General features: G+C 50.0%; 5 protein-coding genes and 1 long non-coding RNA gene across 21 annotated transcripts in view; 1 reads left to right on the top strand and 5 right to left on the bottom strand.

Annotated features, from left to right (window-relative positions):
- WDR13 (WD repeat domain 13) overlaps window positions 1-1,534 on the bottom strand; it is a 9,776-nt gene extending 8,242 nt beyond the window's left edge. Inside the window, exons 1-2 of one of the 3 annotated variants that reach the window (XM_084870602.1) lie at window positions 850-1,534; window positions 501-580 (exon numbers count right to left, since the gene is read on the bottom strand). In XM_084870602.1, coding sequence (XP_084726728.1) covers window positions 501-580; window positions 850-1,141 — 372 coding nt within the window. In that variant the 5' untranslated portion in view covers window positions 1,142-1,534. Of the gene's footprint in view, window positions 1-500; window positions 815-849 lie in introns of those variants that run through there. The other 2 variants (XM_084870604.1, XM_084870603.1) reach the window with 2 other exon arrangements.
- Window positions 1,535-12,220: 10,686 nt separating this feature from the next.
- On the bottom strand, window positions 12,221-15,397 carry RBM3 (RNA binding motif protein 3). Of its 4 annotated transcripts, none has more exons than XM_084870331.1 (7): window positions 15,273-15,397; window positions 14,555-14,674; window positions 14,258-14,364; window positions 13,517-13,613; window positions 13,318-13,411; window positions 12,836-12,919; window positions 12,221-12,679 (listed from the first exon to the last, which is right to left on the bottom strand). In XM_084870331.1, exons 2-6 carry the CDS (start codon window positions 14,655-14,657, stop codon window positions 12,862-12,864), a joined length of 459 nt encoding a protein of 152 aa, XP_084726457.1. In that variant the 5' UTR covers window positions 14,658-14,674; window positions 15,273-15,397; the 3' UTR covers window positions 12,221-12,679; window positions 12,836-12,861. The 4 variants fall into 4 exon arrangements, with proteins under 4 accessions (XP_084726457.1, XP_084726455.1, XP_084726456.1 ...); XM_084870329.1 differs by having other exon boundaries at window positions 12,836-12,922; window positions 15,273-15,396; XM_084870330.1 differs by having other exon boundaries at window positions 12,840-12,922; window positions 15,273-15,396.
- A 4,786-nt stretch (window positions 15,398-20,183) lies between these two features.
- On the bottom strand, window positions 20,184-35,282 carry TBC1D25 (TBC1 domain family member 25). The gene is made up of 6 exons (XM_084870584.1): window positions 35,015-35,282; window positions 31,853-31,962; window positions 30,552-30,706; window positions 22,343-22,470; window positions 22,022-22,210; window positions 20,184-21,777 (listed from the first exon to the last, which is right to left on the bottom strand). Exons 1-6 carry the CDS (start codon window positions 35,132-35,134, stop codon window positions 20,416-20,418), a joined length of 2,064 nt encoding a protein of 687 aa, XP_084726710.1. The 5' UTR covers window positions 35,135-35,282; the 3' UTR covers window positions 20,184-20,415.
- Window positions 35,283-39,833: 4,551 nt separating this feature from the next.
- On the bottom strand, window positions 39,834-46,302 carry EBP (EBP cholestenol delta-isomerase). 5 transcript variants are annotated; one of them, XM_084870632.1, is made up of 6 exons: window positions 46,175-46,302; window positions 45,797-45,913; window positions 44,921-45,283; window positions 41,634-41,670; window positions 41,372-41,502; window positions 39,834-40,328 (listed from the first exon to the last, which is right to left on the bottom strand). In XM_084870632.1, the coding sequence occupies exons 3-6, from the start codon at window positions 45,219-45,221 to the stop codon at window positions 40,105-40,107; spliced, it is 693 nt and encodes a 230-aa protein (XP_084726758.1). In that variant the 5' UTR covers window positions 45,222-45,283; window positions 45,797-45,913; window positions 46,175-46,302; the 3' UTR covers window positions 39,834-40,104. The 5 variants fall into 5 exon arrangements, with proteins under 5 accessions (XP_084726758.1, XP_084726754.1, XP_084726757.1 ...); XM_084870628.1 differs by having other exon boundaries at window positions 45,797-45,977; window positions 46,175-46,295; XM_084870631.1 differs by having other exon boundaries at window positions 44,921-45,239; window positions 45,797-45,977; window positions 46,175-46,294.
- A 2,191-nt stretch (window positions 46,303-48,493) lies between these two features.
- Window positions 48,494-59,382, bottom strand: PORCN (porcupine O-acyltransferase). Of its 7 annotated transcripts, none has more exons than XM_084870614.1 (16): window positions 59,222-59,382; window positions 58,397-58,569; window positions 56,843-57,035; window positions 56,464-56,507; window positions 55,880-56,061; window positions 55,669-55,799; window positions 55,537-55,554; window positions 55,118-55,190; window positions 54,293-54,307; window positions 54,070-54,195; window positions 53,813-53,913; window positions 52,419-52,495; window positions 52,264-52,327; window positions 52,069-52,154; window positions 50,928-51,038; window positions 48,494-48,926 (listed from the first exon to the last, which is right to left on the bottom strand). In XM_084870614.1, the coding sequence occupies exons 6-16, from the start codon at window positions 55,688-55,690 to the stop codon at window positions 48,825-48,827; spliced, it is 795 nt and encodes a 264-aa protein (XP_084726740.1). In that variant the 5' UTR covers window positions 55,691-55,799; window positions 55,880-56,061; window positions 56,464-56,507; window positions 56,843-57,035; window positions 58,397-58,569; window positions 59,222-59,382; the 3' UTR covers window positions 48,494-48,824. The 7 variants fall into 7 exon arrangements, with proteins under 7 accessions (XP_084726740.1, XP_084726735.1, XP_084726734.1 ...); XM_084870609.1 differs by lacking the exon at window positions 55,118-55,190 and adding an exon at window positions 58,798-58,908 and having other exon boundaries at window positions 59,222-59,374; XM_084870608.1 differs by lacking the exon at window positions 55,118-55,190 and having other exon boundaries at window positions 59,222-59,377.
- Window positions 57,294-67,791, top strand: LOC311615282. Its single transcript, XR_014793757.1, has 3 exons — window positions 57,294-57,446; window positions 67,492-67,536; window positions 67,723-67,791. It is a non-coding gene; the product is annotated as an uncharacterized lncRNA (long non-coding RNA).
- The last annotated feature ends 220 nt before the right edge of the window (window positions 67,792-68,011 follow it).

Raw genomic sequence — 68,011 nt, 5'->3', positions numbered from 1 at the left:
GGATGGCAAGTGGTCAGCAGTGCTGCTGGGGGTTCCTGTGGCGATGGGCAGGGGTGCGTGTACAGCGATAATGAACATGGAGAGGTCACGTGGGCATGTGACAGCTCGGCTGAAGTTGGTATGGGGTGACTGGTCAGTCTGACATGGCGATGGGGTGAATGTGGGGCGGGGGGGGGTCAGTATGGGTTGGTGATGGATGAGAAGGGGAGACGATGGCGGTAAGGGAAGTCTGGCGGACAACGGTGGGAAATAGGGTGTCACCGGCCTGAGCTCCATCACCTCCCTCTCCCCTCCCGCAGAGGGTCTGCTGCCAGCCTCTTTGCGCATGCCCACGTGCCCGCCTTTTCCCAGCATGCTCTCTCCGACCCTCTCCGGCCGGCCCGCGGAGGGCACACCCTGCCACTGCGCATGTCACCTCGGGCATGGCCGCGCAGCCGCACGGTGCCACCGCCCGGGCACCACGCCGCTGCCGCTCCCGGGGGATCGGCCCCGCGCCTCACCTCGCGTCTACGGCTAAGACCTGCTGCCACACCGCGGCCATTCCCCGGCCTCCTCTTCCGCCGCGTCCGCCCGCGGGCGCCTGCGGGAAAGGCCTGGGAGGTCAGCGGCGGCGGCGAACGGGGCCGGCTCCGCCCCTGCCGCCGGGCGATCGTGGCCGCAGACCGTGCGTCCCTCCGCGCCGAGATACCGTGAGATCACACCGCGCCGCCAGCATCGTCGGCGCTCCGGCCGCTCCTGGCAGCTCCGGGAGGGCCCGCGGCGGCGGCTCGGACCTCACTCCGCCCCCCCGGTCGCCATAGCAACGCCCCTCCCCCAGCCTAGCAACCCCGCCCGGCCTTCCCCACCCACCTGGCCCCCACCGCCCCGCCTTCCCTTTCCGGCTCCGAGACGGGGCCCCGGATCGGAAGCCGCCTCCCGGGCTGCCTCCGGCTCTCCAGGCCCCCGGGGCGGCCCCGAGGCCGGCGTCACCCTTCCCCAGGGCCTCCACCCTCTCCAGCTCCGGGCAAGATGGCTGCCCGCGGCCGGGAAGGGCCGCCCGGCGGAACAAGGGAGAGGAGTCCTCCCCGGAACGTGGGGAAGCACGCAGGCGCACAAGGCCCGGCGGCTTCCGGCAGGAGAGCGGGGGCTCCGCCCCTTCCATTCACCCCCTTCCCAGCCCCTGACACCCCAGAATGCTGTCCAGGGGCAAGGATGCGGATCACTCACCAAAAAGCAGAAATAGGACTTTCAGAAACGGAAACAGGATTTTCTTTTTTAAGTATCTTTTTATAAATTTCAGAGCGGAAGGGAGAGGGAGAGAGAGAGAAACATCAATGAGAGAGAATCATGGATGGGCTGCCTTCTGCACGCCCCACACTGGGGATTGACCTATGCCCGGAATCCAGCTGGGACCTCCTGGGTCATAGGTTGACGTTCAACCCGTGAGCCACCCAGGCCAGGCCGATTTTCTTTGAAAGGAGTGGTGTACAAGCTGCTTTTTAGCAGCACACTTTAGCCAAGCAAAATCTGAAGCATAGAATAAAGCACATGCACAGCCCCCTACAAAGTCCTCCAGTTCTTAGAGCGATTGATGGGCATCCAGACACCCCAGGAGAAGTGCGTTCTGTGGGAAGGATGGGTGTGTGTGTGTGTGTGTGTCTGTGTGTCTGTGTTTGCAGCGCGCGGGGGAGGGGAAGGAGGGGGTGGGTGGGTGCGCTGGGCAACGGTTTGGGCATGAGTCTGCAAATAATTAGGCACAACAACCTCAGGAGCCTATCTGAATCCTCCTTATTTCAACTTCTCCCGGAAGCTGCACTTCTTCTTCTTAAAGCGGTCAGGATATACAGCTTACCAAGTTGAAATACAAGGTTTAGTACTTCCTATTGGATTTTAACATCAACTGCTACAATTCTCAAAATTGTGATTTTTTTACACGATTTTTTAATCACAAATACCATAATCTGAAAAATGTCCTAAAGCCACCTGAAACGAGGAGACACATCCAAGAGCATATTGCCGCCCTGGACAATTTAGCTCAGTAGTTAGAGCACCGACCCGTGAACCAAAGGGTCTTAGGTTTGATTCCTGGTCAAAGACAAGTACTTTGGCTGCAGGTTCAACCCTCCACCCCCCCACTGCCCCTAGTTGGAGCGCTAGTGGGAGGCAACCAATGGGATGTTTCTCTAATATGTGGATGTATCTCTCTCTTCCCCTCACCCATACTTTCCACTCTCTCTAAATATCAATGGGAAAAATATTCTCACTCATTGGGTGAGGATTAAAATAACATTTTTTAAAAAGCATATTGCCACCCTAACCGGTTTGGCTCAGTAGATAGAGCATCTGCCTTCGTACTGAAGGGTCCCAGGTTCGATTCTGGTCAAGGGCATGTACCTTGGTTGCAGGCACATCCCCAGAAGGGGGTGTGCAGAAGGCAGCTGATCGATGTTTCTCTCTCACTAATGTTTCTAACTCTCCATCCCTTTCCCTTCCTCTAAAAATCAACAAAATATTTTTTAAAAAGCATATTGCCTGCCAAAACCGGTTTGGCTCAGTGGATAGAGTGTCAGCCTGCAGAATGAAAGGTCCCAGGTTCGATTCCGGTCAAGGGCATGTTCCTTGGTTGTGGGCACATCCACGGTGGGAGGTGTGCAGGAGGCGCCTGATAGATGTTCCTCTCTCATCGATGTTTCTTTTTTCTTTTTTTAAAATATATTTTATTGATTTTTTTTACTGAGAAGAAGGGAGAGGGATAGAGAGCTAGAAACGTCAATGAGAGAGAAACATCGACCAGCTGCCTCCTGCACACCCCCTACCGGGGATGTGCCCACAACCAATGTACATGCCTTTGACCAGAATTGAACCTGGGACCTTTCAGTCCGAAGACCGGCGCTCTATCCACTGAGCCAAACCGGTTTCGGCCCTCATCAATGTTTCTAACTCTATCCCTCTCCCTTCTCTCTGTAAAAAATCAATAAAATATATGAAAGAGAGGAAGGAAGGAAGGAAAAAGGTGGTGGGAAGAAATCACAGGAAAGTCAGCAATGCTAGGGAGATTGAATGTCTGACTGCCAGAACTGATTCTTTTAAAAAATATATATTTTTATTGACTTGAGAGGAAGGGAGAATGAGAGAAAGAAATATCAATGACAAGAATCACTGATGGGATTGGTCAAGTCCACAACCCTACAGAATCAAACCATGACCTCATGGTTCCATAGGTTGATGCTCAAGCACTGAGCCACACTGGCTTGGTCTGTTGCTTTAAAAACTTTTCCCAAGGCAGGGGGGCGGGGGGGGGGGACAAACACACACACACAAATAAAAATAAATAAAAATTTTGCCCAATAGCAGATCCATCTGCCAGAGATAGATCTGGTGCAGAAATAATGTGAATTAGAATGACCACAGCTGCCTCCTGCATCCATCATGCACTCTGCATTTTTTCCATTTCTGTTCTTTTCTAAGCATTTACACACTCTCATTGGCTTAAAAATAGGTTTTGAACAATAAGCTAACGATAGAAAGCACTTTCAGTTGTTGGAGAGAAAGGGGCAGAGATTATCAGCACGAATGGCAGGTCAGAGGGAAGGGAAAGGAGGGTCTCAGGACTGGAGGTGTCAAGTCCTGAGAATCTGTTCCTGGAGGTTGTGATGTTGGTTATAACCTTGACCTCCAGAAAAGAAGCTCAAGCCCCCAGAGGACCACAAGTCCTCTGCACTCCAACAGCATCAGGGTTCTTTCGCTGTCAGAATAACAGTTGAGGGTCCCAGCCCAATGAACAAACTAAACTAAATTTGGACAGAAAAGACAGGGAAGCCAGAGCTGTTTGAAGATCACACCACATCACAACAGCAACTTAAATGGTGGCAGAAACAGGCAGGGGCCATGTCTGTTCTGGATTCCTCCTTCCTCCATGTACCTTCTGCCTATCTGGCCCCCAGAGTTTATTTATTTATTTTTAATATATTTTATTGATTTTTACAGAGAGGAAGGGAGAGAGAGACTTAGAAACATTGACCAGCTGCCTCCTGCACACCCCCTCCTGTGGATGTGCCTGCTACCAAGGTACATGCCCTTAACCGGAATAGAACTTGGGACCTTTCAGTCCCCAGGCTGACGCTCTATCCACTGAGCCAAACGGGTTTCGGCTGGCCCCCAGAGTTTAGAAATGCAAAGGGGAGCACTGAGCCACACTGGCTGTGTCCACTGTTCATTACTAACAGAGGCTAAAATGAAACCTGCAGTTGGGCCAATCTTCAGGAACAAACAGGAGTATGATCTAAAGGAAAGCCTGGGTCGTTTGGGGTGCCAAGAATCAAGGCCAGAGAGGGACATTTGGAGAGACATGGAGCTGAAGTATAGCTGGAACGCAGACACGGAGTCCTTAATTCACTTATCTCATCCCTGAAGTTTCTTCCTAAATGGGACAAGTGCGGGTTGAGAGATAAAGTCATAACTTAAAATTTTATAATTTCCTCTGAAGCCAAAGTTCTCACAGTGCTCAAAGTCTTTTTTAAAAAGTGTTTTATTAATTTTAGCTGAAACCAGTTTGGCTCAGTGGTAGAGCGTCGGTGTGCAGACTGAAAGGTCCCAGGTTCGATTCCGGTCAAGGGCATGTACATTGGTTGCGGGCACATCCCCGGTAAGGGGTGTGCAAGAGGCAGCTGGTTGATGTTTCTCTCTCATCGACGTTTCTAGCTCTCTATCTCTCTCCCTTCCTCCTCTCTGTAAAATATCAATAAAATATATATTTTAAAAAAAGTGTTTTATTAATTTTAGAGAGAGAGGGAGAGGGAGAGGGAGAGGGAGAGGGAGAGGGAGAGGGAGAGGGAGAAAAATCAATGATGAGAGAGAATCATTGATTGGCTGCCTCCTATAGCCCCACACTGGAGATCCAGCCTGCAACCTGGGCATGTCTTTGATGGGGAGAGAACCGTGATCTCTTGGTTCATAGGTCAAGGCTCAACCACTGAGCCACACCAGCTGGGCCCATTCTTGAAGTCTTAATGGTGAGATAACTATCCACAGCCGGAATCAGAAACACGATTCCTGCAGTTGGAGGGGAAGGCCACTTGCACACCCGGGCAGGTGGAAGCAGGGAGCCAGCCTTCCGACACCTGTCAATCAGGCCCCTGCAGGTACCAGGCACTGGGCAGCAGCAGTGACCCAGGGAAATGGTCTCCAGCCTCAGGGAGTTGCCATTTTAGCTGGAAAGATAAGCAATAACGACAATCATTTATAAATTGGTCCTTACTATCATGAAAATAGTCCCCTTAGTGTTGCTAAGCTGTGTGTGTGTGGCGGGGGAAGGGGGAAGAATGATAAAGAAATGTAAACTGGAACCTGAATAAAAAGGAGCAATAGACACAACGCTCTGAATGCTGACTGTGTGGACAAGGCCAGTGAGGCCAGTCAGGGACCGATTCCCGAAAGGGGACAATCACTTTGCAGGAATACAACTGGGGCTGCTCTGCTCTTCAGATCACAGTTCCTGCCCGGCCAGCATCGCTCCGTGGTTGAGCATTGACCTATGAACCAGGAGGTCATGGTTTGGTTCCTGGTCAGGGCACATGCCCAGTTGTGGGCTCGAAACCCAGTGTAGGACATGCAGGAGGCAGCCAATCAATGATTCTCTCTCATCATTGATGTTTCTCTCTCTCCTCCCTTCCTAAAATATATATACCGGTATATATAATCTATATATAAAACCCTCATATGCAAATAGACCAATGGTGGAATAACCAAACACCCGGCTGCTATGACATGCACCGACCACCAGGGGGCGCATGTGAAACATGGTGGGAGTTGGCAGCAGGTGGCAGAGCATGGAACACGGCTGCAGTGGGATGGTGGAGCAGGTGAACGGGTGTGGGGGGGGTGTGAGAACAAGGCAGGGCAACGGTCACTGTCATCGGGGCGAGCCTCTGGTGGTTACTGAAAACTTTGCTCCTGTGTGCTGGCCCCACTTGCACCTGCTGCCAGCGCCAGAGCTGCCACTCGCACTCGCTGCTGTCGCCCTGTGCCAGCCCCCATTGCTTGGTGCCATCAGCAGGTGTGAGTGGCGGTGGTGGTGGGAGCAGGGCTGTTGGCAGACAAGGGACCTGGGCTGCGGTGCGAGGAGCCAGGCAGGGCGGGGCCGCTCTGCCCACTACAGCCTTGCTGCCCACAGTTTCCTTTCAAGGTGCATGAATTCATGCACTGGGCCTCTAGTGTGTGTGTGTGTGTGTGTGTGTGTGTGTGTGTGTGTGTGTGTGTGTATAAATATTTCTATATTCATTTCAGAGAGGGAGATAGAAACATCAATGATGAGAATTGAAGATCATACCACATCACAATAGCAACTTAAATGGTGGCAGCTGCCCCGCTACTGGGCATGGAGCCTGCAACCTGGGCACGAGCCCTTGACCAGAATCGAACCTGGGACCCTTCAGTCACAGGCTGACGCTCCATCCACTGAGCCAAACCCGCTAGGGCTATATATTTTTTTAAAGTTTGGAATTCCTTTTACTCAGTGAGAGCTTTAGGGCCAGCCTGTGGGCCTGGGAGAGACTGGATCCTGGGTTCTTCTCACCGTGTTCTGTCCATCACTGAAAGCATTATCAATACACTGCATGCATCTCTGCTTTTAGAACAGTGGTCGGCAAACTCATTAGTCATCAGAGCCGCAGTTTGCCGACCACTGTTTTAGAATGTTAAGCCACCCTCTCTTTCCTGGGATGTGCCCCACCTGGTTTTAATGAGCTCTTACTACATCCATCTCATGTAATTGTCACAACCACAGGGGCAGGTGCACTACTGAGCCTCACTCTGAAGATGAGAAAAGTGATCCTTCAGGGGGTTTACGTCTCACCGTCACAGAAGTAGAAAATTTGAGAACTAGCGTCTGGACCCTGGCAGGAAGCAGACCTGGACAGTTTCTCATCCTGGACACCAGAGACCACGTGGTAACCAGCCAGCAGTGTTGACAATAGTGTCCCCATTCCTCTCTCCCCTCTGGACATCCCCCTGCATCCAGTCCCTAATCCATTTCCTCTCTCTTGCAACCTTCTGCATATTACCCCCCCCCCCCCCTGCACGCCCCATGGGGAGAAGCTGAGATCTTAGGCCTCCTCTCCAACTTTGTGTCCCTTGTTGCTCTTCCGCAGTCAGGGAATGTTCCAGCACACTGCCTTAACGGCACATCCTCTGAAAACTGCACAGACTGTTCCTGGGATGTGGAGTGTTCTCTTCTGTATACTCACGCAGGGAACATGTCAACGCAGCCCACAGCAATATTACTGACACCCAGCTTGCTGTGCCAGTACTGCGGTACTCACTCTGCAGACGCAGAAAGCCTTCCTTTGTCTTCACACAACCCTGGGAAGTTGGTACAAGTATTATCCCATGTCACAGATGGGGAAATGGAGGCAAAGAGTTACTTGCCCAAGATCACACAGTAAGCAATGGAGTTGAACTTGCACCCAGGTCGCCTGGCTGAAGAATCCTTGTTCTTCTTCTTCTTCTTTTTTTTTTAATTAAATATACTTTTATTTATCTTTTACAGAGAGGAAGGGAGAGGGACAGTTAGAAACATCGATGATGAGCCGGGACCAGTTTGGCTCAATGGATAGAGTGTCGGCTTGGGGACTGAAAGGTCCCGGGTTCGATTCCGGTCAAGGGCATGTACCTTGGTTGCGGGCATATCCCCAGTAGGGGGTGTGCAAGAGGCAGCTGATTGATGACTCTCTATCTGTCTCCCTTCCTCTCTGTACAAAATCAATAAAATATATTAAAAAAAAAAAAAAAAAAGAAACATCGATGATGAGAGAAACATCAATCAGCTGCCTCGTGCACACCCCCTATTGGGGATGTGCCCGCAACCAAGGTACATACATGCCCTTGACTGGAATCAAACCTGGGACCCTTCAGTCTGACGCTCTATCCACTGAGCCAAACCAGTTAGGGCTACACTGAACTTGTTAATCACACACCAAGCAAGCTCCACCTCAGGGCCTCTACCTCAGGGCTTGCTTTTTCTTCTGCCTGTAATTCTCCCTTCCTAGATGCAAAGCTGACAGATTTGGCCAATAGAGACCAGCCTTTGCTTGATTCAAGTGTTTGCTACTTTACATAGATCGCAAAAACAAGAATAGCCCTCCTTGGTTTGGCTCAGTGGATAGAGCATCAGCTCATGGAATGTAGGGTCCCAGGTTCAATTCCGGTTCCCTGGCCCTAATTGGGGTGTGTGTAGGAGGCAACCAATTGATGTGTCTCTCTCACATCGATGTTTCTGTCTCTCCCTTTCCCTTCCAGTCTCTCTAAAAATCAATGAAAAAATATATCCTCGGGCAAGGATTAATAATAATAATAAGAATAATAATAAAACAGATTCATTAAAAAAAAAAAAAAAAAAAAGCAATAGCGGAAACCGGTTTGGCTCAGTGGTAGAACATCGGTCTGCGGACTGAAAGGTCCCAGGTTCGATTCCAGTCAAGGGCATGTACATTGGTTGCGGGTGCATCCCCGGTAGGGGGTGTGCAAGAGGCAGCTGGTCGATGTTTCTCTCTCATCGACGTTTCTAACTCTCTCTCCCTCTCCCCTCCTCTTTGTAAAAAATCAATAAAATATATTAAAAAAAAAAAAGCAATAGCCACAGATGCCAGCTCATGCTCCTTGGGTGGGTGACATTGAAACAAAGGGGCCGATGACTGCAGCAGAAGGGGTAGGCCGCCCCGGGGCAGAGAAAGTGATTCCAAGTGGAGGACAGAACGCCTCCGACCTCCCCAGAAGCTAGGGGATGAGAAACGGCTTCAGGAATCTCTGGTAGACAGGGGGGTTAATGAGAGCTGGTCTCCAAGCCTTTCCTCACAGGCCTGTCATGCTCTGTGTTCCAAAGACCAGAGTGTCCTGCCAATTCTTAGATAGGCTAGCCTACCCGGCTTATGCAGAGCTGTGCAAGACAGCCAAACGCCATGGCGGAACCACTGCGCTACTCCATCTCCTCCTCCTCCTCGCCTGCCCTCCCTCTCTCTGCATCTCTATTTGAAAGCCTCCTCCCAAGTTGCCTTCCCCGACCACGACCACCCTGTGTAAATATCACACCCCTCACTCTCCATCCGGGCTCATTTTCCTTAATGCTTGCCGCGTCCCAATGTGACATTATGCACCTGTTTACTACGTCATTGACCGTGGGCCCATCAATACAAGCACGATTCCTGAGGGAAAGAAATGTGTATCCTTTGCTGTGGCCCTACTGTTACCTGGCAGACATAACACTTACTGACCACATCTAACTACCAGACACTGTTCTAGATGTTTCCCAAGTCTTGACTCATTTAATGGGCATTACCCCCATCAACAGGTTTTTATTTTTTCCCCTTTCCAATTTAAAAAAATATTTGTTGTTGAAAGTTATTACATATGCTTCTCCCCCCACATTGACCTCCCCCTCCCCCCCCAAGGCCTTCACCACCCTGTTGTCTGTGCCCATGGGTTATGCATAGATGCATACAAGGGAGAGGCAGGCTTTTAGAGGTCCTGGGTTTTGGATGAGGGAAGGCGGGGCTTCCGGTGCTGGGCAAAGGGATGGTCCCCCTGTCTAAAGAACCCAGAGAGATCCTATTAGAAATGTTTATGTAGAACAGCCGAAACCGGTTTGGCTCAGTGAATAAAGCGTCAGCCTACGGACTGAAAGGTCCCAGGTTCGATTCCGGCCAAAGGCATGTACCTTGGTTGCGGGCACATCCCCAGTAGGGGGTATGCAGGAGGCAGCTGATCGATGATTCTCTCTCATCGATGTTTCTAACTCTCTATCCCTCTCTCTTCCTCGCTATAAGAAATCAATAAAATATATTTAAAAAATGTTTATGTAGAACAATGCCACAGATTTAAAAAATATATATATATTTAATTTTTTTTAGAGAGGGAGAGGGATAGTTAGAAACATCGACCAGCTGCCTCATGCACAGTAGTACTGGGGATGTGCCCGCAACCAAGGTACATGCCCTTGACTGGAATCGAACCCGGGACCCTTCAGTCCGCAGGCTGACGCTCTATCCACTGAGGCAATCTGGTTAGGGCTGCCACGGCTTTTTAAAAAAACAATTTAGAAGCCCTAATGGTCTTTGGGCACTGTTATATTGAAGAAAAATCCCTTGTTTTCTAGATATTGGGGCAGTCTGAATTCCAAGGGACCGTGGTCCTTGCTAGCCCGGAAAAGGATGGGAGATGGAAGAGGTATGCAGCTGGGCAGGGACGCGGCAAGTTTTGTCTTGATAAGCAGAGGAGTGGTAGGAACACTGGCAGTGATCCTTATCCTTTTTTTTTGGTTGTTGTTAGCATGCCTGAAATATTCACAGCATATTTTAAAAGGCTATTCGGCCCCTAGCTGGTTTGGCTCAGTGGATAGAGCATCTGCCTGTAGACTGGTTGTGGGCTTGATCCCAGTAGGGGGCGTGTAGGAGGTAACCCTCTTATTGATGTTTCTCCCTTCCTCTCTGAAATCAACATTTTTAAAAACTGGAAGGCTATTTGGAAGTCTTCTACACCTCTACTTCTAGAATGGGGGCAGTATCAGGAACCCTTAACTCCATCCAGTGGGGCACTATCTCCATTTTACACACCTTGAACCTGAGGCAGAGAAATGAAGCTAGGAAGCAAGGTCAGAAGCGATTCAGTTCATAGGGGGGGAGGGGCAGGGCTTGGGATGTATTTGGGACCCTGCAGTGGTGGGGGGTGGTCACGGGAAGTGTAAGATAGCTCTTCATAGGCCTTGGGACACAGGTTCTCAAGGGACCTTGAAACGTTTGGGGTTTGGTGGGTTCTTGGGAAACATGTTAGTGAGATGATAACACTGAAGTGGAGGAATAATTGGCACTTTTGTCTGGAAATTTTATTGATTAGCAATTTCAGTGTCAGGAGGGTTTATTGATATAATTTAGGGGACCGTTTTGTTGCAGAACTTGCAGTTGATGGGTCTCAGGCTGCAGAGGGTGAGGACACTACTCCCCGAGGTGCAGGGAACCCCTCCCCACTCAAGGCCGTAATGGCCCACTCCCTCGGCTCCTTGCAGGTCCGACACAGAATGCCTGCCCAGACCAAGCACCCACACGGTGGGGGTAGGACAATCTGTATGGGAGGAAGGCGGGTCCAGGCCGCCAATACTGACCCTCCCAGTACAGGGATCCAGGCTGTTTGAGCTGCTTTAACAGTGTAATTTCTCAATTCTGGAGGTTGGAAACTCAAGATCAGGGTACCAGCATGGTTCAGTTATGGTGGGGCCCTTTCAGAATGCCTTCTTGTAGCCCTAGCTAGTTTGGCTCAGGGGATAGTGTCAGACTGTGGGCTAAAAGGGTCCCAGGTTTGATTCCGGTCAAGAGCACATGACTGGGTTACAGGCTTGCTCCTCAGTTGGCGGCATGCAGGAGGCAGCCAATCCGTGATTCCACCACCGATGTTTCTCTCTGAAATCAATGACTTCTTATATCCTCACATGGCAGAGTCGATCAGGGAGGCAAACTATTTCTATTATCATGAAGGTCTCACCCTCATTAGAAAGGCCTCCTTTTTAATATTATCACATTGGGGAGGGTTGCAACATGTGTTTTGAGGTGACATGCTCAGTCCATGACAGTCGTGTCCCAGGAACGAGGAAATAAGACAGTTTAAGCTGTTCAGGAACTCAAACCCAAGGTACAAAACTGGACCAAGCCACTGCCACCACCTCAGCACTGAATCTGTGACTGAAGGGTTGGCCAATGGCCGTATATACCTATTAAATGTGCTTTACACCCAACAGAAAAGGTAAAATGCCTGTGGGGCTGAGGCACACAGGTTAAATGACCCACCAAGTCAAATAGCTGGGAAGCAGCAGAATCCAGTTTGAGCTTAGAATTCTGTTCTTAAACCAGGATTTTTCAGGGACCCTCACATTAAATTGAGTTTAGTATCCTTTTCTCTCATGTATCTGAGGTGTGCCTATATAACACACTCACCCAAACCCCAAACTTGCCCTGCTGACCCCTCTAAATTCTTTACTCAAAGTCTCCTTTCCCAATCTTTATTTTAGATTATAAGCCAGAGTAAGGAAAAAGCAGCAGAGTATCAATTCTTTAGGTATCATTTTTTTAATCAGCTCCATGAAAGACATCCTAAATACTACATGAAACACAACAGAATATTTTTCTTCCAGTATTAAAAAAATGACATTCACAATTATTTTAAGAAACTTCTATATAATCAGGGCAGTGTTTAAAAAAAAAAACAAAACAAAAAAAAAAAAAACTCCAAGTAACCAGGTCCTTGATTTATTGCAATTATATTTGGAAATTGCTTTTTAACAATGATAAACACTGTATACAAGTTTTAAAAAACGTCTCTTAGATGCACATTATATCTGGGTGGGGGGGAAAACAGTCTGGCCAAACATTTTTTGGTCAAGACCATTCCTGAGAGCCCAAACTTTCAAAAAAAAAATGGGTAAAAGGAAATATTCCAGACTATAAATGTTCCAGAATTTGTCTTTAACCGGGAGAGAGAAAAATAACAACACATGGAGCTTTCTAAAAGGTCTTTAGCAAGCTACCTTGGGAGCTCAATTCAAAAATAGAAGTTGACATACTAAAACAGATGTTTCAGTGCAGCTCCAAAACTCTTTATAAATACAGCCATTTGGAAGGACGATCCTGGATCAGAAGTTTTATTCCTTGTGTTTGTGTATCTGGGAACAGTAAAAGGGGAAGAGCTGTGATTTTAGGAACAGGCTCACATGCTTACCTTCTGGGTTTGATAAAGTTAGAGGGCTTCACAAGGACACCCCCTCATCTCCAGGGCCAGCAGATTACAGGGGAGACAGGTTTTCCCATACAAGTCTCACCTACATTAGGTGTGGCATGCCTCCTCTCAGTTGTCATAATTGTCTCTGTAATTTCCTCCTGAATAGCGGTCATAGCCACCCTGGCTTCTGGGAAAAAACCACAGTGTTGCAGAAAATGCACCAGATACCCCCAGATAATACAGAAACTCCCATTTACATATGCCATCACATCTTATAAATGTTAATGCGCAAAACAGGGTATGTTAAAGCATGTGAACATCGTATAGAAAGCGCAATTATACAGTATGGACAAAATTAACCACAGCACAAAACATACATGTTACCTATCACATACTGCAATTATGTGAACTTATAATTTATTAACGCATTACACATAACTCAAAATATCCCTTGTTTGTTTTGCAGTTTCATTAAGGTTTGTAAAACCGACACTAGTAACACCAAGATAAGATAGACATACAGCCAGGCAGCCCAGCTCTTAAGCAGAGCCACCCAAGCACCCCAACACTTTGGGTACCCACCTGCCACCATAGTCTCTGGATCTTCCATATCCATAGCCATAGCCTCCAGGCCGACTGTCATACCTGCCACTCCCATAGCCCTGGTCTCCACCACCTACAGTAGACAAAAAAATACTTTAACGGGCAATTGTCCCAGACAGAGGCCCCCGACGGGCGGCTCTTCCCCTCACCACAGGACCAAATTCACCATTGCCTTTACCTCTAGAGTAGCTGCGGCCACGCCCTCCAAAGCCACCGCCTCGGCCCCGGGCCGACTTGCCAGCATGGTCCACGCGGATCTGGCGACCATCCAGAGACTAGGTGCGAGGAGACATAAAGAGGATAAGTGGGTGGTCACACAGGGAAGTGGCGAGTCAAGAGCGGGCAGGGCAGGCGGGCAAAAGAGCCCAGAAACTCGTGCTGAGCACCAAGTTTTGGGTGCTATGTTCCATAACAAGCTCCTCTGACCAGAATGGCCTTAGCAGGAGCTGTAGAACCCCACACAATGACCTGAATCCACCGTGCTCCCCTGCTACTACTTACATCTTGACTGAACTCAGGTGAGTTCTCCTCCCCACTCCTCTAAGCTGCCCAACTATTCGGGCTAGATAGACACCTCTCTTGGTTTGAGGCTTCAGAGTCCGTCCCGGAAGACTCACGAGGTCCTCTCCGGGCCAGGCCCGCAGATCTGCAGACTCTACTACCTAAGCCCAGGGCAGGTCAACCATCCACAGGTGGCTTCTCGGCCTCATGCAGGACCAGTCGTCGCCTCCCAGGCAGCCCGGCTCTGTCTGCCGCTGCCCTCCACCCCCTAGAACAGAAGGCAGTCACGCTCCTGTGAGTGGGCACTGTGGGGTTTGGTGGCCGCGCTGCCCCTAGCAGACACAGAGGGAAAAACAGAAAGAATGGTGGAAGTGGTAGAGAGGGGGGCAGGACCCCTAATGCAGGTAAAAGGCCTCACCTCTCCGTTCATGGCTCTCATGGCATCGGACGCATGCTCTGGGTTGGTGAAGGTAATGAAGCCAAAACCCCGGGATCGCTGAGTCTCCCGGTCCTTGACAACGACCACTGGGGAAGAGGGGACGGGGAAGCAAAAAGTGACCGATCTTCAACAAAAAGTTATCGGGTCCTCCAAAGTCTGAACTATACCCCCTTAAACCCAAGAATCCAGCAAGGAAAAGTAGCACAGTAAGGCCTGGGGCCCTGATTTCCGGCAACTGTCCACCCCCCCCCTTCGAGGGTCTGGCCCATCGCTCACCCTCAGAGATGGGCCCGAAGCTGCTGAAATGATCTTCCAGAGCCTGCTCGTCGGTGTTGAAGTTGAGCCCTCCAACGAAGAGCTTCCCTTCTTCAGAGGACATGGCAAGGGGTTCGAGTCCTGCGGGGAGAACACGGAAGAGCGTGGGGCGCAAGCGGGAGAAAGGTTGGAGGAAAACGGACGAAGAGGAAAAAAATGGCGAGGGCAGAACGCAGACACGAACAACAAAATAAGGTGTAACCAAGGAGAAACCAGGACGGAAAACGGCGGGGCGGCCATTTGGGGCCCGCCTTCGCGCATGCTCACAACACCCCCGCCGCCACACCCGTCATTTTGTGCCACAGCGCAGGCCCAGAACGTCCATGCGCTCACTGTGCGCCCACAGAACAAGATGGCGGCGGTCACGTGTGGGGGGGGAGGCCCTCCCCATCCCCCCGCAGTTCCCGGCCGCCGCGTGGTCACTCCCGAGACCAACCCCAGCCCAAGTCACTCCGCCGGCCCCTCCGGCCCCTCCTCGTGCCGGGAAACAGGGCGCCGACATCCCACCAAACCAAAAAAGTTTCACCTCCAAGCCCGGGACCCGCCCGCCTCGAAGGAGCCCGAGCCTACGTGGCCGAGGCCGCTCCCCTCCCCACCCGCACGCCTCGCTCTAAGTCGGCGCGACGCCCACCACTGAGGCGAGGAGAAGCCGGACTCCGGGAAGTCGGCCGCCACTTACCTAGAAGTTCAGGAAAAGGGCCGTAAGATAGGTTTCCGCCAAGGAGCAGAGCGACTGAGGAGGAGATCGCGCGGGAAGACGCTTAATAAAGCGTACGTAGCGTGTACGTCACTGAACGTCGCCCCGCGCACGCTCATTGGCTGAGGCCCGCGAGGGCGGCGGGGGGCGTGGTCTGCCGAGCAGAGGAAGCCAAGTTCTCTCGGCACGCTTCCGGGAACGGAGCCGGAGGTTGGTGTGGGCGGGGCCATGTGACGTCAGCACGCCTCCATTGGCCGCGGCCTTTTCCGTCTCTTCTGCGCACGAGCCTGTGGGCTCTCGCGTCCCTTTCCTTCCCTGCCCTTACTTCCTTGACGTCATCTCCCCACTGGTTCCCACGATTTTCTCACCACCGAGAGTCTTTTTCTAGGTCCCCGACGATGTACCTGGCAGCCGCTGGCATAACCTCCACTCACTTTCCAGTCCTCTAACCTTACTATCCCTCCAGTTTCTCTGATGTCATCACCCTTACATCAAACCGTGCATTTTCTCAGTGTCTGATCCTGACCTCTAGGTTTTCTTCTCTGTCCCGCCTGTCACAGAACCCTTTTTCCTGGCATCATTCCATCTCATTTCTTTTTTAAAAGAATATATTTTATTGATTTCAGGGAGGAAGGGAGAGGGAGAGAGACACATCAATGATGAGAACCATTGATCTGCTGCCTTCCGCACGCCCCACTGGGGATCCAGCCCACAACCCGGGTGTGTGCCCTGACTGTCCATCGAACCGTGGCCTCCTGTTCACAGGTCGACGCTCAATCACTGAGCCACACCGGCTAGGCATTCCTTCTCATTTCTGACTTCAGCCCTTATCTTTATCTGACAGCCTCCGGAAGCCATTCTTGATTGCCCTCCCCCACCCCCAATAGACTGCCTGAGGGGCCTTCTTAAAAAAACAAACAAACAAAAAAACACACCAGGATGATCCAATCTCCAGAGGAAGTAAATCCCAGTTCACACTACAATTTTTGCTGTCACTACAATTTTTGCTGTCACTCAGGGTTGCTGAGCCCTTGATCCACAGAAATGACTTTGACAATACACAGTGGACTTATGCAAAGTGTGTCTGACCCATTACCCACAACTTGGTCTTGTGAAGCCTTCAGTGTACATCAATGAGAGAGAATCATCGATCAGCTGCCTCTTGCACACCCCCTACTGGGGATGTGCCCGCAACCAATGTACATGCCCTTGACCGGAATCGAACCCGGGACCTTTCAGTCCGCAGACTGACACTATCCACTGAGCCAAACCAGTTTCGGCACCTTTCAAACTATCTGATCTCTGATCATATTCCACAGTTCATGACGCATCCTCATTGTTCCATGCAAAGCCCCTAATTTTATTAATGCTTTTATTCCTGCACCCAACAATCTTTCTCTTCTTATCACAATTTACCATTTTATTGGGTTCAATGTGTATCTTTTTGCGTGATTACATATAAAATCTACATTTTACCTATGCTTTTAATTAAATGGTAGTATCATTCTGTGTGTCCCCTCCCCCACAACCAGCATTATGTTATGATTCATGTGTGTTGTTATGGGTACAGATAATCTATCTGTTGCTTCTAATGGTTCCAGTAAACCCCAATGTGTATGTACATCCACTGCATCATTTTACCCCTCGGTGCTCCCAGTGACGTACACTGGGCTGCCTCCAATACCCCATTTCAATAAATTACGCCTTGTAGCCAAAACCGGTTTGGCTCAGTGGATAGAGCGTTGGCCTGCGGACTGAAGTGTCCCGGGTTCGATTCCGGTCAAGGCCATGTACCTTGGTTGGGGGCACATCCCCAGTGGGGCGTGTGTAGGAGGCAGCTGATCGATGTCTCTCATCAATGTTTCTAGCTCTCTATCCCTCTACCTTCCTCTCTGTAAAAAAATCAATAAAATATATTAAAAAATAAATTATGCCTTGTAACTGCTCCTGATGGGCTAGTGTGAACATTTCTTTAGGATGTATACTCAGAAAATAGCTGGGCCAGAGATATATAATTTCTGTAAGCAGTGCCAGATTGTGATCTGGAAGAGGTGGAGCAATGCATGAAGGGCCCTACATTCCCATCTCCATCAACACTTAGCATTATCCAACTTACTAAAATTTTCTAGTCTAGCCAGTACAGTCATATTTCATTAGTTTTTAACTTAAAAATCTAATTGGCTTTATTCAACAATTCATGAATTGGGCATCCCATCTAGTAAATAGAAAGGTGCTCTTCTTTAGTTTTTTTAACTTGTATTTTAAAGTGATTGATAATGATTTTGAGCCCTAGCTGGTTTGGCTCAGTGGATAGAGTGTCAGCCCACGGACTGAAGGGTCCCGGGTTTGATTCCAGTCAAGGGCATGTATCTCGTTTGAAGGTTCCATCATTGGCTCTGGCGGGGTGTCTGTGGGAGACAACTAATCGATGTCTCTCTCTCACATCGATGTTTTTCTGTCTCTCCCCCTTCCTTCCACTCGCTCTAAAAATAAATGGAAAAATATCTTCAGGTGAGGATTAACAGCAAAAAAGAGAGAACGATTTTGAGTACTTTTCACACGCTTGTTTGATTTTGGGTTTCTTCATGTAAATTGCTTATTCATATCTATATTCCTCTTAGGACATTTCCCATAGTTCTCTTGTTGATTTTCAGGGGCCTGTCACTTAGATCAATTATGAATCCCTTTCTATAGCCTTTCTTCATCCTTTCAAACATTTCTAGATCTTTAAAAAAAAAAAATCCAATGAGGGACCTGGCCAGTTTGGCTCAGTGGATAGAGTGTCAGCCTGCGGATTCAGGGTTCCTGAGTTCAATTCTGGTCAAGGGCGTGTACCTTGGTTGCAGGCACATCCCCAGGTGGGGGGTGTGCAGGAGGCAGCGGATCAATGTTTCCCTCTTATCGATGTCTCTAGGTCTCTCTCCTTCTCCCTTCTTCTCTATAAAAAACAATAAAATATATTTTTAAAAATCCAATGAGGGGTCTGTTATGTTCTACTTTTGTACTTACTATTTAAAACTTCTGACATCTTGTTTCATATTTTCTATTTACAGTGTTTTTTCTGTTTTTTTTTTGTTTGTTTGTTTTTCTACTATCATTCTCATAGTATTTTGGGGGTATTTTATATCTCTTGTTCTTGTTTTATCTTTTTTGTATTATCTATTTTACTTATTTAAAATTATTCGTCTGACCCAGGACTTGTTTTGGATATTATGCCTCCAATATAGCCCCCAGTGATCCCTGTCTCCTGTATTCACATCCTTTGTAGTTCCTATGTTGTACTAGGGTTGGCCAGGTACCCCAATATCGTGGATGGTCCTCAGTGTGTGGGGTTGCCTGAGACCCTTATGTGTACCTGTTAGACCCACAGTCTTGCAGCACCCCAGATAGAGAATGGTCTTGTCCTGCTCTTCAGTGACTGAGCCCTTATCTGAGGAATGGTCAGCTTCCCTTCTTCTTCTTTTTAAAAAATATATATTTTATTGATTTTTTACAGAGAGGAAGGGAGAGAGATAGAGAGCTAAAAACGTCAATGAGAGAGAAACATCGACCAGCTGCCTCTTGCACACCCCTCACTGGGGATGTGCCTGCAACCAATGTACATGCCCTTGACCGGAATTGAACCTGGGACCTTTCAGTCGGCAGACTGACGCTCTACCACTGAGCCAAACCGGCTTCGGCGGTCAGCTTCCCTTCTAATACTGGGGTGTACTGGGAGCCTTTTAAGAGTTATCTCCATGCCCTGACTGGTTTGGCTCAGTGAATAGAGCCACGGTTTGCTGCTCTGTTGACTACTGAGTTTGCCGACCACTGGGATAGAGCGTTGGCTTGCAGACTCAAGGGTCCCAGGTTTGATTCTGGTCAAGGGCATGTACCTTGGTTGTGGGCACATCCCCAGTAGGGAGTGTGCAGGAGGCAGCTGATCGGTGTTTCTCATCGATGTTTCTGACTCTCTATCCCTCTCCCTTCCTCTCTGTAAAAAAAAAAAAAAATCAATAAAATGTATTTTTTAAAAAGCTATCTTCAGCTTTATATGGCATTCTTGGGGAGAGAGATGAGAGGATGACTACCCTGATGCCCCTTGCGGAGCAATTTCTGGCCAGAACCTGGCACAGCAAGCTCACAACCTGTAGGATCCGTTACCCTGCTCATTGGCTGCCACTCCTTGAGGAGGATAGCACCTGACATGTGACACATGCGCCTTCTGAGAACGTGCGTGGGAAAAAGGACTTCCGTTTGATCACTAACCTCCAAAAAAGCAAGTGACTTCTTTTAGGGCCTGAGCTTTAGCAGTGCTTGGTTTGTCTGTCCACAGTAGTGGGTTGGAGAAGGCCAATAAAAGGTGTCTGTTGGTGAAGCAGTTAAGACGGGTACCCATAAGCTGGAAACCCAGTTTAGGGCTTAGAGTCTTAGGCGTGGCAAGGCCACAGTCCCCCAAGCTAGCCCCAAAGCAAGTATCAAGAATAGGAGCTGCAGATCCCTGCCTAGGACTCCCAAGGAAGGTTCTAGATGCTGGTGACATGTGGAAGGCTAGAGGTGGCTGCCCAATGTTCTCTCTAAGAAGCCCACACTTCCCAGCCTTTGTGATGAACCTTGCCCTTTTGGAATCAGGAACTCTGTCATGCTTCATGCAGGGGCCTGTCCTGAAGCCACACACTCACAACTATGATCCAGAGCCTTCCAGGTGGAAGGTGGATCACACCACAGCCTCAAGGCTTCCTCCAGCTGTTCTCAGCTCATCTTTCAGAACCAGCTTTCAGCATCCACTCTCCGACCACCAGGGACAAAGGTACTGCGTGACCCACCCTCCACCCAGTGAAGCATTTCGGCCCCATCAGGTCAAGAGCCCCTGGAGACTCCATGTATCACAAAAACCAGAAAGAGGCAGAGAAATCAACAGACCACGGGACCTTCATGTGTGCAAAGTACAGTTAAAAACAAAGCAACAACAGAAACGAGGCTGTGGCCTCCATGGGACAGTGCTGAGCAGAGCCCCTATTCCCAGACCTGTGGAGAGAGGGTCCCGCACCCCAACAGGTCTAGGGCTGGCAGGCGGGGAGGTAGGGTCTCCCGTGGAGGCCCTCGTGGCCAATAATGGAGATTGCTGGGGCTGGAGGGAGCCCGATTACAGCGGGGCGGTGGCCTCGGCCCCCTCTTCGGAGTCCCACACCTCGGACTGCAGGTAATCGGCGAAGAGGGCCTTGGCCCGGCGCAGCACGCGCCCCAGGTGGTGTTTCCGCACGAGGCGGTCAAAGTGCATGGCCAGCTCGTTGTAATCCAGCCCGTTGCGCATGATGTGGTCGCGGTGCTCCAGCAGGATGGCGAGGCAGAGGAAGAGCATGAACGGGTTCCCCTGGCCAAACTCCTGGGGCGGGGGCAGGCCCAATGGGTGTGGGGGTGGCAGAGACTTCCCAGGGTCCTGTGGGGAGCCCGCCTCGGGCATCAGGGGGGACCCTGCAGCCGCATCGCCAGCAGGAGAGGCCTCCTGGGAGGATGGTGGAGACGAGGAGGATGGCGAGTCGGGGCGGGAAGAGGAGGAGAGCAGTGGGTCTGAGGAGTTCAGCAAGGGCTCCGAGAGGGACTTGGAGCTGATGAGGGCGACTGGGTGGGGCAGCTGGACCCGAGGGTCCCTCCTGGGGCTGGTGTTGTCCCTGAGCTGCTGGAAGTCATCCAGACTGGCCTGTCTCAGGAGACGTCCCCCGCCACCGGGCCCCTGACCGGTCATGGCCAAGTGGTCCACCGCATCTTCAAAAGCACCGTCTCCCCCGCCGGCAGGCCTCAGCATGTGCCTCTGCCGCACGGGCCGCCCCCGGTGGCTGCCGAAGCCGGCGTCCGCCACTTGGCTCGGGGGTCCGATGAGCTCCACCTCGTGCTCGGGAGGATCGGGGGGCAGCGAGCTCCAGGTGACCTCGAGCATGCGCAGGGCGTCATCGAAGGCGAACTCGCGCTTGAGCTCCAGCAGCAGCCAGCGGTAGCAGAAGAAGAGGTCGTCAGCACCAGCTTCCTGCAGGTATTGGTAGAAGTCGGGGTCGGCGTGGCGCAGCAGCAGCTTGAGGTGCGCGAACTTAGTGGCCATGGCGCGGCCGTCGGGGTGGAAGTTCCCGGCCAGGCGCTTCATGATGCCGCAGAAGCAGACGAAGGCGTGGCCCTCGTGGTCCATGACGGCGAGGATGGGCGAGGCGAGGTCGCTCATGCCCTGGCAGTAGGACACCTGCGGGTGGGTGACGGCGTAGGTGGTGAGCAGGTCGTGCAGTGCGCGCAGGTGTGGGCCGTCCTCGGGCCCTGCGTAGTAGGGGTGGGCCCGGTCGGTGCGCAGCACGTCCTTGAGGACCGTGCTGCGGATGAACTCCAGGTCCTCGGGGCTGGCTCGCTGTGCCCACTCGCTCTTAAGCTGCTCATATTCCCGACTCTTCCGTTTCATGTAGTCCATCCTCTCGCGGCCTGTCAGCCCGTCTGGGTACACGTTCAGCAGGTAGCGCCACACCACCTGGCCGGGGACAAAGAGGATGAGGCGGAGGATCTGCAGAGGAGCCGCCACGTGCCAGGGTCTATCTGTCACCAGCCCCCTCCTTCCCACCTCTGACTCCTAGCCCCTCGGGAAGGAGAGCTGGCTGCCCCGGAACATCAGCACTCCACCCTATGACAGCGTGGGTCCCTGCATGTGTCTCATGAGCTACTCATGACGGCGGGAGGCGTGGATCCAGCGAGTGGTGGTGGCGGTGGGGGCTCACCTTGCGCAGGGAGGGCTCCACACCGCCGTGATAGATGCGCAGGCGCAGCTCCTCGGGGCGGGAGAGCTGGCCCTCGTGGTTCAGGTACGTGTGGAACTCAGCATCGCTCAGGGGCGGCTTGAAAGGCTTGACGTCCTCCCCGTACGACCAGCTCAGCACCTGTTGGACCTTGGACAGGGTGCGGCCCACCTGTGAAGGGGGTGGGGGGCACCGGTCAGCTGGCAGGCCAGGGGCACGTGCCACCCAGCACACCCGGAATCAGGGGAGCCGGGCAGGCCCTGCCCTACAGCCACCCGAGAGTCCGGGGGTCCCTGGAGCCACCTGGGAGAGGATGGACTGCGTGAAGGGCAGGGCGGCCGCCGTCAGCGATGACCGTTTCTCAGCCAGCAGCACGTCCGAGCCGATGACATCCTTGGGGCTGATGATGTCCCAGTCTTCCAGCAGCGGGCCTGCCACACAGAGCGGAGCAACATGAAAATGGGGGTGAGAACCCCACCCCTCCGGGCCGGGCTCCTCTCACGCCAAAGCCAGGCACCCACAGGGCAATGAGCGGCTCCCACGCTCTCTCTCCATGTCATCTAAATCACGCACAGCATAGGGCCATAAATGATTTCTTCCTATTAGACTGGCTGTATTTTATATTAGATAACCATCTCACACAATGGCTGGGCAGACTCCAACAGTAATATTTACCATGTGCCAGGTACTACGTGACAAGGGCTGAGCTTTAACATAAATAGTAACACGAGACAATGTTTCCATAGTGCTAAGTGCCAGGAAGTGTTCTGAGCCCTTAGCTTTTTTTTTTTTTTTTTTTTTTAATATATTTTATTGATTTTTTTACAGGGAGGAAGAGAGAGGGATAGAGAGCTAGAAACATCGATGAGAGAGAATCATCGATAAGCTGCCTCTTGCACATCCCCTACTGGGGATGTGCCTGCAATCAATGTGCATGCCCTTGACCGGAATCGAACCTGGGACCTTTCAGTCCGCAGGCCGACACTCTAGCCACTGAGCCAAACTGACCTCGGCCCTTAGCTTTTTTTTAAGAGTTGAATTTTTAAATATTTTTTTATTGATTTCTGACAGGAAGGGAGGGGAGAAAGATAGAAACATCAATGACGAGACCCGTGGTCGGCAAACTGTGGATCGCGAGCCACATGCGGCTCTTTGGCCCCTTGAGTATAGCTCTTCCACAAAAAACAAATGGGAGCCTGAGAGCCACTCTACACATAGCCTCCTCTGCTCCTCGGATGAGTGAGCAGTGTCTGTCTGTTCAGTTGCTAAGCCAGAAACCTGAGAAGCGTCCTTGTGCCTCCCACCCTCTCAGCTCCCAGTGCCAAACCGTTGCTAAGCGTGGCTAATGCATGCAGGCAGAACATGCTTTCATTCCACCTCTCCTCTCGTTTCCACCTTGTCAGCCTGTGTGAGCCACATCTCCCACCTGAAACGGTCGCCTAACCAGTCCCTGCTTCCTTTTGATTAGATTTTGAAATATTTTTTATATTTAAAACAGCTGCTAGAGTGGTCTTCCTAAAACGTCAACCAGAGCATTAGAACACAGCAGGTAAAATGGAGGTCGTGCTACTGGACGGGTCAAATGAAGGAGAAGACCAAGGAGAACCACTTCTAGGCACAGACCTAAGCTTGAGGATTCGAGTGACAAAGTAGAGAGATCTGGAGGGCCAAAACACCTAATACTCAAACATTAGAAGACGCAGCGGGAGGAGGGGGAGCAGGTGAAGACCCTGAGTCACAGACATGAAGGAGAATGCCCTTGAGATGAAGAAATGGCTCGCCAAGCCTTAGACAGGATTATTGAACAAACCACACATATAATCGGCCTTCCCAGCTCTATCCAGACGCTAGTGAAATGCCCAAATTCCAGGAAGGAAGAAAAACTCCTGCCAGCTTCCAAAGTCCAGGAATAGGCTGCTAACTCCAGAAAGAAGGTCATCAGAACTCCAGAAGCAAGAAGACAGTGGCTTGTGGCACAAATGGAGTGCTCAGAAGAAAGGCCCAAGACCCCAGGGCTCCATGCCCAGCCGAACAGTACCTGTCTATGGTGGCCTAAAGAAGACATTTTTGGTCACCAGAGTACATCTAACTCACATACCTTATTGGGAGAGGACGAAGAAGTTCTCAAAGGAAATGACTACAACGGCTCAAGGGAGGGAAGGCAAAGGAAGTGTGAACGGTGATGAGCCACAGTTTGTAACATATATAGTTAAACATGACATGACAGCGACACTGTGATTGGGTGCTTGTAATCTTAAATGTCACTTTAGCATTCCTGAAACTTAAGCAACCTACTATAAAGAAAAGATAATGATAGCCTGGAATTTAAAAAGAAGCAAAAATTACCGTCTCAGCAAAACCCACAAAGTTAAGGGTTAGGGATTAGAAGAAGAATTAGAATTAAAAGCGTTCCATGTGCTGAAACCAGTGTGGCTCAGTGGATGTTGCTCTCTCATCGATGTTTCTAGCTCTCTATCCCTCTCTCTTCCTCTCTGTAAAAAATCAATAAAATATATATATTTAAAAATAATAAAAATAAAAATGTTCCAGCCCTGGCTTGGTATCTCGGTTAGAACATCATCCCAATATGCCAAGTTTGTGGATTCCATTCCCAATCAGGGCACATACAGAAATCAACCAATGAATGTATAAACAGGTGAAACAACAAATCTCTCAATCTCTCGCTCTCTCTCTCTCCCTCTTCCCCCTCTTCCTCTCCAAAAATCAATTAAAAGAAAAAGTATTCCAAAGCTTTCTTTTCAAGGGCCAGGGAGGGTAGAAAACCCTGGACAAGAAAAGTAAGTGGGCCGAAACCGGTGTGGCTCAGTGGCTAGAGGGTTGGCCTGCGGACTGAGGGGTCCCAGGTTTGATTCCGGTTGGAGGCATGTACCTTGGTTGTGGGCACATCCCCAAGAGGGGGTGTACAGGAGGCAGCTGATTGATGTTTCTAACTATCTCCCTTCCTCTCTGTGAAAAACCAATAAAATATATATTTTTTAAAAGGTAAGTGGCCTAAAGATTTCACTGTCATCATAGCTGGTTTGCCTCAGTGTATAGTGCATTGGCCTGAAGACTAAAGGGTCCTGGGTTCAATTCCGGTCAAGGGCATATGCTGGGTTGCAGGCTCAATCCCCAGTGGGGGGTGTGCAGGAGGCAGCCAACCAATGATTTTCCCTTATCATTGATGTTAGATCTCTTTCCCTCTCCTTTCCTATCTGAAATCAATAAATATATTTAAAAAAAAAAGATTTCACTGTCAATTGTGTAAAAAAGCATATATCCGGCTATGGGATTTTAATGAGAGATATACCTAAAATTAGGTGATAAAGAAAAGATGGAAATTGGCCCTGGCTGACTTGGCTTAGTGGGTAGAGTGTCAGCCTGAGGACTGAAGGGTCCTAGATTCGATCCCTGGTCAGGGGCATATGCCTGGATTGCGGGCTTGATCCCTAGTGTGGGGTGTACGGAAGGCAGCCAATCAATGATCTCTCTCATCATTCATGTTTCTCTCTCTCTCTCCCTCTCCCTTCCTCTTTAAAACCAATAAAAATATATTTAAAAAAAACTATCAGAGACTGAAAAAAAGAAAAGATGAAAATTGAAGAAACCTGAAGGAATACCTAACAAACACAAACAGAACAAGAGCAGCAATGTGAATGTCAGAAAAAAACAAAAACAAAACACCACTTAAGGCCAGAAACATTACAGGAAAAAAGAGGCAGTCTTATATTGATTTTAAAAAGTAAGAACCCATTGGGTGAAGGATTTCTACAAGCACAAACTCATCTAGTGGCAAAACCTGATCTGAACTGACTTGAGACTATATCTAGTCTTTACGTAACCCACTGAGTGTGGCTATGCATACATTTCCCTGAAGAATCACCCAAGTATTTTATTACAGGGTGTTGCCTCAGGCCCTGCATGCGATATTACATAATAGATGCTGTACACACTACACTTCCTCATCATAAAATTGTCAAACTTCTCAAACCCCAAATTAATACATAAATGCTGTGTGATGCCAAGCGGAAATGCAGTGGGATTTTTCCTGGAACTGGATAAAATTATTTTAAGGTTCATATGAAAGAATTCACCGTTAAGGATAGTTAAGGAAAAGAAGAGTCATGAAAAAGAATGGTGGGAGGATGGCAATGCTTGACTTATTAATATTTACCACAAAAGTACTATGATAAAAATATGATGTTAGCATAGTAGTAGAGAAAGAAAGCCAATTAGTAAAATGCAATAGAAAGCCCAGAAATAATTCCAAGTACACGTGGGAACTCAGTATTGACAAAAATGGCATTTCAAATCAGTGTAGAAAAGGAGGTTATTTAAAAAATGCTAGCTGAAACCGGTTTGGCTCAGCGGTAGAGCGTCGGTCTGCGGACTGAATGGTCCCAGGTTCAACTCCAGTCAAGGGCATGTACGTTGGTTGCGGGCATATCCCTGGTAGGGGGTGTGCAGGAGGCAGCTGGTCGATGTTTCTCTCTCATCAACGTTTCTAGCTCTCTATCTCTCTCCCTTCCTCTCTGTAAAAAAATCAATAAAATATATTTTTTTAAAAATGCTGCTGCTCTGGCTGGTGTGGCTCGGTTGGTTGGATCGTCATCCTGTACAACAAAAGGTGGCAAGTTCCACTCCCGGTCAGGGCACATACCCAGGTTGCAGGTTCAATCCCTGTTCAGGGCACGTGCAGGAAGCAACTGATTCGTGTTTCTCATCTCTCCCTCTCTCTCTCTTAATAAATAAGTAACGTATACATAATGCTGGCATAATTGACTAGAATTTAAAAAAAAATCTATGTCTAGTTATCAGAATGTTGACAGAGTAGAGATTTAAAAATACTATCTAATAAAAGTAATATACAAATTGACCGCCACACCAAGTCACAAGATGGCCGCCCCCATGTGGTCAAAGATGGTTGCCCCCATATGAACACAAGACGGCCACAGCAAGATGGCCTACAGGGGAAGGCAGTTGTGGGCAGTTAGGGATGACCAGGCCAGAAGAGGAAGGCAGTTGGGGGTGACCAGGCCAGCAAGGGAGGGTAGTTGGGAGAGACCAGGTCAGCAGGGGAGAGCAGTTGGGGAGGACCAGGACTGCAGGGGAGAGCAGTTGGGGAGGACCAGGACTGCAGGGGAGGGCAGTTGGGGGGAACCAGGCCTGCAGGGTAGGGCAGTTGAGAGGGACCATGCCTGCAGAAAAAGGCAGTTGTGGGCGATCAGGGCAACAGGAAGGACAGTTAGGGGTGACCGGACCAGCAGAGCAGGGCAATTGGGAGAGACCAGGTCAGCAGCGGAAGGCAGTTGCAGGGGGACCAGGACTGCAGGGGAGGGCAGTTGGGGAAGACCAGGTCAGCAGGGGAGGGCAGTTGAGGGGGGATCAGGACTGCAGGGGAGAGCAGATGGGGAGACCAGGCCTGCAGGGAAGGGCAGTTATGGGCAATCAGGCTAGCAGGGAGGGCAGTTAGGGGTGACCAGGCCAGCAGAGAAGGATAGTTGGGGGGAGCCAGGTCAGCAGGGGAGGGCAGTTGGGGGGGTCAGACCTGCAGGGGAGGGTGGTTTGGGGGGCCAGACCAGCAGGGGAGGGAAGTTTGTGGGGACCAGGCCTGCAGGGGAGGGCAGTTGGGAGCCAGTAGTCCTGGATTGTGAGAGAGATGTCCAACCTAAACGGGTGATCCAACATCCCTCAAGGGGTCCCAGATTGGAGAGGGTGCTGGCTGGGCTGAGGGGACCCCCCTCCCCCCCCGCCATGCACGAATTTCATGCACTGGGACTCTAATAAAGAAAATAATAAGCATATTAGGAGATATAGGGGAAGGTGTTCCAAATTAAGAGGAGAATCTTAGAAATCATAAAGAAATAGGGATCCTATATCATACAACCCTAATGTGCAAATTGACCAACCGGTGGAAAGACCCTATGATGCACACTGACCACCAGGGGGCAGGCACTCAGCACAGGAGCTGCCCCTGATGATCAGTGTGCTCTCACAGGGGAAGCACCGCTCAGCCAGGAGCCGGGCTCACAGCTGGCACGCGAAGCAGTGGTGTGGGAGCCCTCCCGCCTCTGTGGCAGCTCTAAGGAGCAGCTTGCAGGTGGGTGGTAAGGAGTAAGGGGTCCCGGACTGCGAGAAGGCACAGGTCAGGCTGAGGGACTGCCACCCCCCCCACCCCCCACGAATTTGGGGCACTGGTCCTCTAGTCCTATCTAATAAAGAGGGAATATGCTAATAGACCATCATTCTGTCACAAGATGGCTGCACCCCCAGCTGAGGCCAAGTTCCCATAAGGAGCCTTAAGGAGCAATCAGCAGGGACCTGAGGCTATGCCCTCCCCTGCTCCTGTGGGGCCTGACAGGGGACCTCAGGCCATGCCCCCCACCCTGGCATCAGGCTGGGGGACCTCAGACTGTACCCCACGCCCCAGTGCCTGGCCAGGGGACCTGAGGCCCCGCCCAGCAGGCCTTGATGGGGGACCTCAAGGTGTGCTTTCCATCCTGGTGCTGGGCTGGGGGGCCTCAGGCTGCTCCCCTGTCCCAGCACCAGGACGGGGGACCTCAGGCCACACCCCCCAGCAGGTGGAGCTTGACAGGGGATCTCAGGCCTTGCCCCACACCCAGCAGGGCTTGATGGGGGATCTTAAGGTGCACCCCCAGTGTTGAGTTGGGGGAACTCGGGCCACGCCCCCGCCCAGTGGGGCTTGACAGGGGACCTGAGGCTGCACCCCCGTCCTGGTGCTGGGCCAAGGACCTGAGGCTGCGCCCCTCGCCTGGCAGAGCTTGACGGGGGACCTCAGGCCATGCCCCCCACCCAGTGGGGCTTGACAGGGGATCTCAGGCTATATCCCCCACCTGGCAGGGCTTGACCTCGAGGCATGTCCCCACCCCAGTCTGGGCAGGGGGACCTCAAGTCATGCCCCCTATCCTGGAGCTGGGCCAGGGGACCTGAGGCTGTGCCCCATGCCTGGCCAGGCTTGGCAGGGTGGGACCAGCTGGGTCTGGATCTAGCCCAATGGGGGTTGGGCCAGCCAGGTCTGGGTCTCACATAATTTTGAAGTGCATGTGGGTGGGCGGGGACTTGACTCTTTGGGTCCTGTGTGAGACCCAGACTCTGACAGGAGGAAGGTTTTCATATACATTTTACTAATTTTCTTTCATCTCTGACACTTCTATTATAGAGATAGGGCAAATAGAAATATTAAATTATTTCCTCTAATTAATCCCCTTTTAATGTGCATGAATTTCGTGCACTGGGTCAGTAGTATATGTACAAGATTGCATCTACATTTTAATTTTCTTAAAAAATATATTTTTATTGATTTCAGAGAGGAAGGGAAAAGGAGAGTTAGGAACATCCATGAGACAGAATCATGGGTTGGCTGCCTCCTGCATGCCTCCTACTGGGGATCAAGCTCAAAACCCGAGCATGTGCCCTAACTAGGAATTGAACTGTGACCTCCTGGTTCATAGGTGGATGCTCAACCACTAAGCCACACCAGCAGGGCTTAATTTTTGATAGGACAAAAACGATACCATAACCAAAACCATTAAACAAAAGGTAAGCTGGGCAAAAACATTTGCAATTCATCTAATTGAAAGAAGATTCCTTTTTAAAAATATATTTTTATTGATTTCAGAGAGGAAAGATAGGGAGAGAGAGAGAGAGAAACATCAATGATGTGAGAGAATCTACAGACAAATGAACCAGGAGGTCATGGTTCAATTCCTGGTCAGGCCAATTTGAGGTTGTGAGCTTAATCCTCAGTAGGGGGTATGCAGGAGGCAGTCGATCAACGATTCTCTCTAATCATTAATGCTTCTATCTCTCCCTCTCCCTTCCTCTCTGAAATCAATAAAAACAAATTTAAAAAATAAATACAACTGCCATTATTATAATCACATTGCTACATTTACATGTTATTATAATTAAAACATATCTATAGCTCTATTGTTATATGGCATTGTATAATTATATATTACTAGATTATATGTTATAATAACAAATATAATTATTGTTACTAGAACTAATACTTTTAAAAAATATTTTTTTATTGATTTTTTTACAGAGAGGAAGGGAGAGGGAGAGAGAGTTAGAAACATCAATGAGAGAGAAACATCAATCAGCTGCCTCCTGCACACCCCCCACTGGGGATGTGTCGGCAACCAAGGTACATGCCCTTGACCGGGAATTGAACCCGGGACACTTCAGTCTGCGGGCCGAGGCTCTATCCACTGAGCCACACCGGTTTCGGAGAGCTAATACGTTTTGAGCATTTACTATGTAACAATGCACCGTTGCAGGCATTTTACATGAATTCCCTGTTTAATCCTCTCAATAGCCCTAAGACACCGTTATCTCTACAGGTAAATGAATTGAGGCCCAGTGGTCAACCCCGGACTTGGAATGAGGCTCCCTAGCCCACTGTGAGGGAGTGTACTGCCAGGTGGCATCATCCTACAGGGACAGGGTGGGGCCCAGAGCAGTGGCCCCCACGACACTGGGTACTCACTGTCCTCAGTGGGCCGAATATCCACACGCAGCTGCAGGTAAGGCTTGGAGGCAGTGGCGAAGGCTGTGCTGAGGTCCCAGTCAGACAGAAGCGAGAGGTAAGCTTCCTGCCCCAGCCGGTCCCGGCCCAGGTAGCTGATGCCGAAGTTCTTCTTCCTGGACATGGGAGGTGGGCAGCGCTCAGTGCCCCGGAGGCTCGGGGACAGTTCCCAAAAGGACCAGGGGAAGGTTAACGGTGTGGACGACAACTTTCTACTATGTGCTAGGTACTGTGCTAAGGACGGAGGGCGGATCCCTCATCTCTACTTGGTTACGCTAACACAGAAACACACATACACACACACCTGCTTGTGTCTGGAGGACACACTGGAAACTGGTAAAATGTTGGTACCCTCTAGGGAGGGCAACAGGGTGGTTGAAGGGTAGAAGTGGAAAGAAAGCAGCCTTCTTACTGCGTAAGAAAAGCAATCTGTGTGATTGTCATTCTTCACAACAAAAGAGGTTTACGAAAAAAAGTCAAATAACAACTAGGAACTTGTTCTCAGGTACATTCGTGTAACTATGCAAAGAAGTATGTTGTGTGCTGACTACTGTAACCATGACAACATCCTAAATACCCATTACGCTGGTACTCTTTGAGTTTGTTACCGTGTGCTTGTATTCCTCCAAAATAGCCCCCAAAACAAAAGGACCATCACACCTGCCCTCAAAAGACCCCAATTTTCATCTAGCAGGTTGGCAAAATTTCCAGTATTTTATAATAACCGCGTTTGTGAGGGCGTGAGGGAAACAGGCATTTTATACACTGAGTGGCCAGATGATGATGATTTCTGAATGCCTAATAATCTGGCCACTCAGTGTATATCCTATATAATAAAGAACTAATATGCAAATTGTCCCCTCGACCATGAGTTCAACCAGCAGGCAGGCTGGCCAACCACCCATGTCCCCTCCCCCTGGCCAGGCTGGCCAGACCACACCCATGCACGAATTCATGCACCGGGCCTCTAATATATATACTGAGTGGCCAGATTAGTATGCGTTCAGAGATCATCATAATCTGGCCACTCAGTGTATACTGCTGCTGAGACTGTAAATTGGTAAAACCTGTCCAGAGAGCATTTTGGAACGACCCATTGAAAATTTAAAAAGCAGACACCCTTGAATCCAGCAACACCAGTGCTAGGTGGCTGTTCACGGTGGGGTGATTTATAATAAATCAAACGACGACAATGGAAAGGCCTATCAGTCACTGCTGAGGTGGGTAGCCCAATGGTCAGTCACCAGCATCCCCTTACTCACCCATTCAAGTCAAATGCTCGGATGAGGATGTGCTGCAACACATCGAGTGAGGTGATCTGGGGGTCAACAGCAAAAGAGCGGAACTCAGGTGGCAAGAAGCTCTCACATTTCTGGGGATAGAAGACCAGGAAGGCCATCAGGGGTTATGTCACCACGCTGAAGCAGAGGGAGCAGCAGGAGGCAAGGTCAGAGGAGTGGTGGGGGCCAGATCAAGGTGGGCATTCTGGACGATGGTGAAGACTGTTGTTTTTTAAAAATATATATATTTTATTGATTTTTTTTACAGAGAGGAAGGGAGAGGGATAGAAAGCTAGAAACATCGATGAGAGAGAAACATCAATCAGCTGCCTCCTGCACACCCCCTACTGGGGATGTGCCTGCAACCAAGGTACATGCCCTTGACTGGAATCGAACCTGAGACCTTTCAGTCCGCAGGCCGATGCTCTATCCACCGAGCCAAACCAGCCAGGGCCAGACTTTGGTTTTTGCTCTAAGTGAGGCAGTAGCATTCCCTAAGTGAGGGTTCTGAGCAGAGCTGTGAATGTGGTCTGACTTAAGGTCTGATTTACAGGATCCTTCTGGCTTCTCTGCTTGGGACAGACTGTGGGGTGCAAGGGAGAAAGCAGCACTTGAGTGAGGAGGAGGCTACTGCAATAGTCCAGACACCCAATCTTTCTTCTGTATTCCCTCAACGACGGTTGTCAGGATAACCATGTCGTCTGGCCTCTATTAAATTTGTCCTCCATGCTGAGCTACAACACTCCCCTGCTTAAATATCTTTTTTAAAGAAAATATTTTTATTGATTTCAGAGAGCAAAGGAGAAGGAAAGAGAGAGAGAAACAATGATGAGAGAGAAGCATTTGATCAATGTACACCCCAAACTGGGGATTGAGCCCACAAACCGGGCATGTGCCCTTGACCTGTATCAAACCTGGGACCCTTCAGTCCACAGGCCAACACTCTATCCACTGATCCAAAAGGCTAGGGCTTAAATATCTTTATTTATTTATTTATTTATTTATTTATTTATTTATTTATTTAAAATATATTTTATTGATTTTTTACAGAGAGGAAGGGAGAGAGATAGAGAGCTAGAAACATCGATGAGAGAGAAACATTGACCAGCTGCCTCTTGCACACCCCCTACCGGGGATGTGCCCGCAACCAATGTACATGCCCTTGCCTGGAATCGAACCTGGGACCCTTCAGTCCGCAGACCGACGCTCTACCACTGAGCCAAACCGGCTTCGGCTTAAATATCTTTAAAAGGGTCCAATAGGACCGTAGCCAGTCTCTCCATCAGCTATTTAAATATATATATTTTATTGAGTTTTTACAGAGAGTAAGGAGAGGGATAGAGAGTTAGAAACATTGATAAGAGAAAAACATGGATCAGCTGCCTCCTGCACACTCCCTATTGGGGATGTGCCCACAACCAAGGTACATGCCCTTGACCGGAATCAAGGGACCCTTCAGTCCGCAGGCTGATGCTCTATCCACTGAGCCAAACGGGTTAGGGCCCATCAGCTATTTTTGTGGTGTTTTGTTTTGTTTTCAATCCTCACCTGAGGATATTTTCCATTTATTTTTAGGGAGTGGAAGAGAGAGGGAAGAAAGAGAAATATCAGTGTGAGAGAAACACTTCGATTGGTTGTCTCCTGCACATGCCCTGACCAGGGCCTGGGCGGGGGAGGAGCTTGCAACCCAACAGAGGAATATGTCCTAGACCAGAATCGAACCCGGGACCCTTTGGTCAGGTCTGCAGGACACGCTATCCATCAAGTCAAACTGGCTGGGGCCCATCAGCTTTTTTGAACTTGACACTCGTACTGCCAAATTGCTGTAAGTTGACTTCTCTCCAGAACCTACCCTCTTCCCAGTACCACCAGCGCCACAACCTTAGTCTGAGCCACCATCATGGTTACTGGGACTAGTACAGTGGTTGGCAAACCACGGCTTGCGAGTCACATGGGGCTCTTTGGCCCTTGAGTGTGGCTCTTCCACAAAATACCACGGCCTGGGCGAGTCTATTTTGAAGAAGCGGCATTAGAAGTTGAAGTTTAAGAAATGTGGCTCCCAGCCGAAACCGGTTTGGTTCAGTGGATAGAGCGTCGGCCTGTGGACTCAAGGGTCCCGGGTTCCATTCCGGTCAGGGGCATGTACCTTGATTGCGGGCACATCCCTGGTAGGGGGTGTGTGGGAGGCAGCTGATTGATGTTTCTCTCTCATTGATGTTTCTGACTTTCTATCCCTCTCCCTTCCTCTCTGTAAAAAATCAATAAAATATATTTAAAAAAAGGAAAGAAAAGAAACGTGGCTCCCAAAAGAAATGTCACTTGTTGTACTGTTGATATGTGGCTCTGGTGACAAATGAGTTTGCCGACCACTGGCCTAGTGCAACAGCTTTCTTACTCAGAGCACACTTCAAAGGCCCTTCACCATCTGCCCCTCACCCCTCTGATTCACCTTCATCCACTTCCCCTCCCTCCCTCCAGGGCTCCAGGAATATGGGAACCTAAGGGCACAGGCCAAGTTCACCCCGCCCCCCCAGCCTTCGCCCTTGCTGTTCTCGGCCTAAAACACTCATCCCCACCCCCACCCCCACCCCCACCGGGCACAGGCTGACTCCTTTAACTCGGTGTCTGCTCCTTCAATGCCTTCCTGGGGACTCCCCTGTACAGCCTGGGCTAAAGTGACGCCTGGCTGAGAACCTTCTCCAGTATCTCCTGACATTCACCAGCGCCCGAAGCATCTCATTTATTTGGCTGTTTGTCTCCCTCACCCGGTGGGCACCTGCACAGAAGTGCGCTCTCAACACATATGTTACCTGGCCTAGGCGCCTCCTTTTCAGACGGCAGCCCCCCACCCATCCTCAGGGACCCACTCCTCAAGTGAGGCCCCCTCCTCCATCCCTGCCGCCCCTCTTCCCCCCAGCACCCCCACCTGCCATTTTCAGTCTCCCCGCCTTTCAGCCCGGGACCCGCATTCCCACGTCCTGCCCACTCCGCCCCTGTCACTGTCACCAGGCGGGCCCTCCAGCCTCGCCCCTCCGGTGACACCCCAAATCTCAGGGCCCGCCCTCCATCCTAGGCCAGCCACCGCCTCCTCCTCCCCTGGGAGCCCCCGGGCCGGCTGGTGGAGCGGCAGGCAGCCGACCTCACCTTGACTCGGACCCGTACCACTTCTCGCTCCTCCTCCTCAGCTGCAGCCGCTTGGACTCCCCCGCCAGGCGGGGGCGCCCCGGAGCCGGCCAAATCCGAGGACCCAGTGGCCGTCGCCATCCCGCCGCCGCCACCCGCCCGAGGGTGACGGGTGACGGTTACCCCCCCGGCCCCGGCGCTCACTCCAGATTGCGGGCGCCCGCAGCCCCACCTTGCGCCGGGGCGCAGGCGCAGAGGGCGCTGCGCGACCCTAGCAACCCCCAAACCTGAGCGTGGAGGTGGCTTCTGCGCGTGCGCAAAGAGTGCCATTGCCAGGAGCCCCGCCCCACAACGCCGCGAGTTTTGCTTCACGTCGGCCAGTGCGCGGGCGCCGACTTAAGTCCCACCTTTCCTCGCCCGTGATTGGGTGGTTTGGAGAGTTTACTTCCGGATTCACCTCGTTCGTGGTAAAGTGCTGACCTATTCCAGCGAGGGGAGTGGGCGGGGAAAGGAAGCGGCTGCGCGATGACGTCAGGGCCCCCCATAGCCTGCTGCAAGTGGCCTTGTGCCTCTGCTTACAGGTGATGTCATCTATTTCAGAGGCTAGGGCCCTCTTCAAAGGATTCCGCCGAACAGAAAAATAACCCTTTTTCTCGAACCTTTTCAAAAAATAGTTTACACGTTGTGAAAGTTAATGGAGCCATACATTTTAAATGTTTGTGATTTTGTTCACGTGTTATACTTAAATAATTTTCTGGAAAAGCCATTTTCACGCAGAGATCCTAGCTTTTATTTATTTTTATAATTTTTATTGTTGCAGTGTTATATGAATGATACCCTTAACATCAACTTTTTAAAGAAGACTGCAATTCTGTTCTGGTATCTTTTAAAATAATTTGTTGCTTAGGTACTAATATTAAATTGACATCTATTTTCTGGAATCTATATGTAGAAAAGCCTAAGTGACTGAACAACCGGTTGACCGGTTGCTATGATGTGCATTGACCACCAGGGGGCCAGTGTGCTCCCACAGCGGCAGCGCCACTCAGCTGACCATCGGGCACCAGATGCAGGGCTCACAGCTGGCCACCACTGCCTGGAGACCGCAGCAGAGCAGCAGCGAGCCTACTGAGCGGTGCAGTAGCAGGTGCAGCGGGGCTCGGATGAGCAGGAGTGGCAGGCAGGAGGGCAGGTGATGTTGGACTGCTGGTTTCAGCCCGATCCTCACCGGCTATGCCAAGGAACCCACCCGTACACAAATCCATGCCTTTAGTGTATAAATAATGATTTAAATATATATATATATATATATATATATATATATATATATATATATGTATGTATATATATATATATTTTTTTTAATTGATTTTTTACAGAGAGGGAGAGAAATAGAGAGCTAGAAACATCAATGAGAGAGAGACATCGAACAGCTGCTTCCTGCACACCTCCTACTGGAGATGTGCCCGCAACCAAGGTACATGCCCTTGACTGGAATCAAACCCGGGACTTTTCAGTCCCCAGGCCGACGCTCTATCCACTGAGCCAAACCGATTTTGGCTGATTTATTCTTTCATTCAACAAATGGAAATTGTATGCCAGAGAGTCTACATATATTGATTCATTTGATCGGCATAAAACCCTATGAGGTAGTCACTATTATTACAAGCATTTTACAGATGAGAGCATTGAAGGTCAGTAAGAAACATGCTCAAGGTCAAAGCAGGGGTCCTCAAACTTTTTAAAGTGGGGGCCAGATCACGGTCCCTCAGAGAGCTGGAGGGCCGGACTATATGAACTACTAATTCCTACTGTAACACCTCGGCTGTGCTCACTGCCCAAAAAACCTGGCGGGCCGGATCAGACTCCTCTGCGGGCCGCATGTGGCCCGCGGGCCGTAGTTTGAAGACCCCTGGAAAGGGATAGTAAGTGATACAGAGTGCAATGGGTGGGAGGTGGAGCTGTGCCTGGTGCGTTTGAGGAAAAGCAAGAAGGCCAGGAGGCCTTAAGCCAGTGTTTCCCAAAGTGTGGTACGCGTACCCGCAGGAGTACGGGAAGAGTTCGGTGGGGGTACACATTGCACCGGAGTTTGGTGGGGATATGCACTGCACCGTGCTTAGCTGCGCCTAATTCTACGTTCTCATGAGTACGAGGGGTACTCAGCGTTATGAAAATTATAGAAGGGGCACACATATGTCAAAAGTTTAAGAAACACTGCACTTAAGTAATGAGGTAAGTGATGGATATGAGGTGAGGAAGTAACTCACAGCTTTGACCTTACAAATGAGGCATTTCTCAAAAGTTATACTGTAAGCTCAAGCAGAACCAAGATTGGAACTGAAGTCCTGCTCTGCACAGTCACCTGGAACCAGTCTACAGGTATCTGTAATTTTATTATTCCTGTCACCTCCTCTAAATTCGTCAAGTTCCCATTTCATATATATATTTCAGAGAGAGAGGGAAAGATAGAAACATCAATGATGAGAGAGAATCAATTGGCTGGCAACTGCATTCCCCCTACTAGGGATTGAGCCCGCAACCTGGGCATGTGCCCTTGACCAGAATCGAACCAAGGACCCTTCAGTCTGCAGGCTGATGCTCTATCCACTGACCCAAACCAGCTTGGGCAAGTACCCATGGTTTTATGACTGAAGGTCTATGAGGTTAATGACAGAGACTGTGAGATGAATGATGATGAATTCTTCAAGGTGAGTTATGGGGATTTTTTTAATACTATATAATAAAGAGTTAATATGCAAATTGACTGTCACTTTAAACACACAAGATGGTCGCCCCCATGTGGTCAAAGATGGCCAACACAAGATGGCCAGCAGGGGAGGTCAACTGTGGGCCATCAGGCCAGCAGGGAAGGGCAGTTGGGGACCAGGCCAGCAAGGGAGGGCAGTTAGGGGCAACAGGGACTGCAGGGGAGGACAGTTGGGGTCGACTGGATGGGCAAAGGAGGGCAGTTGGGGGTGATTGGGCTGGCAGGGGAGTGGTTAGAGGGCGATCAGGCTGGCAGGCAAGTGAGCAGTTGGGAGCCAGCAATCTTGGATTGTGAGAGGGATCACAGACTGGAGAGGGTATAGGCTGGGCTGAGGGACATCCCGCCCCCAGTGCACAAATTTATATATAATATATAATAAACATATATTAGTTATTTAATATATGTTTATAGATTTCAGAGAAGGGAATGGGAAAGATAGAAACATCAGCGATTAGAGAGAATCACTAATTGGCTGCCTCCTGCACACCACACACTGGGGATCGAGCCCGCAATCCAGGCATGTCCTTGATAGGAATCGAACCCGGGTCTTTTCAGTCCACAGGCTGACACTCTATCCACTGAGCCAAACTACCTAGGGCAGTTATGGGGATTTTATTTTATTTTATTTTTAAAAAATATATTTTATTGATTTTTTACAGAGAAAAGGAGAGAGGGATAGAGAGCTAGAAACGTCGATGAGAGAGAAACATCAACCAGCTGCCTCTTGCACACCCCCTACTGGGGATGTGCCCGCAACCAACATACATGCCCCTGAGCGGAATCGAACCTGGGACCTTTCAGTCCACAGACCGAAGCTCTACCACTGAGCCAAACCGGTTTCAGCAGTTATGGGGATTTTAAAGAGTGGGTGATGGAACCTAACTGGTTTGGCTCAGTGGATAGAGCATCAGCCTGCAGACTGAAGGGTCCCAGGTTCGATTCCGGTCAAGGGCATGTACCTTGGTTGCGAGCACATCCCCACTGGGGGGTGTGCAGGAGGCAGCTGATCAATGTTCCCCTCTCTTAGATGTTTCTAGCTAGCTCTCTATCCTTCTCCCTTCCTCTCTGTAAAAAATCAATAAAATATATATATTTAAAAAAAAAAGAGTGGGTGATGGGGCATCTGTAGAGTGAGTGATGAAAGGCCAATAGGGTAATGATAGGGTTCTGTGTGATATATGATGAGGGGGATCTATAGGATGAGTCATGGGGTTTCTGGGTACATGATGAGGTCTGTTGGGGCAAGTGATAGGTCCATGGTGTGATAGAGGTCTGTGAGTGATAAGAGATCAGTCTATAGGGTAAATGAAAGGCTGTTGCGGGGCCCTGACTGGTCTGGTCAGTTGGCCTGTGGACTGAAGGGTCCCAGGTTCGATTCCAATCAAGGGCATGTACCTTGGTTGCAGGCACATCCCCAATAGGGGGTGTGCAAGAGGCAGCTGATCGATAGCTCTCTCTCATTGGTTTCTAACTCTCTATCCCTCTCCCTTCCTCTCCGTAAAAAATCAATAAAATATATATATAAAAAAAGAAAGGCTGTTGTGGGGAGAGTGATAGGTGTCTTAAGGGGTAATGATGGGGTATATAGGGTAAGTGGTGGGAGGGTCCTTGGGGGTGAGTTTTGTGGGGTCACGGGTAAATGATGGGGATCTTTAGAGTAGTGATGGGTGTCTGTGGGGTCTGTTGGGTTTTTGGAGTACGTGGGGGGGGTCTGTGAGTTGAGTGATGGGGTTTCTGTGGGGTGCTTAATCAGGAGACACAAGGCTGAGTAAATTGAAGAACTTGAAGATTTGGGAAATCCTCAGCTTATCCCTATTGCATACAATGAGCAAGCGTGTTCTGGAGAGAACACCAGGATATGGGGTTCTCTCCTTATAAGAGATTGCAGGTGTGTGACTTGTGAATCTCATCAGCCACCATGGGACTTTCTGGAGTTAGTGATGGGGGTCTGTGACGTCTACACGACTGAAGGTCTGTGTGATGGGGATGGGAATCTATGGCTGAGATAATGGTGTCTGTGGAATGAGTGAGTGAGAGGTATCTTTGGGGTCAGTAATTCAAGATCTTTCAGTGTTAGGGTCACGACCTTTTATTTCCTTGTTTCAAAAATTACCACCACTGCAGACCTTGTAGGTTCTCTTGGACTTTTGTTCCAACAGCACTTTGCAATAGCCCCACCCAGCTCCTTTCCTCCCCAGGGCTGGCCCTTTTGGTGCCCGCCCATCATTCTGAGCTTGACAGATCAATTCACTTTTTTATTCCCACCTGTGGGAGCAAGGAACAGGCTCCCCTGGCAGATGGAGAGTTCGTCATCAGCCCGTGGGGAAGCCCAGTCCATCACGCATTACTTCTGCTTGCTCTTCATTTGGGTGGCTTTGACATCCACCATGCTCTGGGCGTGCATGAGCTGCTGCACAGAATCGAGCAGGAGGATTCCAGGCAGCAGTATCCACAGGGCATTCAGGAAGACAAAGTAGAACCAGAAGTAGAGGGGGTGGCCCAGCTCGCTGTGCTTGAATCCGTCCCGGTACTCGGTCAGGAAGTAGAGCACATCCCCATATATCTGACCTGTGGGAGGCAGAAGGGAGAGGTGAGGAGGAGGAGCCATTGCAAGGCATTTTCCAAGTCATCGTTTGAGGTCTCAGTCCTTAGGACTCCCAAATCCAGAGAGCTAAACACTCTGAAATCATAGAGCTACAAAGTTGAGAAATCAGAAAAGTGAGAATTCCAGAAATTGGAAGTTGAGAATTTCAGAACCCGGGAGAGCTCACATCGCCAGAATGTTAGGAAGCTCAAAGTCCTTCCATTCAAGACAGCTGAGGATTCCAGGACTAAAGATAACCCGCATTTCTTGGACTAAAGAAAGCTATTAACATAAGAACACTGGATCTTAGATGAAAGAGCTGGAAATCCTAAGCCTTCAGGAAGGACCCAAGGACTTCCTGCCAGCGTGGGCCACCTCATGTAACCTTCACAGGAGACTGTTTTTTTTTAAAAAAACATTTTTTAAAATTTTTTTACAGAGAGGAAGAGAGAGAAACAGAGAGTTAGAAACATCGATGAGGGAGAATCATCGATTGGCTGCCTCTTGCACACCCCCTACTGGGGATGTGCCCGCAACCAAGGTACATGCCCTTGACCGGAATCAAACCTGGGACCTTTCAGTCCACAGGCTGACGCTCTATCCACTGAGCCAAACCGGTTTCGGCTTAAAAAACATTTAAAAAAACATATTTTTTATTGATTTCAGAGAGGAAGGGAGAGGGAGAGAGACAGAAACATCAATGATGAGAGAGAATCATTGATCGGCTGCTTCCTGCATGACCCACACTAGGGATCTAGCCTGCAATCCCGGCATGTGCCCTGACCGGGAATCAAATCGTGACCATCTTCACAGGAGACTTTGTGATGGAGGAGGAAGAGAAATGAACATGTCCCACTTGAGAACACAGGCTGAGAGGGGCACAGCTGTTCTAGAACCTCAGGGAATTTATCATTCGATCCGACTCAGCCCTGGGTGGGCACAATTGAGAGATCCTACCCACACGGACGCCCCGATATCCTCTTGTCCCTGATAATCCCTCCAGTACCAGTGTGGGCCCTCTTCTCACCCGCAGAGATCACGAGCTGTAGGATAAAGCGGGCAGGATGCTGGCGGAGAAAGGCAATCACCGCGCAAATGCTGAGCGGTCCCCACAGGAAAGCCGTGATGGTCTCCATGCATATCATGAAGTTGTCATTCCTGCAGGAGAAAGGGTGAGGCGACACTGGGATCACTGTGCTCGAAGCTCAGGGAATCCCGTTAGTGCTCCCTGACTCACCACCACCTCCCCAAACCCATTCAGGTCTCCCTTGACAGAGGCATACACTTACAGGATGTAACGGCTGTCCCCCTTGGAATACTCTTTCCCTGCAGAAGACAAGAGACACACGTGATGAATAAAGGCAGGAAAAGAAACTCGCATGTGGGAGAGCGGAGGGCCCATGGAGTAAGGCAGGCTTCATAACCTCTCCCTGCCTCCGACTCCTCCTCTGCAATGAGGATTTTAGAGTTAATATATGTATGCAAGACATGTGGGCAAACCTGACATGGAACAGTAAGTGCTGCTGTGATTGTCTGGCATTCCATAAATATCTGGAGAATAATGGAGGCAGGTATAGATGATGAAGTGAATGAGGTAGCCAATGAGAGAGAGAGAGAGAGAGAGAGAGAGAGAGAGAGAGAGAGAGAGAGAGAGAGAGAGAGAGAGAAAGAGAGAAAGAGAGAGAGAGAGAGAGAGAGAGAGAGAGAAAAGAATAAGAGGAAGAGGAGGAGGAGGAGGAGGAGGAGGAGGAAGGGGGGAGAGAGAGAAAGGGAAAGAGGGAGGGTGGAAAGGAGGAAGGGACTGAGAGAGAGAAAGTGAACAGATGAATGAATGAGAACACAAGCAGAGAATCAATAAGAAAAGGCAGATCACATGACATAAAAACAGGCAGGAGACTGGAGTAGGTTCTTCACCAAAGAGGACTTCCAGATGGTCAACACACCAATGAAAAGTGCTCAGACTTACATTTATCATTAAGTAAAAGCAAATCAAAACCCCAGAATGAGAGAGCACTCACATCCACTAGGTCTACAATTTAAGAAACACCCGACCATACCAAGTGAGGATGTATCTACTGCTGGTGGGAATATAAAATGATGCAGCAGTTTTTCATAAAGTTAAACACATATCTACCATACAACCCAGCCACTCCTCCATATTTACCTGAGAGAAATGAAAGCAGAGCCCCACACAAAGATTCTTATAACAATGTTCATAGCCGTTTTATTCATGAGACCACAAGGAGTATTACTTATAACAGCAAAATACTGGAGGAAATGATCATTAATACTAGACAAGTCAAGCCTGGCTGGTGTGGCTCAGTGGTTAAGCATGGACCTATGAACCTGGAGGTCACAGTTCGATTCCTGATCAGGGCATATGCCTGGGTTGTGGGCTCCATCCCCAGTGCAGGATGTGCAGGAGGCAGTCAATCCATGATTCTCTCTCATCATTTATTTATTTTCTCTCTCTCTCCCTTCCTCTCTGAAATTAATAAAAATATATTTAAAAAATACTGGACAAGTCAAATAATTATGTAACATTTAAGCTTTGAAAGCTCTTTAAGAGCTGATGAGGAGTGACCTGATTAAAAAAAGCAAAGTTTAGCCAAAACCGGTTTGGCTCAGGATAGAGCGTCAGCCTGTGGACTGAAAGGTCCCAGGTTCGATTCCGGTCAGGGGCATGCACATTGGTTGTGGGCACATCCCTGGTGTGGGGTGTGCAGGAGGCAGCTGGTCTATGTCTCTCTCTCATCGATGTTTCTAGCTCTCTATCTCTCTCCCTTCCTCTCTGTAAAAAATCAATAAAAAATATATTTTTTTAAATAAAGCAAAGTTCAGAAGTGTATATAGCATGTTTCCATTTGTTTATATAAAAGGGAAAAATAAAAATGGTGATAATAAAGTTATATAGCATCTGTTGTCTGCCTAATAATAATAATAAAGTTATATGGCTTGCCAAACATTGTTCTAAATGCCTTACATATATTTGGGTATTACTATCATCCTTCTTTTACAATTAAGAAAACTGAGGCCAAAGCCGGTTTGGCTTGGTGGATAGAGCGTCAGCCTGTGGACTGAAGGGTCCCAGGTTCGATTCCGGTCAAGGGCATGTACCTTGGTAGCGGGCACATCCCCAGTAGGGGGTGTGCAGGAGGCAGCTGATCGATATTTCTAACTCTCTATCTCTCTACCTTCCTCTCTTTAAAAAAATCAACAAAATATATATCAAAAAACCCCTGAGACTTCTGTGTATAATTTATGTGTAAATAAACCCTGGAAGAAAACAAGCAATTGTTAACACTGGTTAATAATTGAGGAAACTTGGTGGACAGGAGGTAGATTTTCACTTCATGTTTCTTTTTATTATTTGTTAAACCTCACCTGGTGATATATTTTCCACTGCTTTTCAGAGAGAGTGGGAGGGAGGGAAGAAGATGGGAGAGAGAAACATCAATGTGAGAGAGAAACATCAATTGGTCTCCTGCATGCACCCCAACCAGGGTGGGGTATTGAACCTGCAACCCAGGTTTGTGCCCTTGACCTGGAACGGAACCCTCAACTCTTTGATGCACAGGCCGATGCTCTAACCACTGAACCATGCTGGTCAGGGCACACTGCATACCTCTTTATTATTTATTTATGTCATATATTTTTATTGATTTCAGAGAGGAAGGGAGAGAAACATCAATGATGAGAGAGAAGCATTGATCAGCTGCCTCCTGCATGCCCACACTGGGATTTGAGCCCACAACCCAGGCACATGCCCTGACCGGGAATCGAACTGTGACCACTTGATTCATAGCTGAACGCTCAACCACTGAGCCACACCGGCCAGGCTGCATACCTTTTTTTTTTTTTTTTTAAGTCAGTCAAGTGTGGTTGTGTGGAGGGAGACAATATTAATCAGCTAACAATAACCCACAACCTTCCGACCAACTGCATACCTCTTTTATTTTATTTTTTAAAATATATTTTATTGATTTTTTACAGAGAGGAAGGGAGAGCGATAGAGAGCTAGAAACGTCGATGAGAGAGAAACATTGATCAGCTGCCTCTTGCTCACCCCCCACCAGGGATGTGCTCGCAACCAATGTACATGCCCTTGACCGGAATCAAACCCGGGACCTTTCAGTCCGCAGACTGACTGACGCTCTACCGCTGAGCCAAACCGGTTTCGGCTTTTTTAAATGGTTTGTTTTTTGACCCATGTGAATATATATGTGACAGTTAAATAAAATTTTAAAATAAATGAATAGAAGAAAAGTTGTGCCGAAACTGGTTTGGCTCAGTGGTAGAGCGTTGGTCTGAGGACTGAAAGGTCCCAGGTTCGGTTCCGGTCAGGGGCATGTGCCTTGGTTGCGGGCACATCCCCAGTAGGGGGTGTGCAAGAGGCAGCTGGTCGATGTTTCTCTGTCATCGACGTTTCTAGGTCTCTATCTCTCTCCCTTCCTCTCTGTAAAGAAATCAATAAAATACATTAAAAAAAAAAAGAAAAAAAAAAAAAGAAAATTTGTTAGCCAACCCCTGCCCCCAAAATTCCCTCCCACAGCGTATGAAAGAACTCAGGACTCACAGAGCTGGGACAAGAAGGCTTGGTCTCCAAGAAGCTCCTTGCTGTAGAGGCTGAACCAGCCCTCGATCACCAAGTGAATGAACCCACACACCGCAAACCAGCACAGTGACAGGCGTCGCCAGATTCCCAGGGGGACGATGGCAGTAGGTCCTGACAACAGCCATGTGGTCCCAACTACGACCCCAGCGGCGGAGAAGAGGCCAGCTACGATGTGCCAGGCAGGGTAGTCGTTAGGCACATAGTTGTCCAGTTTCAGGTGCCGAGGCCAGTATGGGTGCAGGGGGCTAGCACTGGTGGCCATGTCTTCGCAGGCTGATGGCTGTGTGTGGATAAGCAGAAAGAAGAAAAAAGGAAGAGAAAAACCTGAACAAATAGAAAGCACAGAATGAGATCATCAATCACATCCAATCCAAATGGCTTATGATCACAAAAAACGCAAATGGACTATATTGATCAGTTACTAGACTCATAAAACTGGCTCAAACCCCAACATGGAATCGTATGCTGCTTTAAGGCCACAGAAAGAACGGAAACCTGTTCCAGCCCTGTGGGGCCCACAGGTGGTAAACGGCACCCAGACCAGCTCCCTGCCCTCAGGGTCAGAGTCAGCCAGGGAAGACAGGAATCGGGACGCTCCCTGCTCTCATTGGTCACCGTCGGTGGGCAGACAGAAGACTCTGACTGGGTCATAGCCCTCGTTGGTCACACCCTGCTAAGGTTAGACACAGGAGCCGAGCTCGGTCCGTGCCCTCGGGGGTCCCAGGCTGCTGGGAGGAGAAACAGACCACAGGTAGGTCCCCACGGCTGGAGTCACAGCGGAGAGCTAGCCCCTCTCTGGAGCCCTGGGAACCGCGGGACAGACGAGACGACACTAACGAGAACGACCACCCTCGGGAGCAGCGTGCGGAGAGCCAAACGCCGCCTCCCGCAACCACGCACGCCGTCCGCCACCTGCAGGGAACCGGCGAGTGGAAGGCACCGGTCCCCGCGGCGCTTCGAGGGGAGGAGGAGGGATCAATGCAGAGACCACCAATCAGAACTCGACCCTCTAGCCCAGCTGCCCAATGAGAAGGAGGATCTGCGGTAGCCGGGGCGACGACGCGGTACCGGGGGTCTCGCGCAGGCGCGTGGGGTACGTGGCGCGCAGGCGGGCTGCAGGGGGAAAGGGGGCTCGCGCAGGCGCTCCCGCGGCGGCCGTTGGGCGGCGGAGAGCGACGGGATGGAGCGGCCGGCGGGGCGGGGGGGAGCACTCACCTGGCGGCGCTGTCTCCGCGACCTGTCCGGCAGGGTCCCCGGATCCGCTGAGCTGGCCTGCGGCTCCGCGACGAGTTAGTTCAGACCCATTGCCCCACCGGTTCCTCGTCTCATGGAGTTGGCCAATGGAGGGGCTGGGAGGCGGCCAGAGCCACACCCAACCAATCAGAGCCCTCTGTGCGCCCCCGGCCCCGCCCTCAGGCGTGGTGCCACTTTCGTTGTTGGCTGAGCCCGGAGTGTGGAGGTGGGTGAAGGCAGGGAGTGCCCGGGTTGGTGGGCGTTTTCCACCGAAACCGACTTGCAAGAGGTCTTGGCTTCGGTTTCCCTATTCTCTGATCAGGCAATGTTGAATCAGAATTGCATTGTGTCCTGTCTTCCTTGCCCTCCTTTTCTAATCAGACCTCTGAATCCGTTGCCAGACCAGACCTGCATTTTTTTTTTTTTTTTTTTTTTTTTTTTACAAAGTACGGTCTTACTGATTTTTAGAGAGAGTGGGAGGGAGAGGATTGGAGATAGAAACATGGATGAGAAACATCATCCACTGGCTGTCTCCTGCACGCCCCCTACTCCGGATCGAGCTGCAACTCGGGCATGTGATCTTGACCGGAATCGAATCAGGGACCCTTCATTTCGCAGGCTGATGCTCTATGCAATGAGCGAAACCGGCTAAGGCCAAAAGCCTTCATTTTTTATTGCCCGAATGAAACAATATTATGAGCACATCCTGTTAACTACACCTCTGTCCTCTACCTCAGCGCTCAGGACTCCTTAGCGGTGGTCATCCTCACCTCTCTTGACTTCAGGTCAGAAATGCCAATCAAAACACCTTGAGAGCCTATTGGCACGGAGATATTCAATCTCCCCGTGCCAGCTCTACTGAACCACATTGAACTCCACAGTTCTAAGCCAGTGAGCACCCAGACTGCACAGTCAGAATCCAGACCCATCCCAAACCTCCTGTCCAATTACAACTCATAACCCTCAGTCCTAAGGATCAGTAAGCATCACCTGTGTGTATATATATATATACTAGAGGCCCAGTGTATGACATTCGTGCAGTGGGGGTGGGGGTGGGGGTGGGGAGTCAGGGTCCCTCAGACCAGCTTGCGCCCTCTCTCGCAGTTCAGATCTCTCAGGGGATGTCCACCTCCAGCTCCTGCCACTGTTGCTGGAGCCCAGTTTCTGGCTGAGCAGCACTCCCCCTGTGGGAGCGCACTGACCACCAGGGGGCAGCAACTGCTCTGAGCGTCTGCCCCCTGGGGGTCAGTGCACATCATAGCGACCAGACATTCCATTGTTTGGTTGATTTGCATATTAGCCTTTTATTATATAGGATATACTAGAGGCCTGGTGCATGGATTTGGGTACCGATGGGGTCCCTTGGCCTGGCCTGTGGGGGTTGGGCTGAAACCAGCTCTAGGACATCCCCTAAGCCTTAGGGGATCTTGGATTTCAAGAGGGCAGTTCTGCCAAAACCAGTTTGGCTCAGTGGTAGAGCATCGGTTCGATTCCGGTCAAGGGTGTGTATGTTGGCTGCGGGCACATCCCCAGTATGGGGTGTGCAAGAGGCAGCTGGTCGATGTTTCTTTCTCATTTGACGTTTCTAACTCTCTATCCCTCTCCCTTCCTCTCTGTAAGAAATCAATAAAATATATATATTTTTTTAAAAAAAGGGCAGTTCTCAGGTGCCACATTCCGGAATCGGGCTCCCTCCTGTCTGGTTCCAGCAGTTATCTGAGAACCGCTGCTGCAAAGCGACCACAGCTCAGCAGCTCCTGCTTTGAGCATCTGCTCTCTGGTGGTCAGTGTGCATCATAGCTACTGGCTAGTAGGCTGGTCACTTAGGCTTTTATATATGTAGATATATATCAGAGAGAGGGAGACTTAGAAACATCAATGATGAGACAGAATCATTGATCGGCTGCCTCCTGTATGCCCCACACTGGGGATCAAGCTGCAACTGGGCATGTGTCTTGACCAGGAATCGAACTGTGACCTCCTGATTCATAGGTTGATTCTCAACCACTGAGCCATGTTGGCCAGACTCAACGGTGTCTTGCTTTCTTTTTTCTCTGTCCCAGTTAGAGTAACCAGTCAGTTTTCCTGCCAGTTGATATCAGGCCTCCCACACACACAACTAATTTGTCCCAGCCCTGCTTATATCAGGCCGTGCCATCTTCCGTCTCAACATCTAATCATGAACCATGAACTGATCACAAGCTGTTCTCTCTTCATGGTTTCAGCTTCCAAACCTTTATCCATTGCTGTGCCCCCTTCCTCACTCACTTCTACTCCCCACTAAGCAGTTAAGAAAGAGTCTTTTGTATATTTCCTACTTTTATTTGACAATAACAAACTGTATATAAAAAGGGAGTGGGAAGGCGGGAAGGCTGTGATCTCCCCCTCTCTGCTTCCCTAAGCACCCCCCATCCCTTGGCCCCGCAGGGACCACCCCCTTCCCGCCTTATGGTGGGGTGGGGATCAGCAGGCATGAAAATGGTGTGTGTGTGTGTGTGTGTGTGTAAGAATGTTAGGGGGACTATGATGGATGGGGTGAAGAATTAGAGGGACCTCCCTCATCCTCCATCAGAGCTGGCTCCCTGAGGAGGAGTTGAGTCTTGAGGGAAGTTGGAGGGTCCACAGATGTGCCTCAGCCTATGAGACGATAGAAGATCCAGCATCCAAAAGTGACCCAGTGACTGGCCCAGCTGAGCTCTGACCACTTGTGGACAGTGTATGCCATGCCATAACCCTGTGGGAGAGAAAGAAGTGATGGTCCCACTCAGCAAGAACAAAGAAGGTCTTAGGAAAACCCATCTTTTGCTCAAGGCCATTTCTGTGACTCCATGGTGACCTTAGGTGAGGCCCCAGAGAAAAAACTGGGTGATATAAAAGATAAACAGGTTTAGTTTTATTTCTTTTGTGTTTTCTTCTTCAACCCCGCTGTCTGACCTGTACTCTGCATATCAAAGGTAAGCAGATTTAGGTTTTTTTCTTTCATGCTTTCTTTAGAAATAATTTTAAAGACAGGGCAAGATAACCCCACTCTCTGACCTGTACTCTCCTTCATATGTAAAGAGCTCCTAGAAATCAATATTTTAAAAAGACAAAAATTGGCAAAGGAGGTGAGTAGACCATTCTCCGTAAAGGAGAAAACCAAATAGCTCTTAAATGTATGGCCTCACTCACAATCTTCCTCCTCTCAAACTGGCAAACACATCCAGGAAGTCTGAGAGGCACTCTGTTGGTGGAGGGACAGACATGTTCACACACTGCTGGTGGGAGAGCAAAAAGGTAACTTCTCCATTTCGACTACCAAAAATCGATCCTACAGCTCTGTCTGCACCTGTGTGACTCTACATGGGTATGAGGCTCTTACTTGCTGCAATGTGATTTGCAATAGGAAAAGACTGGAAATCACCTGGGTGTCCACAGATAAGGGACAGACTACCCTATGTCATAGCCTTACAATGGAAAAAAGTGAGTGAGGACACTCTATGTACTGAGGTGGAAGATTTTCAAGGATCATCATATAGAAAAGCAACATGTAGTGTACACTTCATCCATGAGTTACCTTTAGGGTCAAAACCAGGGGAGGGAATTAAAAGATGTTTTTATATTCGCTTATTATACTTACATTTTTGAAAGGTATTTTAATAAAATGAAGGAAAGTGGTTACCTGGAAGAGGGCAGTGAGTAGACGGTAGGAGGAAGACTTTCCCCTGCATATCTTAAATACTGTTTGTTTTTAACTTTGTGATATACATGAACTATTTTTAAATGTTTTGATTAAAACAAGATAAAAACTTTATTAAAAAAAAAAAAAAGCAAAAACCTGCCCTGGCCAGTGTGCACAGTGGTTAGAACATTGGCCAGCACACCGAAGGGTCTCAGGTTTGATTCCTGGTCAAGGGCACATACCTGAGTTGCAGGTTCATGCTCCACCCCCTGATCCGGGTGTGTGTGGTAGGCAGCTAGTTAATGTATCTCTCTCACATCAATGTTTCTCTCTCTCTCCCTCTCTCTCTCTCTTTCTCTCTCTCTCCCTTCCTTCCCTCCCTCCCTCCCTTCTACTCTCTTTGAAAAGCAACAACAAAAAGGAACCCCCAAAATAAGAAGAAGCAAAACCCAGATTTTGCACACTCAACCTGATTAGAAATTAAAAGCTGTTTTTAATGATGAAAATAATATAAAGTTTTATTTTTAGTTAAAAACAAAAATGCAAAAGAGAAGCAAAGCCTGGATCCTGCAAGAGCTATGTGAGCAAACATTATTTTAGAAATTGTTTTGAATTTAAAATCTGGATGTGCATACTCCACATGAATAAAAATAGCCTATCCATTTTAATAGCAATTTTAAAAGTAGAGTCTAGAGTTTGCATAATCCACTTGAGTGAAGATTAAAAAAAAAAAAATTAAAGAAGAATAAACCTTGCGGATTTGACCTAAACAAAAATAGGATGAGATGACTCATTGAAAAAAAAAAAAAAAGAAAAGGAAAACCTGGATTTTGCATTCCATCTCTATAAAATAAGTAAAATAAAATAGATTTTGCAAACTCCACCCAAAGAAAAGACCCAGCAGTGCCCGCAAGGACAACGGGAAGGAAGGACCGAGGAGCACTAACTGCACAAAGGAGAGACACACCACACAAGGTCCTCATGTCTCGGCCTCCCCGCCCCCCTTTCGTCTTCATGGTTCCCATGAGCAGGTGGCACATCCCTGGGTTCCCCCAGCCCAGGGCCCCACCTCACCTGCTCCTCTGTGGTATCATCCACATCGACATCAAACAGGGAGCCCAGGTAGGCCAGGTGGAAGATGGCCAGGGCCCCAAAGAGCAGGTTTAAGGCTCGTACCCCCAGGCCCTGTGGGGGACAGATGGATTTGCTTGGCAGCTGGACCTACTTGCTGTCCCTCAGTGCCACCTGGGCACGGGAGCCCAGGGAGATGCACCAAGTGCAGTGGGTTCCAGGCATGAGGATGTCCATGGTACCCCCGGGTAGGAACGAGATGGTTCAAGTCCTCCTACGGGAGCCCAAAAGGTCCCCAGGGCTCAGGGTACTGTTTGCATGGAGGGCGTCCAGGTTGGGGGAGATGCGAGTGTTCAGGCAAAGGAGGCAGAATGGTGGAGCTCTGACTTGGGGGTTTATGGGAAGAAACATCAGTTGTCTGATAGGAGACAAAGCTGAGGTTGTCCATACTTCTTATTGCAAACAGAAGGAAAAAAAAAAAAAAAGAAAAATCAAAAGTAAATTCCTAGCATGTCCTACAGGTCCCATAGTTCTCCCCCTCGCTCGCTTTGCTCAAGCCACACTGGCCTCCTCGCTGTTCCTCAGATATTCCAGGCCCTCTCCCGTCTTGGGGCCTGATATTGTTTCTTCCCTTTGCCTGGAATGCTTCTGGCCCTCACCTCCCTCAGCTGAGGGACTCAAAAGGCATCTCCCTAGGCAAGATGGAATCCATTCGCCCCCTGATCATTCCCTTCTCCTTTCCCTTGTGTATTTCCTCCTTGGCACTAATCACCACCTGATAGACTCTTACACCTCGCTGACTTATTGTTTATTTACTGACTCCCCTGTTAACATGTGTGCCCAGAGGGCTGGCACTTCATAGTCTGTTGGTCACCACTGTGTCTCCAGCATCTAAAATAGCTCCTGGTACCAGCAGGTGTTCAGTATGTGTTCCCTGGGGACATGAATGCCCGGTGTGCATACAGCAGGTGCTTGATAAGTGTTTGTTAGAGAGACGCATGGCAGTGAACGGAGGTGAAGTTCTGGGATGGCTCAGGCACCAGAACAGGAAGCTGGGCACCCTGAGGCACATATAAGATGGAGACGGAAGCAACGTTTTTGAGGGGGAGTGTTGGGCTTGAGGTTGCCCAGGCTGAACCCTCACCAAGCGATGCTGGTGCGAACAGTCTGGTGGGCACCGTTTCGACAAGACGCAGGCACTGAGGATCCGAGCCAGGCGCTTCCGGAGGACTGGGGGAGATGAGGGGAGGAAAAGGGGGTCAGGTTAGCCTCAGGGGACAGTGGTTCTAGCCCCCCACCAACCTCCCATCCTGTCTCCTAGGCTGGGCTCCGAACTCACCGTGCTCCACGTAAGTGATAAATGCCAGCGACAGCAGCACAGCAGCCAGATGGAAGCTGAAGCCCTGGTGGGGCCCCAGGGGGCAAGGAGGTGAGTGAGGAGAAGGCCCTGCCACCCCTGCCCAGCTCCCACCCTGACCCCCTTCCCCTACTCACATGCAGGAGGGCACTGGCTGCGTAGGTGACCAGCACGGCTGAGAAGGTGCCCAGGCGGAGAGCATTCTTGAAAACATCTGGAAGAGGGAGATGCGGGTCAAGAGTCACCCAAGATTCTCTCCTGCCCTGGGGGGGGGGGGGAGCATTGAGCAGGGTGAGGATTGCTGGAAGGCCTGGGATAAAGTCTGTGTAATGGTCTCCCTCTTCCTCTGTCCAAATCTTAGCTCCTGAACTTCCCTCCAGTCTGTTTCTCGCACAGCCTGTCCAAGTTCAGCCAATGTTAATCAACTCCCCCGGTCCAGTTCCTCAGGGCAAAAACCTGAGAATCCCCCTTAATCTGCCCTGCCCTCACTCCCACAGCCAAACTCAGCAAATCCTGGGAGTGTCACCATCAGAATTTACCCGGAGTCTGACCTCTCCTCGCCAATGCCCACTGCCTCCACCACCCGGACTACTGCCCTGGCCTCCTCACTGCTTCTGCCTGGCTCCCTCCCCCTATCTGTCCTCACAGCAGCCAGAGGGTCCTGTTACACCCAAGGCAGCCCAAAGCCCTCCTCTGCTCAGACCCCTGCTGTGGCTCCAGCTCTCTGTGACAAGGCCAAAGCCCTCCCGTGGCCAGTGAGGGCCCACAGGCCCAGGCCCCCGTCCCCTCTCCAACCTCACCTCCTGCTACTGGTCCTCTTGCTCTCTTTCCTTCTGCCAAACTGGTCTCCTCAAACACGTCAGGCAGGTTCCTGTCTCAGGACCTTTGCACTGGCTGTTCCCTCCATCTGTTACATCCCTCCCCCACATTTTACAATGCTTGCTCTCTCACCTTATGCAGATCTCGGCTCAAATGCCACCTCCTCCGTGGGACTTATTCTGTTAATGTATTTAAAATTGCGACATCCCGCCCACACTGCCAACACTCCAGATCACCCTTTCCTGCTTGATTATTATTATTTTTCACCATAGCACTTATCACCATCTGAGCTCTTCTGTATTTTTCTCTCTTTTAAGAAAATCTTTTTATTGATTTCAGAGAGGAAGGGAGAGGGAAACAGAGATAGAAACACCAAGGATGAGAGAGAATCATTGGTCGGCTGCCTCCTGCACGCCTCCCTACTGAGGATCAAGCCCGAAGCCGGGACATGTGCCCTGACCGACTTGGAATCGAACTGTGACCTCCTGGTTCATAGGTCGTTGCTCAACCACTGAGCAGCCCCAGCTGGGCCATTTCTTCTCTTATGATGTGCTTCCCCCACAAAAATACCAGCTCCACAAGGGCAGGGATTTGGGGCTGGTGTCTTTTTTTGGTCCCTGCACACAACAGGATCTCGGTGAATGTTGTATGAGTATGTAAAAGGGCCTGGGGTGAGGGCTCCCCACTCTTGATTGGCGGCTTGATGACTCACAGTTATTGAGCCAATAAGACATGGGCAGGTTCCAGCTTGTGACAACTTGCACCATGGACCGAGGCAGCTCCACGTTCAGTGGCTTGGACACTGTCAGGTCCCTGTGGGCAGAAGGTATACGAATTCACCTGGGATCCCCACTCCTGATGGCCACACGTTTGTCTTGGCTGTCTCCTCCCCTGGGAGCACCCCATTCCTCCCTGCGGCTCCTCCAGGCAACACCCCGAGGGAGAGGACGGCCCCCCAGCCCTCCCCACCATTTCAGGTGATCCTTCTCCTCAGTGAAGCCAGCGCCTGCCAACGTGGTAGTGGCCTCGGACAGGAAGCCCACGAAATAGTTGCTGAAGTGGAAGGAGACGGCGCTCTCATAGGCTCGCAGCCACCTGGGGGGGAAGGAGCAGGGGGAGGGGCATCAGGCCCAGGGGCCGGCGTGCCACCCCACCATGTGCCATCATCCCCAGCCCCACTCTGTAGACTCACCTCACCATGGTGCCCCTAAGGCCCCCAGGGGTCAGGAAGGCAGCAGAGAAGAAAGGAAAGAGAGTCAGAGGCCCAGGAGGCTGGCCTGAGTTGCTCTTAGACAAGACAGAAACACAGTGGCAAAAAACACAGGTGCAGTGTGACAGCCACACACATGCAGACACGGTCAGTTTCATGGGGCTCGGATGGGTGTGTGAGCTGCTCTGCCATACGCTATCGTCCCACAGTCCCACGTGGCCGGGCATCCAGACCCGGCTTCTGTCAGAGGCCCATCCTAACGGCCCTACACCATGACATTGCCATGTGGCCAGACGCAAATAGCATCAGACTCCCAGCTCTCTAACCTGACTCGGTGACCATGAGACATACGAAAGTCCTGTAGTTAGGCACAGATCATCAGGCTCCCTGCTACTCACACATACGCAAGTCTACCCCCCCCACAGTCACTGTCACTCTGTCAATCACACAATAGACACAGGCAAATCCTGCGTTGGCAAAGGCTGCTTCTGGAATCAGGCCTGGGATTGACGCCTGACTGCTTAACTGGGTGACACTGGGCAAGTCACTCCACCTCCCAGAGCCTCATTCAGCATTAGACACAATCAGCTGCCAGTGAGTAGGGGGGAGGGAGGGGCCATCCGATCTAAGGGCTGGACGGAATCCTTGTTGTACCGGAGGCAGATGGTCAGTCGGTCACAACCCCTCAGCTAGACAACACCATGCAGCCAGAGAAGGCAGACCCACAGGCAGGCCCATCAGAGAGGCACAATGACATGCTACAGTCAGACCCATTCCCAGCCAGAGTGACAGACAAGCCAGACTTACCCAACGACAGCCACACACCCCGTCATTGACAATGGCACAGCCAGAACTCCAGTCCCACATCGGGAGTCAGCGGCTGAGAGACAAACAACCCATACACACGCCTAGCCAGAGTCTCAGACAGGTCAGCGTCACCAGCCAACCCATACTTGTCACTCCCTGTTACAGTCATGTGATTGGCTTCTAAAGGTGAAACAGCGGGACGGATGGACATTCAGACATAGTATGTGTCAGGGAGTCAGTCATACATGGAGTTACAGAGCCAATCTTGGCCAAACAACAGCCACAGACAGACATTCAATCTCGGTCCAGTCATGGGGTGCATGGTCAGATAGTCTCAGACTGAACAGAACCAAGAGGTCACAGACTATGCCCCCACCCCCCAGTTAGCCCACTCGCCCTCAGCACCTGCCCTCATTTACCTGGCTTTGCGTTTCTTGCTGTAGTAACAGAAGATAGACAGAAGCATTAAGAGACAGGCTCAGAGCTGGGGAGACCCCAGGTCCCTACCCAACCCCCTCTTGCAGGGCAGAGGCCTCGAAGGCCTTGCTCACTTTCGAAGGAGGCGGTCGCCATCGAGGGGGATGAAGTACGGGAAGAGGTAAGGGCCCACACAGGTGGACAGCACAAGGCACAGCAGGGCCAGCGCCAGGCTCCGGGTCACCTTCTGCAGCCACCGGCGGCTCTGTGGGCATCAAGGCTCCATGAAGACTGCCCAGTGGGGGCTCCCACAGTCCCTGCCCACCTGCCCACCCAGGACCTCACCAGAGGGCGACCTTGGACAGCCTGCAGGTAGCTTTGGAAGGATATCCAGGGCCCAAAGACGATGGTGCCCACGAAGTAGAGGTAGCCCATGAACTCCACGGGTGAGGGCACCGCGCCCACCTCGCCCCGGTCCAGGTCGAAGCCCAGGGACACCGCCTTCATGGCCACGATCATCTGGGCCCCTATGTGTGGTGCCCATAATCAAGCAAATGGGCACAGAGCAGGTCAGCATGGGGGGGGGGGCGGTGGGGGAAGCACCAGGGATGGGGTGATAGGAAAAGAGAAGTTCAAGGGGGGGCAAGTGGGCACACAGTCTGATAGGCAGATGAGCAGGTAGGCCCAGGACTGGCAGATGCCTTTTTTCAAGAGTCAGGCACATGCATGAGATGGGAAAGGCAGATGGGGGCGGGGGGGGGGGGAGGCCTAGTAGAGAGAGACAGGTGTAAAGGGCATCTGAGACCTGCATGTCCAGCGGGGTGGAAAAGGAGGGACAAAAGCGGGGAGGGAAGGACAGGGTTGGGGGAGTTACGAGATGCGGAGTGGGGCAGGGAGCTGGGGCAGGTTAGTGAGCCAGGGCCTCCTACCTCGCATCTTGTGCCACGTCACAGTGTCCACCATGTGCATCTCACTGAGGAGAGAAGGTGGTGGTCTTGGGCTCAGAGACCACAAAGGGGGGTGGGGATCAAGGTGCAGAGAGGCTTATACCCCTGTCCAGCACACCCTCCTGGAGGAATAATTCTCCGGGACTCCCTCCTCCAGGGGGAGCCCAAGCTCAGCCTGTCCTGTACAGCCTTTAAAAATAACTCGTCCTCCACATTCCCTCCTCCAGGAACACCCCGTGCTCTTCCTGTCCTGCACAGCCGCCTGAGGAGCAGCCAGGGAACCCACCCACCCGGGACCCACCCACCCGGGACCCACCCACCCTTCTGCCAACAGTGTGGGGGCGGGGGCTCACACCCGTACCCCATGAGCAGGTAGATCAGGATGGTGACGGAGAGGAAGACGCCTCGATGGGAGGAATGTCGGCAGAGGAATAGCACGAGGTAGCACAGGAGGCTGAGCAGCACAACCCAGACCATGTGCAGCTGGAAGAAGTGGTAGAGGCTGAAGAACCCTCCTGCCACGGTGCTTGCGTGCTTCAGGTAGGATGGCAACCCTTCAGGGGAGAGAGACAGAGGCCAAGAAAGGGAGGGTGGGTGGGCTGGCAACAAGGGAGGGCAACCTGAGCAGAGGGCACAGCCTGGGAATGTGGTGGGCTTGCAGGGGGCTCAGGGCAGGTATTGAGGAGCTGGAGAGGTGGCAGGGCCTGGAATTATTTGTTTATTTTATTGATTGATTTGAGAGAGAGATGGGGGGGGGAGGGAGAGAGAGAGGAACATCGATGTGTTATTCCACTAATTTATGCGTGCATTGATTGATTCTTGTATGTGCCCTGACTGGGAATTGCATTGCAACCTTGGCATATGGGAACGATGTTCTAACCAACTGTGCAACCCGACCAGGGCCAAATCCCGGGTTTGAAGAAAAGGAGCATCTAGAAAGGACATTTGGGAACCCTGGGAGAAATGTGAGTATCAACTTATATTGGGTAATATTATTGCATCCGGATTAGATTTCTTTGGGGGGGGGGGGTGATGGTTTCGGCTGTGGTTGTTGGGGGAAGTTGTCCTTGTTTTTTTGGGGACACACACTGATGCATTCGGGGTGAAGTGCCAGCAGGTTATTCAAATGATTTAGAAAGATGATAGATAGATAGATAGATAGATAGATGATAGAGCAGGCCAGTGTGGGAAGATGCTGACCCTTGGGAATCTGGTGATGCATATAATGGGTGTTCATTGCATTATTCTTTCAATTTAACTTCAGTAACCGAAATATTTCAAAATGATAAGCCTAAGGAAAAAATAAAACATCCATTTAAAATAAAAATAGAATGTAGGACTTTTGAATTTCAGATTTCCAAAATTCTCAGCATCCTATAGGGACCTTGGGAACTTAAGAGTTTTAGCATTTGGATGCAGGCTTGCTGTGAATGTGGAAATATTCCAGAATCCCAGCATTCAGAAATCTCATCATGCCCTGATTCTAGAAATCCATATTGCGAGCATTTTGGAAGCCTGGGATGTGAGAATTTCTACTTGTCAGCTCCCAAACCCTATAGTGTGGCACTTTGGGATTCCATAACCCTTTGACACCTGCATTGCCGAATCTTATAACGCTGGGATGTAGACATTCCAGGTCCCCAAAATCCAAAAACCTCAGCTTTCCAGAACCCTTGCACCCAGGAATACTAAAAGGCATGCCTTGGCATGGCTGACGTGGCTTGGCAATGTATGGCTGGGCATAGTGGGATGTGGTGTGGTAGCCTGGTGCTTCGCCTGGTGGGAGGGGGTGGGCTGGACATACCGGCGCCTGGCTTGGCATGGCAAGATGCTGCAGGATAAGGTGTGGCTTGGTACGGGTGAATGTGGCAGTGGGATATGGCCTGGCATGGCGCATAGTGGGGCAGGCACTTACCGAGCCTCCAGAAGAGGCGGCAGGCGAGGCAGATGGCAAGGAGCAGCCAGATCTGGTCAAGGCCCTGCTGGGCAGTAGGCAGGAGACAGCCCTGCAGCAGCTGCTGGAAAAATTCCTGGCGGCTGAAGGTGGCCATCGCAGCCCCTCACGGATGGATGGACAGATGGATAGACCTGTCAAAGTGGGGACACAGAGCAGGGATGTCCATGGGGCAGACCATAGACTTGAGCGCTCAGATTTCAGTTTGGGGCTGTCCAACCCATTTCGACACACAGTGCTGGGGGGCGGGGGGACTAGGAGAGGGTGTGGGTGTCAGGTACATCAGCTTGAGCCGCCAGCTGTGCGTGTGGGAGCGTCCTGGGTGCACACACACAGCCCACGACCTGTGCTGAATGAAGGACCTGTGCCTCTCCTATGCTGTGAGGAGTCGGGTCCGATGGGGAATGAATGGTGTGCATTCCAGGCCGGTATATCAAATGGGGACGCTCTCTGGTTTCCAAGGTAGAGTCAGTCTGTGCGGAGGGCAGAGAGGGAGATCCTGTGACACTTGGGGGCCGTGTGCATCTCTCCTTGTACGGATGTGAGGGGTGTCCTGTATCCCCGGCGTGCCCCATCTCACCCCCGCCCGGCCACTCCCGGCCACCGAGAAAGCCCTGCCCAGGCCCCGGGGCTTCGGGGAGGTGGTGGTGGTGGCTGGGGACAGAGCCGAAGGGGGAGTCTGAAAGGTGATGGAGAGGGGACCCAAGAACACGCGCTGCAGATCGGTGCGGGGAGGCCGTCTCAGGATGGGAGCGGAGGAGCCGCGCGCGCACCCCCGTGACCTACCTGGCAGGAAGGAAGCTGCGGTCCCGGGGACCGGGGACGCACTGCCGCCGCCACCGTCGCCTCCTCCTCCGGGCAGCCTCCCCCGCAGGCCGCAAGGCCGGGACCAGCTGCGGCTGGGAGAGCAGCGCGGCGAGCGGGCCCTTTAAATCCCGGGGAGGCCCGGCCGGCCGGCTCGGCCAATGGGAGGGCAGGAGCGGGGCGGGGCCGGCAGAGGTGGTGGGAGGCGGGAGGGTCTAGGGAAGGAGGAGCGGGAGGTTGAGAGGAGCGGGGTGCTGCGGGGGACCTCTGCGCCCGCACCTTTGGGGCCCTGAGTGGTGCAGCCCCTGCCCGTCCTCGCCCGGAGGGGTCTGGCGGGCCCGGAACCGGCGCCTCCATAGCCAGATCCCCAATCCCGGGAGCCGCGATGGGAACGACAGGGGAGGGAGGGAGGAGGGAAAGCCCCTCACCTTGACTGCTCACCCACGCACGTTCTCGCGCCGTGCGCCTCGGCTCCCAGATGGGAAATGAGCCGAGCTCTGTCCTGCCCCATCCTTGGAGGGAACCGAAGGCATTTCCAACCCGCTCCCGCCCCGGGGACGGGCCCGAAACGTTCCTCCGTCTTGTCTGTGTCACCGAGGAACACCCATTAGGCGCCTGAGCTTCCCCTAGGGGACTCCCTGTGGGCACCGGGCTGGCGGTTGAGAACCGATTTGCTTGCTTCATTCCGGGGCCCGTACCGATTCACTTTGCACCGGGGGTGACCCCGGCGAGCAGTGCGTGAGCCAGGAGGCTGGATCGGAGCACCCGACCGATCCCGAGCATTTGGGAAGCGTTTACAAGCGTCCCCAACACTGCCCCAGCACAGGATTGACGCTGCACCTGCTGTCTGCCTCCCTTCCCCGCAGTGCTGGGCACCCCACTCGGTCCCTAGGCTGTTGAAGGGCCTATTTTCCCAAAGGCACGTTTTTGCGCAGGTACTGCGCGCTCAGCTACGATGTGGAAGGGAGAGGGAAGCCCAGATCAAGCCGGACCCCCGCCGTCACCTGAGGAGCGAAGGAAAACAGGCTCTAATCAGATTAGTGCTTGCCTGCATGGGGCTGGGGAAGTCATGCCCACTGGCCTGGCTTTGGTATCCCTTTCGCTTAAACAAAAGAATGGGATTAGCACTTCTTTGCTTGGAAACAGCGGTGGCAATGGGAGAGAATTGCGCGTCTCCTCTCTTTCACACGAATGTTAACGTGAAGTCAAGGGGAGTTTTCGCTCCTGAGTTCGTATTCCTGTATCACAAGCAGGAAAAAATGGAACCCAGTCCCCGTGAATAAATTACATAGACCTGATTCACCCATGCGAAACCCTCTTCTTTATTTCTCTTCTTTTTGCGAATTCCCTTTCTTAAACGCAGAGTGCAGGCCATAAATTTCATAAAGTAGGATTCATTCTTATTTTCCCCCCTCTATTTTCAGACACACTCAAGTAGAGTCAACAATGACCCACCGCACATGCCAGAAATATTTCCCTTAATTGCAAGTCTTGGTATTTCAAAACGGAAAGATCCTTACTATATGCCTCGCTGAGCTTCACAGACTTGATTGTTTCATTCTAGTCTTTTGATGTGCGTGATAAAGACCTGGTATCTAGATTCTGGGATGTATAAAGCACAGCTACAAATCAATCAGGAGAGGACAAGCACCCCCCTAGAAAATGGACAGTGGATATGAGTAGGGAATTCACAGCAGAATCCCCAGAAATGGCCAATTTGTATAACCTGTGAGAAGATAACTCATTCTTTTTCGTAATCAGGGAAATGCAAAATGAAAGCAAGAATTAGGTCCATTTCACATCTACCAGGTCCATTTCCTATTTTTGTCACTGGAGCTTAGTAGAGAGTGACACTCAATAAATAGCTTTCAAATTGGATAGCCTTTGTGGTCATTCTGCATTATGGTTTCCGGGGCATTTTAAATGGTCTCTCCATAATAAAAGAGGGACAAACGGATACAACGAGAGCACAGTTTTCACTTATTAGATTGGCAAAAATTGCCAAGCCTCTTAATAACCACATTGTAGCTATCTATTTATCTCTATCCCTATCTATATATTTTTCTAAACTGTTTGATCCGAGTTGCAGACACCATGGCCTTTCAGCTAAATAGTGAAGTATGAATTTCCCAACAAGGACATTCTCCTACATGCCTGCCAGCAGTGTCTGAGGGCTCCAATATCTGCACATCCTCAGCACTTGTTATCTGACTTTTTCATTCTGGCCACCCCAGTGGGTGCGCCAGTAATGAGCCTCCCTAGGAAAAGGAAATCCCGGGTCACATGCTGCCTGCTGTTATCAGGTCTTTTGAGCCTCCCTCCCGTCGCAACAATGCCACACTCATCCCTTAACTTTCCTGATCTCGCTGCTTTCACAAAGTCACAGGCCAATTATTTGGAAGAATGTCCTTCAATTTTGGGTTATCTGATATTTCCTCGGGGTTAGATGTGGATTCTGCATTTTTGGCAGGAATTCCAAAGAAGTGACCTGTGTTTGTCTCAGTGTGTCCGGAGGCACAAGGTCTTGGCTAGGTCCCAAATTGGTATTAGCTGTGGTGATTTGATCAAGGTGGCATCTTCTGGGTTTCTCCACTGTCCTCCGTGTACTATTTCCCTTTGTAATGAAGAAGTATCTTGCAGGGACATGCTTTGAGACGCTGTAATTCCCCTGTTTTTCTTCAAATTTCCACCCACCAGTTTAGCACCGTCTCGGTGATTCTTGCCTGAAGCAATGACTGCGATTATGGTGGTCAAATGATTTTCTTTTGCACGTGCAGCTGGGATTTTACTGTAAGGAAGCCCTTTCCTTTCTCCCCCACGTATTTATTTATACATTTCTTTATTTGTATCAAAATGAGACTCATGAATTCTTCTTTTAATTTACAGGTTAAAGTCAGTTGCTTTATTTATTAATAAAAAATAGCTTAGCCCTGCCGATGTGGCTCAGTGGTTGACCGTTGACCTATGAACCAGGAGGTCATGGTTTAATTCCCCATCAGGGCATATGCCAGGGTTGTGGGTTCGATCAGAAGGTAACCGATCAATGATTCTCTCTCATCATTGGTGCTTTTCTCTCGCTCTCGCTCTCGCTCTCGCTCTCGCTCTCGCTCTCGCTCTCGCTCTCGCTCTCGCTCTCTCCCTCGCTCTCTCCCTCGCTCTCGCTCTCTCCATTCCTCTCTGAAATCAATAAAAATATATTAAAAAATAAAAGTCATTTAATTGAGGTATAATTAACATACCATAAATTCACCTGAGGTAGTCGCACAATGCTCAGATTGTTCTAGATGTGGCCATGGGAGGCCCCTCAAGTTGGCTCTCATGTCCTTTTGGCATACCTTCATCATTTTTTTGAGCCAGTCTTTCCTTTAGATTACATCAGGGTGGTTCAGGCTCATCTTGTACTTTCCCAGTTCTGGTCCTGGAGTCGGCCATCTCCCCCAAGAAGCTTTGTTTCCTTTCAGTGAAGAATGGCATCCAGGAAACCAAGATCTGGCACTAGAAGTACTTACTGCCTCTGGGATGTGGCTTGCTCCAGGCTCTCTCAGTGGACAGAGTTAGGGTATATGTGTAATCTCCTATATAGGTACCATTTGTAGTGAAACCGTATACATATAGGTATGTAAATACATCCACACATCTATCTTATATGTATATCTACTATTGATATCTATAATACCAATAGGGTGTTCACCATACTAGGGTGTTCCCATACTAGGAACACTAGGGTGTTCATCATAGCTTTTTATCCCATACTAGGGTGTTCATCATAGCTTTTTAAAAATACATATATATATTATTGATTTTTTACAGAGGGAAAGGGAGGGGCATAGAGAATTAGAAACATTGATGGGAGAGAAACATCGATCAGCTGCCTTCTGCACACCTCCCATAGGGGATGTGCCCAAAACCAAGGTACATGCCCTTGACTGGAATCGAACCCAGGACCTTTCAGTCTGCAGGCCGATGCTCTATCCACTGAGCCAAACTGGTTAGAGCTCATCATAGCTTTTTCCTTTAATGTATTCTCCAACAGTGAGAAACCTAATTCTCATTATCCACAAGGATTTTACTTATTTGTCAGTCCTAGGTTACACATTCAGTAGTTTCAGATTCATGCCCTAGCTGGTTTGGCTCAGTGAATAGAGCGTCAGCCTGTGGACTGAAGAGTCCTGGGTTTGATTCCAGTCAAGGGCACATGCCTGGGTTGGGGGCTCAATCCCCAGTAGGGGCGTGCAGTAGGCAGCTGATCAATGATTCTCATAATTGATGTTCCTCCTTGATGTTTCTCTCTTTCTCCCTCTCCCTTCCTCTTTGAAATAAAATATATATATATATATATATATATATATATATATATATATATATATTTAAATAGTTTCAGATTCACTACCCATATCACTATAGAAGACAAATCTACTACCTAGAGGTCAGTATTTGTTACAGTCCTTTTTGTCTTCAACCTGATGAACACCAGGATCAAAAGTTACTTGGGTTAGTTCTTCCCATTCCCTTTGAGTGAGGCTGTGTTTAAAATGCAATTAAGGTTCATCTGTTTCTGATTGTGTTCTGTTTTAGGATCCCCCCCTCCCATCCTTGTTATTTTTATTTATTTTTTTAGTATGTGAAACATGAACATGGTTTCAAAAGTCAGAATTATTCCAACCAGCAAACTCAGAAGTATCACTTTTGTTCCTTCTAGTCTGCTCTCACCTAGCGCCTCTAGGCAACCAGTCTCAATAGTTGCTGGTTTCTTTTTGTAAAGATAAGCAAATATACATGTTTTCTGGTTAATCCTCACCGAAGATAATTTTTCCATTGTTTTTTTTTTTTTTTTTTTTTTTTTAGAGAGAGAGACTGGAAAGAAGAGGGAGGGGGAGAGAGAAACATCATGTGAGGGAGACATATCAACTGTTTGCATCCTGAACCGCCCTGCCTGGGACCGGGCATTGAACCTGCAACCCAGGTAAGTGCCCTTGACTAGGAATCTAACCTGCGACCCTTTGGTGTTCAGGCTAATGCTCTAACCACTGATCAACATTGGCCAGGGCACTTATATCATCTTGGTTTCTTTTTTCTTCTTCTTTTTTTTTCTCTCTTTTTAAAATTAAATTATTATCTGTGTACATATACCATTGCCCCCTCCCCACCCCACCCTTATCATCTTGGTTTCTACATGAAGGCTTGTATACTATAGATACTGGTGTGCATTTTTCTTTTTCTTTTTTTTTCTTTTTTTTTTTTTTCCTTTTCACTTTAACTGTATGTTCTGGAAACTACTCATCAGTTCATAGTTTTCTTCCATTGCTGTGTAAGATTCCATTCTATGAATGTATCACAGTTTATTCAACCACTGCCTACGCCTAGGAACTGACACTGTTGCCTTCCCTCCACCCCACCCCCCAATTATCAGCCAAGCTCCAATGAATAAACTTGTGCATATGTATTTTCACATTGTTGGAAGTTTATCTTTAGGGCAAATTGCCAGGAATGGGATTGCTAGGACAAAAGAGAAGCACATATTCATTTTTGTTAGATGACAAATTCCCTTCCATTGGGGTTATAAAAAGGACGTTTTAAAAAGCACAAAGAAGAAAAGCTGCTATTCATAAGAGAAACCAAACAGTCTTTCTTGCTGCCATTTAGTAGTCCATGTTGGTTTTAAGATTGAGGGATTTAACTTAAAAAAGACTGGCTTTCACAGAGTGATTAGATTTCACCAACATTGTTGGAACCTCTGTCCATGGTTACACCCTCCCCCCCAACAACCTAATTCTGCCATCAGAATAGCCCATTTCACGGAGGCAGCAACTGAGGTCACATATAATAAACCATAAGAGGGGCCACCTATGGACTGGGATTTGTGATGCAAACCTTGTCTGTATGGGCCACAGGCCATTTTAGAGAGTAAGCATTTGCTTTTTTGTGGGATCCAAGGCTCCCAGAAAATCTGAGAAAGAGAAAAGCTGCCCCCACATCCAGGAACTGGCCTCCCACTCACAGCTAGACCTTGGTGTCTTCCTGCTGAACATGAACAAATGTATAGACCAGTGGTCGGCAAATTCATTAGTCAGCAGAGCCAAATATCATCAGTACTATGACTGAAATTTCTTTGGAGAGCCACATTTTGTAAACTTGAACTTCTTCTAACTCCACTTCTTCAACATAAACTCTCCCAGGCCGTGGTATTTTGTGGAAGAGCCACACTCAAGGGGCCAAATTGCCGCATATGGCTTGCGAGCTGCAGTTTGCCGACCACGGGTATAGACCATCAGCTTCAGACAAGACCACTCTGCGACTGGGATAGATAGAGATAAAGCAAGACCACTCCATAATCACATCTGAATACCGATAGAACACAAGCATTGTTCAAGCCACACAAATGACCAGCTGACCCTGCTACAAAGAATTTATCTGTAATCTTCCAGAGGAATAATCCTCCTTCTTTAGAAAGATCCCCTTTCAATGTTAGAAACCGATGCTTGGTGAATACACACCTATACGAGGAAGGGAGCAGAAGAGCCTAGAGCTCTGACATGCCTGGGAGGGCCACCTGCCTTGAATGGAGACCTAAGAGGAAAAGGAGATCTCTCCTCTTGGCCTTCCTTTGGACCGTTAGGTCCACTGCATTCTTGGAAGTCTCCCAGGAGACCGCTCGGTCCTTTTCTCACGCTGCCCTACTTTCTGACATTAGATCCATCTCACCATTTCCAGGGCGGCTTTGCCTTCTTCCACACACATGTTGAACCACTCCTGGACATTGACATTTTCCTGTAATCTCCCTTCTACTCATCTGTCAGGAGGCAGAATTTCCGGTGTCTGAGAGAGATGAGGTAACTTTACTGCACAAACCTGAGGTTGTCCAAATGGTGGCAGAGAGGGACCAAGGCCGCCAGTGATTACATTTAAAAAAATATATATCTTATTGATTTGTTACAGAGACGAAGGGAGAGGAATAGAGAGTTAGAAACATCGATGAGAGAGAAACATCGATCAGCTGCCTCTTGCACACCCCCCACCTGGGAGGTGCCGGCAACCAAGGTACATGCCCTTGCCTGGAATCGAACCCGGGACCTTTCAGTCCCCAGGCTGATGCTCTATCCACTGAGCCAAACCGGTTAGGGCCAGTGGTTACATTTAAGGATGCAGTGGTGGCCTATTGTGGTAGGCAGGTATTCCTTTTGTCAACTCAGCACGCCTTCCTCTTCTATTAAACACCACCCTCCATTTTCTCTTGGTGACACACCTCACCCCTCATGTAGTTCCTACGGGACTAACTCCCCTAGAGTCCAAAACTCTAGGAGTGGACCCTTGACTAGCATAGTTGATAGAGCAATTTGTCATCCGGTCCACAGAACCAGGAGTGGGTATGTGACCCAAGCCCGGTCACATGACCTACAAAGCTGGCACTACAAGGAAAGAGGTGTTTCTATACTTTTGGGCTTCTACCTGTTCAGGGGAAGGTGAGGTGGCCCAACATGATGTGCGGCCATCACATGAGAAGAGCCTGCTGAGGGTGAAGCTGTCAAACAGTAGAACCCACTTCCAGGGAAAGATAGGGTTCTTAGATGTGGGGTGCATACCCCCTGCGCACTCTGCCTTGGTCTCTTCAGTTACCCAAGTCTCTTTTTCTTCAGCTGGTTTAATCTGTGCTTCTGTCACTTACAACCCCTAAATCCCTGAAGAATACATCCATCTTCCCACTTTCGCATGTCCCGGTGGAGTTATTTGCTCACTTTATTTACTTATTCAATTATTTTATTTTATTTGCTCATTTTAAATGTTGGTCCTCTGAGATCACAGAAATGCCACAACTAGGAGTCAGTTCCAAGGGCTGGAAGGGACCCCTCAGACCTTGAATCCACCACTTGGGAACATGGGCTGCTGGCCAACTCTGCCTTCCAACCTACACTGAGTGGCCAGATTATGATTGTCTCTGAACGCATAATAATCTGGCCACTCAGTATATATCCTATATAATAAAAGGTTAATATGCAAATTGTCCCCTTGACCAGGAGTTCAACCAGCAGGCAGGCCAGCTAGCCGCCCATGTCCCCTCCCCCTGGCCAGGCTGGCCAGACTCCGCCCTTGCACGAATTCATGCACCAGGCCTCTAAAATATATATACACTGAGTGGCCAGATTATTATGATCTCTGAATGCATAATAATCTGGCCGTTCAGTGTATTTCGGTGACTTCTGGTGGTATGGAGGGGAGTGCTTTTCCCCTACTTGTCTTCTCTGGTTTGTCTCCAGAAGCAGAGCCTGGATTGGGAGATCTTCAGCTTCCAGCTACTACTGGTATGTTCTTGGAGACCATATGTTTTTCCCTAAAAGGTGGCTGCAGAGGACCTCAGCAATTCCCAGCTCTAAAGTGCCGATGGAGAAACCAAGGCCCTTAGAAATGACTCTCCCCCAATCCCAGGCACCACAGAGTTACCTGTAAGGAATTCACTTTTCCTTATCCTCCTCCCCTTTGTCCTCCAGATCCCCAGATCCCCTGGATCGGACCATGGGAGTGCCAGAGAGAGCAGGTCGGGCATAACCTTACTGGCCAGGGACCTGACCCCCTGATCCATCACCCAGGAAGCACTTGCTGAGGGTCTTAGCCAAGGATGGAGCAATTGGCTCCTCCTGGGCCAGCATCTGGAAGGAGTCCCAAGCATCCTTTCCCAAATGCCTGCCTCTGGAAATTCTGCAAAGTGAACAGACCTAATGTCTGACAGCTGGTATTTATTGAGCGCCTGCTGTATACTGAGCTATGTAAAGAGCTTTA

This window comes from Pipistrellus hanaki (genome assembly GCF_964339955.1).
Source record: "Pipistrellus hanaki genome assembly, chromosome: X".
Classification (NCBI taxonomy): Eukaryota; Metazoa; Chordata; class Mammalia; order Chiroptera; family Vespertilionidae; genus Pipistrellus; species Pipistrellus hanaki.
Note: the sequence above shows the minus strand (reverse complement) of the source record. Positions and strands in the feature narration are given on the sequence as shown.

Bases quoted from the DNA above. Each gene is read 5' to 3' on its own strand.
- RBM3 (XM_084870329.1), bottom strand. From the start codon at position 14,657: ATGTCCTCTGAAGAAGGGAAGCTCTTCGTTGGAGGGCTCAACTTCAAC. The intron at 13,412-13,516 runs GTAAAGGCAATG...TGTCTACTGTAG, and splicing joins TGGCCGCAGCTACTCTAGAG to GTGGTGGAGACCAGGGCTAT. The intron at 12,923-13,317 runs GTGGGTACCCAA...GTTTTTTCCCAG, and splicing joins TCCAGAGACTATGGTGGCAG to AAGCCAGGGTGGCTATGACC.
- EBP (XM_084870632.1), bottom strand. From the start codon at position 45,221: ATGGCCACCAGTGCTAGCCCCCTGCACCCATACTGGCCTCGGCACCTG. The intron at 41,503-41,633 runs GTAAGTGTATGC...TTTCTCCTGCAG, and splicing joins GGGGACAGCCGTTACATCCT to GAATGACAACTTCATGATAT. The intron at 40,329-41,371 runs GTGAGAAGAGGG...TGCCTCCCACAG, and splicing joins ACAGCTCGTGATCTCTGCGG to GTCAGATATATGGGGATGTG.
- PORCN (XM_084870608.1), bottom strand. From the start codon at position 58,532: ATGGCCACCTTCAGCCGCCAGGAATTTTTCCAGCAGCTGCTGCAGGGC. The intron at 57,036-58,396 runs GTAAGTGCCTGC...TCTCCCCTGAAG, and splicing joins CCGCCTCTTCTGGAGGCTCG to GGTTGCCATCCTACCTGAAG. The intron at 56,508-56,842 runs GTACGGGTGTGA...TTCTCTCCTCAG, and splicing joins CTGATCTACCTGCTCATGGG to TGAGATGCACATGGTGGACA.
- TBC1D25 (XM_084870584.1), bottom strand. From the start codon at position 35,134: ATGGCGACGGCCACTGGGTCCTCGGATTTGGCCGGCTCCGGGGCGCCC. The intron at 31,963-35,014 runs GTGAGGTCGGCT...TTCTATCCCCAG, and splicing joins TGGTACGGGTCCGAGTCAAG to AAATGTGAGAGCTTCTTGCC. The intron at 22,211-22,342 runs GTGGCTCCAGGG...CCCCCTTCACAG, and splicing joins CGCAGTCCATCCTCTCCCAG to GTGGGCCGCACCCTGTCCAA.